Source organism: Hypanus sabinus, chromosome 7, assembly GCF_030144855.1.
Source record: "Hypanus sabinus isolate sHypSab1 chromosome 7, sHypSab1.hap1, whole genome shotgun sequence".
Taxonomy (NCBI): Eukaryota; Metazoa; Chordata; class Chondrichthyes; order Myliobatiformes; family Dasyatidae; genus Hypanus; species Hypanus sabinus.
In genome coordinates, this window is record NC_082712.1 from 125,779,444 (window position 1) to 125,851,532 (window position 72,089).

Sequence of the window (72,089 nt, forward strand, 5' to 3'; positions counted from 1 at the left end):
CCAGGTTGTTTTTTCAAGATGGAATGATCTTAAATGTGGAAGAAATTATAACCAGATATCCACTGAATGAATTAACCACTGCCAGCATTGGCTCTGCTGATGTAAAACACAAATTATGTTTAACAGATGGGGAGTTCACTTCCATGGATTAGGGAGTATGATGTGAGAGCTTGGGATGAGTATGGCAGACTTTGGGATGGCAACATAAGATTGTACTGGAGTATCTAATGTCTAACAGCATTCCGGTGAATTTGCCTGACAAGAGGATTTTTAACTTCCCTTGGCCCAAGCTGGATCATAAAGTACTTTTTTCCTCTCGGACTGTCACCCTGGAGCCCCTTTCCCAAGCACATCATTGGATCCTTACCAGTATTCTTCACCTAGCTACCAAATGATTCTTAGAACCTGCACTCTTAATAATTTCATAATTATCAGTTTAGGATGCATAGAGAAATACAAATAATAATTTCACAACCTGTTCAGATAGTAATCAATCATGCAGTTTAAAATTTACAATCCAAATATTAAAAATAGAGGCCTGATGTACTGGTTAATATCCTTGCATCACTATTTTGTGCTTCTTTCTAACTTTAACTTTGTTAAGTATGATATTATTTACTCTGTGACCAGAGTAAACAACCAGATATATCATTAGCTTCCTCAGCTTAATCAGTTATAAATGGGTCCATCATGATTGTGTTGTACAGATTCTTTTGAAACGGCATGACTACCTGTTGTCTAATTAGTATTTCAGTAATATCTGAATAATATTGTAAATATATTGTTTCGTTAAGCATTCTTTGTTAGTTTACATAATTCATTACAGGTTATATGTAACAGTATGTGAATAGTATACATCATCATGACACCACATCATATGTGCATGCTTCACTGAAGTAAAAATGAAGCAAGACACATCATCCCCAACTCTCTGTTTTTCTTTCGATTAATTTTATGTTTTGGAGTTACAAAACATAACAGTGGTGATGAACAAGTTTTAAGATGAACCCGAGACAAATGCATTTCTGTTGAAGTGCAGCAAGACATTTGAGCTCTTAAAAAAAGCACAGCGTACTTTCTTCACAAGAGGAGAGAAACAGTCAAGTTAAAAAAAAAGCAGAAAATGGATGAAATTCAAGGGTTCGTAAACAGTAAGAATCGGATAGTAATAATAAATTAAACAAAGCTGAAATGGCTGGCTGCATCTAAAAGATAGATGCATTCAACTGCACAAGAGATAACTGGATATTATATACTGAGCAACTTGAGGAGTATTTTGAAGCAAATGAAACAGCCAATGAAAAGTGAGTGGTAGTTTTGATGAGTGCCTTGGGTGGAAAGGCATACAGTTTACTTCAAAGTTTAGCTGCTCCAACTCAACCAGATGAAATTAGCTTTGCTGATATCGTGAAAGTAATGAGGAACATTTAGAACCAAAACCATTGTTGATTGCAGAATGCTTTAAGCTTCATAAACAGAATCAAAAGGAAGGGGAGTCCATTTCAGCTTGTGTGGCTGAATTGAAGAGATTGTCAGAGCATTGTCAGTTCAGTGATATGCTTAATGACACTCTAGGAGATTGCTTATTTTGTGGACTCTAACAAGAAAGCTTTCAAAAACAGCTCCTAACTGAAACACAACTCACGTTTAAAAGAGCAGTGGAAATCATTGTATCAATGGAAATCACTGCCAGGGAATTATATTCAGGGAAGAAAGAGCATGAACAAAATTGCCACATCTAAACAGAATTGTGTTACCTTTGAGACAGGGGCTCACATACACCAGACCAATGCAGGTTTAAAGACAAATTTTCCCAGAAAATGCTATAAAGTGGTAATGGTTTTCCGTCATGTCCAACAATGATAGGAAACATGTACGGGAGAGTTTTTCAAGTGGAAAATCCATTGCATTGGAGCATTTCCATTCTCTTCACCTCAAAAGTCCAAGTCCAGTGGTATGAACAAGCATCACAAACTGAGATCTTCCTTCATTGCAGTGGATGACCATGGTGTCTTTTATCCCTTCACTCTCCATGGAGCATTGCAATATTGCCTTTTTGGCTGTTGGATTACACTGTAGATCTCATCCGCCTAGTCCACCAGAGCTGATCTTACATGCTGGGACAGGCATGTCCCTAATTCATGGGAGTATGATGTCACTGGCTGCCCTCTCCTGGTTTAGCCCACCTGTCAAAGTGTTGTACCAGGTGTGGTCACTGTTGCATGCAAACACTACTTGGAGCCACAGGTGAGAGCTGAGTTTCCAGTGGGGACCAAAGGTGAATGAGCTGCCCCAGAATGGACACAGCAAGCCCCTTCACCAGAAGTGCCGCCTTTCCCTGGACACCCTTACACCCCACTACAAAGTAGGACACAAACAATGAGTACGTCAGACAAAAAGAACTGGACTGCACAAGAAAGAGAAAAGATAAAAAATCAAATTTCAGTTTCAAACAGTGCACTAATCTCTATGCCGTTGATGTAAAATCTGATAATGATGAAAGTGACACAGGTTTGGGTAGCCTTAAGATTTATAATGTGAACATTTTGTCCACAAAATGAGATTAAACAACATTTCATAGTTACTGAACTGAAGTCTGCAAATCTTCCAAAACTAAGAACTTATATTGGTAAAAAGATAACTCCTATGAAAATGACATTCATAACAGAGAAATACCACAACCAACAAGCCTCAATGGCTTGTACTGGTAAGACAGGAGGAACAGCATTGTGGGGCCATGCTTGGCTTAAGACAACCACAACTTGATTGGAGATCCAGCCATCATTTGCATGCCATATCCCCTACAATAGTCAACTGAAAGCAAATTAGGAAACTTACTGGATGATGCCACAGCAGTGTTCAGGGATGGCAATAGAAAACTCAAGCATATCAAGGGTAAAATAGTGTTAAATGAAAAGGCCACACCGTGTTTTATGAAGCCCATCCAGTTCCATATACTATCTGTGATAAAGTAGCCAGTCAACTTGATCACATGGAGGCTGAAAGAACTCTTTCGAAGATTGAGTGAAGCCAGCGGTCCCAGTAGCCAAGAAGGATAAGTCTGTCAGGATCTGTGGTGATTTTAAAGCCACCATCAACCCAGTACTGAAAGTAGATCAATACACTCTGCCCAGGATCAAGGATCTCTTTGCAAACCATTCTGGAGAGAAATAATTCAACAAAGTGGATGTAGTTGGTGCCTATCTACAGATGGAGATTCAAGGAGATTCCAAAGTATTTCTCACCATAAACACCCAGAAAAAGGCTTTATTGCTATAATAGGCTTATTTATGGAGGCTGAACTCTGTACCTGCGCTCAGGCAGAAAGCTATGAACCAGGTGCTACAAGACTGCTCAGACACTGAGTGTTATCTGGATGACATCATTTTTACCAGTAAGGATGACAAGGAACATCTCCAAAATCTCAAGACAGTGTTAAAAAGATTTGAAGCTTATGGGCTCTGAACACAGTACAACGAGAGTGAATTCTTTATTCAAATCAAGCATCACTCACTGAGGTCACACCATTGATATACAAGAATTACACAGGTGTGCTGAGACAATTCAAGCAGTAGTGGATACCCCAAGGCCAAATGACATGTTAAAGTTACCATCCTTTTTAGAATTTACATCACATTCCCTTACTGTTGCATAGAAAAATTATGCAGAGATTGACAGAGAGGCCTTGAGTCTGGCTTGGGGTGTAAAAGATTTCAACCAGTACTTGTATGGGAGAGAGTTTACCCTTGTTACCGATGATCAGTCACTGGTGTCCATTTTCAATCCACAGAGGTTGCTCAGCTAACAGCAGCCTCAGAATGAAGAGTTGGGCTCCATTTTTGTAAGCCACAATTACAAGATCAAATTCAAGAAGACAACTAATCATGGGAATACTGATGGGTTGTTCTGTATACCCTTGGAAAAGGAAATACCTGAAAGATTTTCAAAAGAGGTCACACCTTGACATATTATCCCAAATCCCGAGTCCCCTTATTATAGCAGTGATGCTCCCAAGGGGCAAACAGAAAAGACTCAGGTCTACATGGCCACCCAAAATGGCTGGAATGTAGAGGAGAAATTCCAGTTCCCTAATTTTTACCAGTGCCAGGACAAACTTTCCCTTGATGAGGGTTGCATTATGTGAGGATCTTGTACCATCCAGGCTGAGAGCTGAAGTGTTGGAGGAACAACATGCCAGTCGCCTAGAGATGGTCAAAATGAAAGTGCTGGCTTGAAGCTTTGTCTGGTGGCCTGGGACAGATCAGCAGATTGAGCAGCTTGCCATGCAGTGTTCAGGATGCCAACACAACTCGTAGATGCCAAGGCATCTTGTAGTGGATGCAGATACAAAATGGCCTGTGGTGTCCCCAGTAGACTCCACTACAGCCTTGCACACTATTGATGTGCTGAGAAGCATCTTCCTAGGGACTGGTGTTCCAGAACACTTATTCGGTGACAAAAGATCACAGTTTGCTGTGGAACAGTTTCTGTCATCCCTGAAAATGAATGGAATAAGACGTATTACATCTGCACCATACCACCCTGCTACAAATGGTTGGTGGAAAGGTTTGTCCAAAATCTAAAGAACACACTGCAACCAATGTGAGCTGTGGTGAACTACATATACCTGTCTGGACACGCCCCCTGCTGACTGCTCCTGTGGCTCCTCCCACAGACCGCTGTATAAAGGCGATTGGGGCACTGCTCCTCCCTCAGTCTTCGAGATGTCGTGCTCCCTTTTGCTGTTAATAAAAGCCTATCGTTCACTTCCAGTCTCATGGTGCATCATGAGCAGAGCACACTACACTGACACAGGATCAGAAGTTCACCAACTTCCTCTTTGCATATCGCCATGCAGGACACACCGCAACCAACAATTCTCCAACTGTGCTGTTGCTGGTTCAGCACACTTGGATCTTCTCAAACCCAGTCGCACAAGGAGTATGCAAGACAAACAGCTGAGACAAATTGATGGCTCCTCAAAAAAGGAGCTTTGATGTTTCACTCCTGGGCAAACAGTCCTGTTGAGGGATTACAGAGGTGATCAAGAGTGGGTGCTTGGAAAGATTAAGGGCAGAACTGGACCACTCTCCTACATAGTGGGGATTGCCTCTGTTGTCATCTGAATGTCGTCAACTGGCACATCAATCAGTTGAGGAGGAGCAGAGTCAGAAGAAAGGGACCTAGAGCTCTCAGAACCAACTTCCAGCAGTCCCAGAGCTAACTCCGACAACAGCAATGGAGGAGGCCCCAGAACCTGAGATTGTTTCACAGCCACAAATATCACCTGCCAAATGGAGTGATCCCCCTCGCCAGGAAAGACACTATCCCACAAGAGTAAAAACTCCTCCACAGTGAGTAAATCTTTCAGCTGAAAGGAGAGATTTAACTTTTATTATGCTGTGGATGTTCATATAGAACTTGTATTATGTAGGGGGTGTGTGTGTGTGTGTGTGTGTGTGTGTGTGTGTGCGCGTGTGTGCGCATTTATAAGTTCAGGTGCATTCTATATTGAGTTGAAATTTATAACTTTGCAGGGAGGAATGTTGTATATTTAATATTACAATAATATTTGAGTAATATTGTAAATATATTGTTTGGTTAGGCATTCTTTGTTTGTTTACATATTAAGTTATGAGCTATATGTAGAAGTACGTGAATAGCATACATCTACACGCCACCACATCATATGTGCATGCCTCACTAAACTAAAAATGAAACTAGACACAATTTCCCCTGGCTCGATGATTTTCGTTTGAATAGTTTGATGCTCTGGATTTACAAAACCTAACACTACTAAACATTACACTATTAAACATTGTGCTATTGTTGTCAGTAAGCATTGATAAGACTGGGTGGTGAATGGTGAAATCACAGATATTGCAGGCAACCACATGGTTTTCCTGCCTTGCCTGTCACATCAAGTCAAGTGGAGCACCCTGCAACATCATCATGTGTAGGGTGCAACTTGAGCAGAGTATTCACAGAACTTCTTTTTGTGTTGAACTGTGATCTTTCAGTGTCAAATCAAAGCATTGAAAAGCACAGTAGGGAAAATTCAGTCACAGGGATTAGTGATTGAGGGCATCAATTGTGTGCTCTGTCACTGCTGTTGACATCTGTGTCCTATTTGACTTATTTTGAGCTTGCCATTCCAAAATTGACAGTTGTTTTGCAGGTCACAGAATTACACCCCTTTTACCTGAGGATGAGAACATCATTAATATGCAAATCATTAAGACTGTGACAGAGAATCCGTGATTCTAAATGATTTACTTAACACCTCCTACCGTCGCCATGCACCAATTTCAAAGTGTATTGATCATGATTGTACTCAGGACAATGACAGATGAAAGAGGAAATGGCATAGCCCCTTGTGCATTGATTTGGATGGTTGTGGCACGACATAGAATACAGGGAATGCAGGTCATTGTAAGCAAGCTGATAGTGAAGCAGATACCACACAGAACTTAATATAGAGCCTCACCTCTGTAGTTAGGGGACACCATTTCAGACATTTCATTGGCTGCCAGCTCAGGCTGGCCACACTGGGTTGTGTCTATGAAATATTCTGGAAATATTCACCTTGTTTTTTTTTACAATTGCATCATCCTGTGATCCATACCATCACATGCAAGAGCTTGAGATGCATGGAAAAATCACCCCCTGAAGTTCTCCTCCAACTGCAAACATTCCTGAGTTAGAAATGAATTGCTATTCCTTCACCTTGGTTGGGTCTGAATCCTGGAAATCCTTACCTTGAAGGACAAATAGTTGAACGTCCACCAGAAGGATCGAAGATGTAGATTTGCAGCTCACCTCTTCCAGCTTATTTTGGAGAAGTAATTGCAGTAACCAAATCCTTAAAAATCAATTTATATGAAAAGACAAAGAAAGACAGATCTGAGTGAACAAAGTCTGAATGACTTCAGTATTGTTGCATGGTTGTTTGGGTCTAAGGATCACATCAGTGAAAATACTTTAACTACAGTTAAATTAGGTTTTACTACACAAAGATCTCAAGCATTATTAGTTAATAACATATGCAGACCCTTCTTCTGTGTGCCAGGGTGCATTCAGATAAGCAATTTCATGGAGAATGGTGCACTGAAACTTCACCACTTCTTCATATCATTTGGTAATTCCTTAAACCTCGTAAGCAACTTACGCTTAGTTAAACTGAGAGTATTCTTCAGCTCTACACTTCATTCCTGAGCTATGTAATCAAGGTATCACTGGAAATAGTTAATATTGCTACTGATATCTTATTTGCATAATGAGTACTCCGATTGGAATTGTGTTTATTGGAGGAAGATGGGGATAAGCAGGAAGACATAATACAAGTGGAGGGAAGTCAAGGCAAATGATGTCTATTGTCACATTTAAAGTCTGGTGAGGTGCAGGTACAATAAAAAATTTGCTTGCTGCAGCATCACAGCACATAGGTTCAGACAACACACAGAGCATAAAGTATATGCCGATTATTCAATGCAGTGATGGAAAAAGGCCTGCAAAACAAGACATTCATGCAAACAGAAACAAGTCCATGGTGATCAAGAGGCGGTCCATAGTTCCCCTTGCTAAGGAATGGCTCAAGTTGTACGGGTTGGTTCAAGAATCTGATAGCTACAAGACAGGAACTATTCCTGAACTTGTTTATGTGGTACTTAAGGCTTCTGTAGCTCCAGACCAAGGGCATGACCCATGATGAGGATCCTTGATGATCAGTTCGAACTTCTTGGGGTAGCGCCTTATGTAGAAGCCTTCTGGGAAAAGGCACAAAGCATTCAGGCTCTCACAACCAGACTTCCCCCAAGCTATCAGACTCCTCAATATCCAAAGCCTGGACTGAACACCTTGCCCTATTGTCCTGTTTATTACTTATTGTCATGCCTGCACTGTTTTTGTGCACTTTATGCAGTCCTGTGTAGGTCTGTAGTCTAGTGTAGCTTTCTCTGTTTTGCTTATTATGTAGTTCAGTCTAGTTTTTTGTACTGTGTCATGTAACACCATGGTCCTGAAAAACATTGTCTCATTTTTACTATGCAGCAGTTATGGTCGAAATGACAATAAAAGTTGACGACTTGACTTGACTTGCAAAGGTAAGGAGAGCTGTACCCATGTTGACTGAGCTGTGTACACTATCCTCAGCAGCCTCTCACACTCACGTGTAATAGGCCATGATACAACCAGTCTGGATGCCTTCAAAAGTTTATCTGTTAAAGTTTGTTAGCGTATTTGGTCACATGCCAAATCTACTTCAGCTTCTAAGAAACTAAAGGCATTTGCATACCTTCTTTGTACAGTAATTGCATCTACATGCCAGGCCAAGTTACTTCAGGCCAGGTTATTTTAAAGTATTTGTTATAAACACTCCAGTTATATATTGTCAACACTGGAGAGCCCCTGCAAAAATCTGTGTAAAGATTTCAATTCATCAAGGAGGTGGTGATACAGTCATATCGCATAATTCAGGATGATTTGTAGCCTGTAACTTCCAACATTACCATTTTTTGATTTTTTTTTTGCAATGTTGAGATTTTATCTCCAGATAGCAAAGAGGGCAATACATCAATGGCACCAGTCAGTATGTTATTCGCAAATGCACTCATGTGTATTAGAATTGCCATAACAGGCAATGATACAACAAAACATGGGATTTGTATGGCATGTTTAATAATCCCTAGGTACTTTGCAGAATCATGTCAATCAATGACTGAAAATGGGTCACTTTAAGTAATATTCAATCAGGTGACTAAAAGCTTGATCCAAGATAAGCTTCAAGTAAGTTACCATTTGACGTTTGTCAAATTAATCTATTCCTATTTTCTGACAAATAACAAGAACTACTCCACAGGATTGAAAACCCTAAAGTTTTGCAAAATAGCCAAAATTTTTCAAAGACATTGATGACATGTATGTTATCCTTACCTATTCCTCCTGCAGACCATAGTGGGTGATTCATGAACAAAACAAAAGGTTAGCATTCCAGCTCTTCTGTGACTACTAGAAGATTATTTACCCATCTCCTTTCACTTTTAGGTAATCTGTCATTCTCCTCTTGGGTTTTGTACTTGGCCTGAAGGAGACAGCTGAATCTCAACCAGTGATCATTGTTCTTCTACATCTACCTCATTCTGTTGTACGGCTCAAGCTGTGGAGGGCACAAGTTCTCCAGGACAAGATCTTGTCCGTAAAAGTCTGGCAGATCTGACTTCCCTTATCATTTTGAAGCAGGCCTCCATTGACTCTGTCTGCACTTCTCACTGCTCCAGAAAAACAGCCAACATAGCCAAGGACCTCTCCCACCTTGGCTACCTTGCTGTTATGAGGCCCTTGAATGGATCTCTTGTATGATAATGATGAAATCTTGACTTTTCAATCTATCTCATGAGCAATTTTTGTTGCAAGGACGTGGCGGTGAAACAAACCCAAGTGCTGAACACGGGCATGGAGGCCGAACCAACAGGCGTTACCATCGTAGCAAGCATGGAATAGATGCTAGGGGAGTCTTTACCCGGAGTCTTGGTTCTAGTAGCGAATTCAGGAATAATGCTAGACTTAGAACTGATAGTTCTAAGAACCATGGAACAACGTTCCTCACGCATGAGTCAACCAACGAACTGGCACCTTCTAATTATGGTCACAGGATTCTTATACTGCATTGGCTGATGGAAAGCAGGTGTTTGTAGTTATTGGAACCTGGCAATGACTGGGAACTAAACGAGGTGATTAAGGCCCCAGTCCTGAGGAAGATAGCCAGGTGCCAGAAGAGATCATGACAATTTTAGGTTCACAAGGATGATTCTGGGAATGAAGGGGTTAACACAGGAGTGTTTGGCAGCTTTGGGCCTGTACTCACTGGAATTTAGAAGAATGCAGAGGACTTCATTGAAACCTACCAAATACTGAAAGGACTAGATAGGATATGGTAAGGATGTTTCCTACGGTAGGGGTATCCAGAACTATACAGTGCAGCCTGAAAATTTAGGGGCAAACTTGTAGAATAGAGGTAAGGAAGACTTGTTTAGCCAGAGAGTAGTGTATCTGTGGAATGCTCTGCCACAGTCTGTGGTGGAGGCCAAGTCCATGGGTATACTTAAGGCAAAAGTTGATGGTTTCCTGATCAGTCAGGGCATCAAAGGATATGGCGAGAGGGCAGGTGTATGGGATTGAGTGAGATTCAGGATCAGAATGTTGGAATGGTGGAGCAGATTTGATGGGCTGAATGGCCTACTTCTGCTCCGATGTCTCATGGTCTTAAGTCCTTACTCTCTCTTCTCTCCTCTTCTATCAGGTAGAAGTCACAAAATCTTGAAAACACACCACCAAGCTCAAAGACAGCATTTACCTTGATGTTATAGGACCCTTGAATGGAGCACTTGTATGATAATGATGAACTCTTGACCTCTCAAACTAGCTGCACATTTGAAAAAACAATGTGCTGGCCCTGGAAAGGGTCCAGAGAAGGTTCAGAAGAACGATCTCAAAAATCAAAAGCTTAATACATGAGGAGTGTTTGATGTCTCTGGGCCTGTACTTGGTGTAATTCAGAAGTATGAGGAGGAATATAGGGCACTGGATAGAGTGGACATGGTGAGGGTGTTTCCAATAGTAAAAACCCTTGTTACCAGGGGCACTGCTTCAGGATAAAGGGATGTCCCTTTAAAACAGAGATGACAAGACATTTTGTTGGCCAGAGGGTGAGGAATCTGTGGAATTTGTTGCCAGTGAGGACTGGAGGCCAAGCCATTGTTGGTATTTAAAGGAGAGTTTGGTAGGTGCTTGAATGGTAAGGGAAAGAAAGTGGGAGAATGCAATTAAAAATAATCGGTCATGATGGAATGGCAGAGCAGACTTGATAAGACAAATGGCCTAATTCTGCTCCTAACTCTTATTGGCTTATGGTCTCATCATAGTTCTTGTACATTATTTGTCTACCTGCACTGCACTTTCTCTGTAACTTTAACACTTTATTTGTATCCTGTTTCTGCTTTTCCCTTTGGGTTATCTCAACATAATTGTAGTTACACTGATCTATATGGATGATGTGCAAAACAAAGTTTTTCACTGTGTATGTAACAACAATAAACCAATTACAAATTGACAATAATCAGTTCATATTTCAGAATTGTTGGCTGATGAAAAGTATTGCATAAGTCCTACAAAAAGAACTTGAGGTTATGTTTCAAATGTTCTGAACTCCTGCTGGCTATTGAAGCCCCAACTTCAGGTATTACAGGGCCTGCTGCTTTGAAGCAAAGATGGAATGGAGGTCTGAACCATCTCTATGCATTCCCAGCCTCTTTCTCTTGATAGACAACTGATTTCAAAATGCACCAACCTAATCTCAGTTCAGCTTGCTGATAGAATAACACTATTAGCTGGTGCTGTAATGTCCACGAAGATGAGTTAGAATAATTCAGTAGGAAGCAATGGGGTTCTACAGTGATGGACACTCTACACAATCAGACTTATTTGGCAAATACAATGAATTTCAGCTGATTGACCCATCGATTAATTGGGGCAGTGGCTTATTTGGGACAACTCTTAAAGGACAAAACCTAATCAAGAAAACAATTGTATTTATTTCGGATACTATTCCGCTTAATTGAGACAGAAGGTTGTTTCCAAACAGTTCCTGAGTAGGGTCAGTTGTGTCCATTTAAGTGACCATTACATGCTACACTGTGCTTAAGGTGAACAGTTTTTAAATAGTGTCAGTTGTGTTTGTGTTCAAAAAGCAGTGATTTTTTTTGTCAGTGATAGCTGGCAGGAAATAAGCAGTTAGGCAATTCAGCACTGTTTTTCTCACAGCGGTTTCAAGCATCGAGGCTTGCAGATGTCAAAGGGGCCAAGAGTGAAAATGAAATGACTTTACTACTTCAACAAGTTAGAAACTACAAAGAACTTGAAGGTATCAACAATCATCTTGAATGTTACAATGAAAATGAAGATTTGGGGGATGCAATCACTGGATGCATTCTATGAAGGCAGGACATTGTACTAGCTGTCTGTACCAATGTTTTAAATTTTCCAATCAACCAAAAGAACTAGGCAACATAATCTGAATGAATACCTCTATCAATAACTATTACGATCTGACAACTTGCCAATGGATTCTGCGTTGGCTTGGAGGCTGGCCCCTCCTGTCAGTGCTGCCCTCCAATGTTCCCTCAGTAGGAGACATGCTGGATTGCGTTCCTCTGTGGCTGGACTATGTGAGATGAGGAAATGTTGCTCACTGTTTTTGCAGAAACATTCATACACAACCAATCTACAAGACATGACGCACAGGGACTTGGGCTATATAATTATTATTTATTAATATTTTTGTAACTGTATGTTTTTCTGCTACCATAATCATGGGTGTGATACGTGCTGTTGGTACTGTCTTTTTCACCTTGGATCCAGAGGAACAGTGTTTCGTTTGACTGTATTCATGTATATTGTTGAATTAAAATTAAACTTGGAATTATTTTTTTTCTAAACAAAAACTTGGAATTTAATTAATACATGTTTTTATAGTATTGTAATAAAAATGAGTAGTTTACCTTTGTTGTACATTTTTAACTATTTAACTTCTTTTAACTTTTCCATGAGCTTCAGCTAATTGGGGCAGCCGCTTAATTGGACCATAATGTACTGGTCCCAATATGCCCCATTAACCAGAATCGGCAGTTTATATCAAGTGGAGCATTGTGCCTTTGATGTTTTTGGAATGTAATCACCCTGAGCTCTTGTTAAGTGACCACTGCGTGAATAGCCACATCTCCTGCCTAACAGTAGGTCATCTTCTGTGATAACAATCCAAGATGTTGAACACTCAGCAGTTCAGGCATCATCTGTAGAGGGGGAGAAACAATAATGCATTTAAAAGACCTTTGTCAGAGCTAGCAATGAAAGAAAATGTTAGGTTTAGATTCAAGAGGAGGTGGCAGGACGGATGCATGCAACAAGGAGCGAAAGAATGAGGCCGGGTGCCTTGGGGATGCATTATTAACGAATGAAGTAACAGAGAACAGTTGCCTTGCTGGAAGCTGATAAAACGCAAATTTTTAAGAATGGGAGGTGGCTACTTGGCCTATTAGTCTTGAAATAGATGTGAGTGTGACAAGGTACCATTCTATAGTGGGTCTCAGACTTTGCAGAGAGGAGAATTAGGCTGAATGGCCTAATTCTGCTCCTATATCTTACGGTTGCTGGAAGATAAAGCGGGAGGAAATCCATCAGGTCTCATCAGTAACTGGGCAAATCACGTGCACAACTCTTGTTGTTGGCAGGAATTCTCTAAACTCTTGTTCAATCTCACTATTTGTTCTTGTCATGCCCAAGGGAGCACCTGGAAAACTGAGCATGCTTTGCATTCTCCACTGGCGTGGTACAGTAAAAAAACGCCACGTGAGAGTTTGCTATCTACAGAATAACCCCACGCCCACTTTACTTACCTTCTTCATTAGTGCCTTATTTACTCAGGCATCAGCCTGATTCACTCACTCAGAATGGAGCGTTTACTGCAGTTGCTGGCGGATCACATGTTAATAATGATTAGGTGCTTTGGGGATGATGAAGACACAGCAGAGTCCCTTTACTTGGGAAAGAGACAGATGGCTTGGTTGAAAAGGCTCAAGGGATTGAAATTCATCTCTCTTTGTGCTACAAGACACATGTAAGAGCAAAGGCACAAATATACTCACCAAAGCTGTACTACTAGGTTACTGCAAGTTACTCTCAGTAGAAAAATGGCAAAAGTATGAAAGGAGAATTTATGACAATGTGAGGGAGAAAGGGATACCGGACTGAAGCAAAACAAGGATGTGCGGACAGGTATGAACCAGGTAGTCTTAAAGGACTCCTTCCATCTCATAACTTCAATACTTAAAATAATAATCTCAACAGACTTGGCTTCATTAAACTCACAGAAGAAGAGAAGAAGAATAGCCCTTAACTCAGTAGTGGAGTTATCGGGGTACTGTCATGATGGTGTTTCCGTAGCAGGCTATTCTTGTTTTCACGAGGCCAAGTTGCTAGCTCAACACACAACCCAACTTGGATTTGAACTTGGGAACCTTCGCTCTGGAGTCCGGCGCTGATATTATTGCACCACCAAGAGGAGATTGAACTCACAGGAAATGAACTAAATCAGTCAGTGATATGTGCCTTTAGCTTGTGTTTTAGCTTTATCAAATAATGTTATCTTGCACCTGCATCCAGTCTTTAGATCTTTGAATTGGGAAGTTTGATCTTATGAGCAGGCAACAGAGGAGATGTGTTTTCAGTCGGTGCAGATAGTGGAGAAATGTAAAACTGTACTGTTCCATTCTCGACACTTAAGTTTTTTGCTTCTCTATGTCTTGTTATTTTAAAAATTCTGAGTAGCCTTTCTTCGGTCCAAAGTTAATGACCTCACATTTTGTGGATTTTGGATCTATGTTGAATATAACCCTAGTACCACAGAGAGATGCAGTATAGAAACAGACTCTTGACTCATTAAATCATGCCAATAATCAACCACCCATCATACAAATCCCGTATCAATTCCCCTGGAATTGGCACGGTGCGACCACTCCCCGCTGAACATCGACAGCTCCTCAGTAGAGATTGTTAAGAGCACCAAATTTCTTAGTGTTCACCTGGCGGAGAATCTCACCTGGTCCCTCAACACCAGCTCCATAGCAAAGAAAGCCCAGCAGCGTCTCTACTTTCTGCGAAGGCTGAGGAAAGTCCATCTCCCACCCCCCAACCTCATCACATTCTACAGGGGTTGTATTGAGAGCATCCTGGGCAACTGCATCACTGCCTGGTTCGGAAATTGCACCAACTCGGATCGCAAGACCCTGCAGCGGATAGTGAGGTCAGCTGAGAAGATCATCGGGGTCTCTCCTCCCACCATCACGGACATTTACACTACACACTGCATCCGCAGAGGAAACAACATTGTGAAGGACCCCACGCACCCCTCATACAATCTCTTCTCCCTCCTGCCGTCTGGGAAAAGGCTCCAAAGCATTTGGGCTCTCATGACCAGACTATGTAACAGTTTCTTCCCCCAAGCTATCAGACTCCTCAATACCCAGAGCCTGGACTGACACCTTGCCCTATTGTCCTATTTATTATTTATTGTAATGCCTGCACTGTTTTTGTGCACTTTATGCAGTCCAGTGTAGGTCTGTAGTCTAGTGTAACTTTCTCTGTATTGTTTTTTTTATTACATAGTTCAGTCTAGTTTTTGTACTGTGTCATGTAACACCATGGTCCTGAAAACTGTTGTCTCAATTTTACTATGTACTGTAACAGCAGTTATGGTCGAAATGACAGTAAAAGTGACTTGACTTGACTTGTTTCAACCTACACACTAGCAGCAATTTAGAGTTCCCAGTTAAGCTACTAACTCTTAAATCCTTATGATGTGGAAGAATACCTGAGCACTCAGAATAAAAACAACACAGTCCCAGGGAGATCATGCAGACTCCACATAGACAGATAATGAATCCTGCCTTGCCATCTCCAAATAGATGCCTGCACCTGATTACCTCCTTCAGGAAATACTTTGAATCTGAGATTCTCCCAGTAAATCAGAGCTGCACCAAATGCCACCAGAGCTGCCAGAGAGATGATGGTTGGCTTTGCCATGTTCTTTGTAGCCTGTTTAACCCTGACATTGTCCCCTCACTTCAATGGAATACATTTTCAGACACTGTGTGAACAAAAGGGATTTCACCCAAGACTGGCAAATATCTGGATTGCTGTGAGAATATGATGCTCCATTGCATTATGTCCACCAGCATACACAGGTGAAAACTGTGGGCACTCTGCTTTCAACACAAGGTGGTAGAGAGACTAGAAAATTTCGACTGAGGAATCAATACTTAACAGGTATTCTTTTATAGAGTCCTGCTGAGCCATTTCCAGTTTAAGTGCATTTCTTTCAGGGACTGTCTCTCCAGTGTGTTATTTTATTGTTTGATCCAAGTAGAGTCAGATATAGTTAATACTGTCTGAAGCATCTTTTATTGCACCTTGAATGTTGCATTGTGTTGACTATGGGGGATGGGGGGCAGGAGCGATAGGTAATTTTTCCACACGGTCTTCTATGGGCTTTTCTATTCATTTTTCTCATTAAGAACAGGCAAAATAAAACTACTTATTCACTGATGCTTGACACAGAAGTACCAAACTCTTTGTTTTGGTCTTTTTGTTCACATTTCTTAAATGTTTGATTTTCATCTGCAATCGCTTCCACGCGGCAGTTTTCGTTGCTTTGTTTGACCCGTTCCTTTTTTATTTCTCCTCTGCCCCACCGCCACACACTTTTTAATTTCTTTTTATCATATTCCCCTCCCTTGAAATACTCTTTTTTCGGGGTCTCCCTTTCAGCCTTTATTTGCTGTTGCATTGGCTTTCTTTCTTTCTTTCACCCTCCTACTTTTCCTCTCTCTTAAACACACCCACACAGAGTCAAATGCTGTCACACTTGTTTTTGTCCCTATAATAAAACATTGCAATGGAGGCATAGTTCTGCTGTGGATTCCTTTATTTCGAGCCTTGCACAAAAAAAAATATAGCTCGCTTTGTGGCAGGGACTAATGGATTATTACACATTGCTAATGGATTATTATACATGTTAATCCCCTTCTCAGTCTGATTGCAGCCTCAATGTTGTGAAAGTCTCGGTTGTTGGCTTGCGGCCCAAGTACACGGAATGCAGAGGAAGAGCGGTGAAAGCACAGAATAGCTGAAGCTTCTTTATACAAGGCAAGCTCAGTGACCTGTGGGGGTCACAGATGGTCCTCCTGGGCTCTGCCAAAGCCAGTCATTTATTATCATTCGAAGCACTAGGCCTTGATCTTTTGTGATCTGAATCTCCAACTGTGCCCATTGCGGCTGCTAAAGCTTGCCTAGCAACCGGCAAACAAGAACAAAGCTCCTATTCCAGTTCAGTGAAAGCCAGATTTGCTTTTGACCCTAAAAATACATTTTCTGTGACAGCCTCCTTTTCTACTGTCTGAAACCCAGGATGGAGCAAAGGGGGAGGGTTTACATCACAGGTAGCAAAGTTCAGTGACATTCAGATTAGATATTGGAAGCCAAGAGTGTATGGTGCATGACTGCAAATTCATTATACTATTTAAACTTGGACTGAGTCTTAAAGAGCAGTGTCCTCTCCTAAATTCCCTGCTTGCCACTTAAATATCTACCTTCATTTGGCTGGATTTTCTCCAGAGAAAAGACGTCATTATTATCCTCACATTATCTCACTTCTACTGATTTTCTTTAAATATCTTAGCAACAGACCTGTGCAATACAGCTCTGTGCAGTAGTACCAGCCTTCCCCAAAAGGTGTTTGTAAGTTAACTTGCCACAAATTTAATTTTTGGCAGCTTAAGCTTCTTGTTCACGGGCTGCGCTGATAAAGTGCGAGGCCTCAGAATTTTATACTTTACTGGTACTTCTTGGCCACTGTTTCTGTGAGCCTGCATTTTATGAGGCAAGATCCATTTTCAATTTAGGGCTTCCATCCCTTAGGAAACGGCAATCCAATTGCCATGGAGACCTCCCCACCATCCCAAAACAAGTTGTTTAAATATAGTTTAGTAAGGGCTTGTATACAGTCAGTGGATGTTCTTCTTACATTGATTAAAGGGAGCTGTTCTTGTTGGAAAGAGCAGCAATATTTACTTCTGAGCTTAAGCAGCTCTTATTACACATGATTTGAATTAGGAAATAATTTGCAATATTTAGTTTCAGCCTATTCCATAGAAAGAGTTGGCTGTAATTGCATGAAGACATGGCAAGCCACTGGAATATCTCTCATAGCATTCAACCATGACAACACGTACTGAGCATCAGTTGTGGGATTCCCAATGATAAATCCTTTATTTCTAATTTTAATCGTGAAGAGGATAATTCATATAGGCTAAAGGCAAAGAAAGTGGGCAGCACATGAAGGAGATACACCAAAATATTTTCCTTCAAACCTTCTAATCAGCCTTCTTTTAACTAGTAGCGTTATCAAACTCATTTCCACTCAAGTTCTCCAACTCCTTTGGAATCTGTATTTCATGGTGTTATGCTCCTGTACTTCTCCCATACAGAGATTCCAAGTTTATGCACGGCAGAGTAAGGCATGCAGGGATCAGCACAATGAAGAGATGGAACTGGGTGAAAGATTGCTTCTTCCATTCTGTGCCATCTGGTCTTCATCACCTCTTTCACTCCCACAATTTCACTTGGCACAAAATGAATTTCTGCCTTTCAACTCCATTTCAGTTTTGCTTTGTCCTTTTCTTTCTCCAGGTGTTACAAGCAGTCTGCAGGAAACTAAAAATATCTTGCCGTGAGTGTCCTGACATCAGAAAGACAGAAGTGCAGAAAGACCGTCTACCACAGAAATGGTGCACTTACAGATTACACTTGTTCCTAAAACATGAATCCTGCGCTGTTGCAGCTGAAGCAGCATTCCTTTCTATATTCTGTATAATATTTTAACATCCTGCATCTCCCACTGATCCCCCACTGTTAACAAGCATCTTAGTTTCTCAGACACCTTAACATTCACAGGCCCCTTATCATCATTGCTTGCATTGTCCTCTGCTCTGCTCTTACCATTCATGTGCACAATTGCCTCCCAGTGGCCAATTCCTATTGGGCACTAATGGGTATGCTTCAAAGTGTAGTGTAAATCTTATGTGCACTTGTGACAGAAAGTTGGCAGTAACCTCAATTTTTCCAGTACGTACACTTTCCTCAGTACACTCCTTAATGGTTTATTCTGCCAATCTCTAAAGAATCTGGTCCTCTTTCAGCTGCTGGAACTTCACAAATGAGTTGACCATGTACTTTCTGGCAAAGTCAACTACTTGATAAACTGAAGTACCTCCTTTAGGGTGTAGCACCACATTAAATGATCTGTGGGCTGGAGAGGTGGAGGAGGAAAGGCTTTTTGTCCGCGTCAAAGACTGCATATTAATCAAATAGAAGATGCCATCCAGATGGTAAGTAGGCTGTTCCTAACCACAAAACCACATGGACACATTCGCCCTTTCCATACACACCGTTCTACAAGAGAAAGACTATTATTTTTTTCTACAACAGCAGGAATTAGACTCAGCTAACCCTTTGTTCCAGTTCCAATATTGTAAGGTAAACAAATTACCTGTGCTGAAAGGACAAAGAATTTGGGCACTCGTTGGTCTCCACAAGACCAAAGAGTTTTAAAATGGCAAAATTCAAGTTTCAAGTTTCAAGTTCAAGTTTATTGTCATTCAACCATATACACTGTATACTGCCAAACAAAACAATGCTCCTCCGGCCCAAGGTGTACAACACAGTACATATAGCACACACAACTCATAAAGCAATATTAGCACAAATAAATTAGTGAACAAGAAAGTGCATTTATGACACAAGTTAAAAAATAAACAGCATGGTGTTACTTTTGCATGGATTGTGACAGAGCTCAGTAGTCTCATGGGCAGAGGGAGAAGCTTTTTCCCATCCTAACAGTCTTTGTTCTAATGCTACAGTACCTCCTGCCTGATGCTAGGAGGTCAAAGACATAGTTGGACATACGGGAGGGATTGTCAACAATGCTAATGGTCCTGCATATGCAGTGCTCCTGTTAAATATCTCTGATGGGAGGAAGCTAAACCTGATGATCCTCCCATCAGTCCTCGTAATCATTTGTTGAGTCTTGCAGTCATATACAATTCCCGTACCAGATGGTGATGCATCTGCTCAGAGCACGCTCACTGTCAACCCTGCTCATCTCAGGTTCCTCAGGAAGTGACCATACCACCGTGCTTTCTTGACCAAAGAGGTGACCTTGAGGGACCAGGTGAGATCATTGGTTATGTGCACTCTTGGAAACTTGGTGCTCCTAACTCATTCCATGGAGGAGCCACGTACATGCAGTGAGAAGTGCTCAGCCGGCACCTTCCTAAAGCCCACAGACATCTCTTTGGTCTAGTCCATGCTGAGACACAAGTTGTTGTGCTTGCAACATTCTCTGAGCCGCTCTAAATCCTCTCTGTATGCTGTCTCATCGTCATTGTTGAGGACTACCACTGTAGAGTTATCTGCAAATTTGATGATGTGGTTTGAACTGCATCTAGCCTGGTGCTCAGCATGATGAAGCTAGAGATGTTGCTGCCAGCATGGACTGACTGTTGTCTTTCTGTCAAGAAATCCAGGATCCAGTTACAGAGAGAGGTGCCAAGACCCAGCGAGGACAGTTTACCAACCCAGAGGGATGAATGTATTAAGCTCTGAGATGAAGTCAATAAACCACATCCTGGTGTATCAGGCATCATTTTCTAGGTGGAACATGATAGATTGCAGTGCAAAGGCTATGGCATCATTGGTGGACCAATTTGAGCAATAGGCAAATGGGAAAAGGTCCAATGTAGCAGGGAAAAAAGTTCCATAACCAGCTGCTCAAAGCACTCCATTATCGTTGAGGTCAGTGCTACTGGAGCATAGTTGTTAAGGCAGGTTGCTGTTACTTCCACAAAGATATTTTGATTTGTGCAGTTTTAGCCTTTGATAATCAACTATGTCACCAGCACCCATCACAGAATTATAAACTTGTACAATTGGAGGTCAACTTGATCACTATTACAAGCCTGAAGCAACAGATGAACAATTGATCGAAGCTTAGCAATGGATTTATGCTAGAATCCAAATTTAGATCTTGAATATGACAGCTGATATATTCTATCAGGAAAAGAAAGGCACAAATCAAATTCCAAATGAAGAATAGGTGAAGGAACTCGCATTGCTGGGAATACCAGCATATTAGGTTTTACTCTGATACAGGGAACTGTATTGGAAATATGGACTCTGTTTCTCTCTCCATAGATGCTGCCTGTTGTGCAGAGTGTTCCTAGATTTTTCTGTTTTTGATTTCAGATTTCCAGCATCTGCCTTTTTAATTTTTATATTTCTAGAACTGGTGAACACTCCTGTTTTCTTGGTTCCAGAAGTAGTCTCCCATCTATGGTAGCACACCACCTTGTTGATCTGCGTGCACAGTTTTCCAATGCAGGGATTGGAGATGTGGCAATTCTGCCATCTGATGATGATGGCGTGGCCATTGCACTCATCTTGTCAATGGAAATTAAATCCTGTCATTATAATTTTGCCTCTCACAATTTGGAAAAAAAGCATTTTCTTCTTGAAATGCAGAACTTCCTGAATTTAGCTTGTCACTCACAATGCATAAATCCTTTAGTAGCAACAATTATATTAAATTCGTTATGGCAATTGAACTGTGGACATACTTTTAGATTAAAAAAAACCTCCAGTGATTGTGTTATTGATCGTGAGCACTTTAAACAGATTTTGGACATTACATCTCATTCCACAGCAATGTCTCCTGATTTAGTTAACTTCCATCCAGCGACGAACCTTGCATCAATAAACACCATAATCCACCTTTCCCATCTGATAATCATATTAGGTGTTCATGAAGTGTCACATCTCTGAAGGTCATTTGTTCTCAACAAAAACAACACTACTGCTCAGGGAAAATCAGTAGAGTCAAGAGGCCTCTTCTCTCTACATTTTTGGTGAATGGCCACAAACTTACTTGAAATTGTACTTGCAAAGGAGCTTGTTTGGCTTTGCATTCTGAAGCAGCATAACCCCACAGAATAGGTGAAAACATAGGTGCAAATCCTTTCACTGACATTTCATGATGTTAACCTAATGAACTAGCTTGTTGGGTCCATCTCTGGGATCTAAAGATAAGCAAAAGACACTTTAGGCTTCTGTTCGTCCTGCAATCTTTTAATAGCAAAAAGTCACAGGCCAGGAAGGCATATCTATCACTTTGTCCCCTCCTTTCTGCATGTAATGGCCTTCTGTTATGGTTGCCGTTGTTTTCATTGTTTGTAAATTATGCTCTTAATCACAAAACGTCCAATATATTGTGATTATGTAAGAATCATCATGCAAACTCCAGACACATAGATAAATAAAAATTATTATGTTGCATTAGTCTCAGCCACAAAGGTAACCTGCAATCAATAAGATCCCAGATGTGGGTTACTCTCTGGGATACAGTTGCATTTGCTTCAAAGAAAGAATTCAGGTTGTCGGAGGCCCTAAGCCCTTTAGTAACATTACAATGCCGTTATAGTCTATGGTCTCTTCAGCACTGTAATTGGATTCACTAAACTATCACCAGCAGTCAGGGTGTTTCCCAGGAAGGACTGCTACTTTCCTGCTGCTGCCCAGGTACTTCCACTGTGTAGTTTTGCAGTGTAACTATAACAAGACATTATTCACTAGTAAGGATTCTGACTGTTATGGTTGGGATGATTTTGTATCCTATGTTAAACAGAGATGCTTCAGTTGCATTCTTCAGGCAGAAAAATAATTTCCTATATTAAGTACAGTTTTTATTGCTTGAACTGCCAGTACTGATTACAGTCCAGTAGGAAGTGCTGAATAAAGTGAGTGATTGGACATTGTGAGCACCAGCTCTCCACAGATGAATGATTGCTGCCAGTTGCATTTCAGCTTACGTCTGAACAATGGCCACTTGACTGAAGGGCCATCTAGTTTCTGGTTTCAAGGAAACTACTCACTGCTATTAAGAGCTGTGGAGAGGGATATGGTGAAATAAAAGATGGTAGTTTGTAAAAATGTACCCATTAAAGTGTTCACCAGAAATAAATACACTAAATACATTGTTTCTTCACTAACTCACTCAAATATTTTATAGTAACTTTGTTATTGTATTGCCGTTGCTGAATTTTTAAATTGCAAATGAACTGGATTTATTCAACAGTCATTCATATCGTAAGCGGCAATCGCAAGTCACTCTGAAATATTAGCTATATAACAGAAAAAAGCTACTTGTATTTTGCAAGGCATTGTTATTACAGAAATAAATTGTCCTTGGTGATTCAGTGAGGTACAGGGTAATAATTAAGTGCTAAACAGAAAAAAGCAAGAATAAATGAAGATTGACATTGGTGGAGGATTTTGAAAGAGATGGCTAAGTGAAGGGTTCAGGGATTGAGCTTCAGAGCATGGTAAGGACATGATAATGGCATTGGGACAACTGAAAGATTGGACAACGTATTCCATCTCTTCATCTACTTTTGTTTCAGAACACAAATCCAATCTGTCCTCTACGCACTACCATAAGTAATGCATAAAGAAGAGAAATGTGTTCTGTACTTTGATCATACTGGAACAAAAGCAAGGAATTACCCATTGTTGTTTGACTGGTGTATGCTTTCACTAGAACTGAGCCAAGAGAAGACTTGGACTTGAACAATGTATGGGAGATAATTGAAAATGATCCATTTAGAGTTCAATCAATGGGCTGAATAGTTTGATTCTGCTCTTATGTCTCATGTCCTTCAAGCCTTGAAGACCAGATCGAGTGATTTATGATGGGTTTCCTTCACTGCCTAAGAGATGTGTAGTCATCATTAGAGATAAAAGGTAACCCTAGCACAATTTAGCACCCACTGTAAAAATGTGTAAGTGTGTGTGTGGGTAGAATTCCTTTCCACTACTGAAAGCAGCAGCCCATCATACGTGCAGGGCAATCTGCCTTTTAGTAGTCCTTTTCAGCACAGTTTGAAAGGACGCTTTTCTCAAAATAATATAATTCCAAGCTACAATGAACAATCAAGCTATTTAGAAATTCAGAAGCTCCATTGACAAAACAGCAATGCCAGCTAACAATCTGGTTGTAAGTGTGGACACAAATCCTCAATAAAGTGAATTTGTTATTATCAGTATATGAAGCCAATAGAGCTCTCCTTGGTCTTTATTCGCTCTCTACAATTGCACAAACTTTCTAATTTCATGCTAACGTTGCATTCCAAATTCACTTGGTCATCTATGCTGTGTTCAGTAACAAGCAGCAATAGCCTGGGCAACCTCTACCACCATAAGCAGATATTATTAATAATGCACCTAGGTAAAGCTGAATATAACCTTAGGAGCTAATAATTGGGGACCAAGGACACAAACTTACTCATTTGGTAAGCATTAGTAGAAAAATTCGCAGTCATAAAGACTTCCATGTATGGGTAGTCCAACCGTGGTTCCCTGCTTTAAGATGACAAACCCACAAACACCAAGAAAGGAAAATCCAAAAGGGAAAAGAATTTCAATAGCAATATCATAGCAAATAGATTGGGGAAAAGGCATCATTAGCAGACAAAGCCTAAGGTCTTGCTGACAGATACACTGGGCAGATAAAGAACTTCAAGTTGGTAACACTGTATGTGAATGTGCCACGGAGACTGGCTGACGGCTTGACAAGATTCAAGATGTAGACTGATCATCGCAGTGCTGTTTCTTCATGGGTCATGGTGCTACCTGTTCTTTTATACCTTACTAGTTACCTGGTTTCAGTGAGGCACAATAACAGTTCATACAGAATAGTATTGCTTCTAATGCCAGACATATAGTTTAAGGGGATGTTGGCAATGTCTTTGGTAAAAGTCATGAGAGCCAACGGTAAATTGTGATACAGTGTGTTACAAAAGTCATTAGGGAAATTAAATGAAATAAGATAACTAATTTGCCTTCATCTATAATAGTGTCAAATTACATAAATTGATCGGTATTATCTGAAGCATGGTCTATCATCAATCATGGTCATAGGGATTTATGTGGGTTACATCCAACTACTGACAAGTTTGATGCTCCAACAAATCTGTATTAATATCTTTGGCATTCGGAGACAGCATTATACCAGGTTGGCACCTGTCCCACTGTAACCAGCTGCATAGTGATCAGAAAGACAAGTGCATAAAAAGAAAATTTTAATGAACCAGCTTGCTGAGAGGAACTGTACTCTGCACGATATCACCAAACTAATGGTAGGCCAGCCGGCATGAACTGCATTCATGATAATTCATTGGCAAAATGAGCCAACTGAATGGCACTAGATTCAGTGAGCACTGCCAGCAACCCCTGACTAACCTTGTAGCTGTGATCTGCAACAGTTTCATCAGCACCCCGGGCTTCTCAGAGTTGGTATCCAAGTTTTAGTTGCTATTCACGAGAAATGGGATTCCAATCATCTTAAAAGTATAGAAAAGATCTTTCTCAGCAGCCTTTTATTAACATGGAGAATCAAATGTTCTGAAAGACTGCAAAAGTGGACAATATTTCTTCTGAGGAATTTGTATAGCAGTTAATAGAATTTTCTATGAATTATAATTGGTATAAAATTCTGAGGTCATCCACTTATGAAGTTCTGTTCATTTTTTATTAGGCTTTTGATGATGACTTGCAGCCCTATACTTGGGAGAAGCTTAGATTTTGTTTAGACTGTACCCCCACCACCACAAAGTAAATGTGTAGTAACTGACATCACTAAAGTTGCCACGATAGCATCGCAGTTAGCGTGAGCCTATCACAGCTCAGGGCATCAGAATTCTGAGTTCAATTCTGACATCATCTGAAAAGAGTTTTTATGTCCTTCACGTGAATGTGTGGGTTTCCTCCCACAGTCCAAAGACATACCAGTTAGTATATTAATTGATCATTGTAAGTTGTCCCATGATTAGGCTAGGCTTAAATTGCTGGGTTCTTGGCGTCACAGCTCAAAGAGCCAGAGGCGCCTATTCCGAGCTGTATCTCTAAATAGAAATAAATAAGTATAAATAAAATAGAGCTACCTCTTCAGGTAGTTCATAATGAGTTTCTGGTAGAAGTAGAATGGTAAGCAAATGAGGACTCTGAACCACATTAGTCAGTTGTCCAATGATTCAAATAACCAATGGCAAAGTAAATGTGGGGCATTGATCAACAATGTCAGGCATGGGTCAGTTCATGGTGCTCTTGCCAATCAGTAGGAAGGTTGTTACTGTTCTATGCCTGAATGTAAAATTGTAGGTTGACAAAGAATATAACACTACAGACAAAGATGCTTCCTTTCAGGCAAGATGTTAAATAATGACACTTCTTGGCTTTTCAGGTAAATCCAAAAACACCCCCATATTGCAATTTTAAATAACAGCAAAGAGGTTATTCCATCTGTCCAGGCAACATTTATTTCCTAATTTCCCAAAATGAAAAAGAGATTAATTGGCCATCATCATATTGTTCATTGTGGAAACCTGATGACTACAAATTGTTTGCCTTATTTCTGTAGATTAATATTAGTGACTATACTTTGTGGGGTATAAAAATGTTATGTAAATCCAAATGTCACTTTTTCTTCATCCTCGGGATGGATTTTCAAGTAACAGGTTTTGGCTCTCACTGAAAATTCCACACTTAGATATACCATAAATGGTCAGAAACTAGGGAGTAGAATTCTTTGCCCTTCCACTTGAGAAACCTATCCAAGGTGTGGAAAACATTAGAAGTTAGCCTAAGCAAAAGAAACTCTGCAGATGCTGGAAATCTAAGCAACACACACAATATGCTGGAGGAACTCAGCAGGCCAGGCAGCATCTATGGAAAAGAATATAGTCGACATTTCAGGCTGAGACCCTTCGTCATGACCCCACCATCTTACTCTGACTCCTCATCTTTTCTTCTTCGGTCTTGATGAAGGCTCTCTGCCCGAAACAAAGTTAATCTAAGGTTGTCTAGTGAATTTTAAAGTTCATATTTTTATAAAATGTCTATCTGTCATTAATGACATGACCTCAATGACTCCCCTATAGGTGAATTCCATATTTTTTGCTGCATTGTTTCAGTGCGTTCAAATCCATCAAATGCCTCTAATCAGAGTGTGTGTCACTAACTAGAGATGATACCCATCATCTTTTTTACCTATCGTTGTACACTATGGAAAAATATTGCATTATTAAAATATTCTATCCAGTACTAAGTTCCAGTAGATTTGTCTGGAATAAAAATATTTCACAGAAGGAAAAAAGACAAAATACTCAACAGCAAGCTAAAACTACCTCATAAGCATATTAAGAGAACTATAATTCAAATTTCCATGTCTATGTGATTTGAAGACAATTAGTTACTGATTTCATGCCTCAGGAGCTCAAGAGAAATATAGTATTAATGGTAAGACTCTTGGCAGTGTGGAGGATCAGAGGGATCTTGGACTCCAAGTCCATAGGACACTCAAAGCAGCTGTGCAGTTTGACTCGGTGGTTAAGAAGGCATATGGTGTATTGGTCTTCATCAATCGTGGAATTGAATTTAGGAGCCGAGAGGTAATGTTGCAGCTTTATAGGACCCTGGTCAGACCCCACTTGGAGTACTGTGCTCAGTTCTGGTCACCTCACTACAGGAAGGATGTGGAAGCCATAGAAAGGGTGCAGAAGAGATTTACAAGGATGTTGCCTGGATTGGGGAGCATGCCTTATGAAAACAGGTTGAGTGAACTTTTCCTTTTCTTCTTGGAGCGACAGAGGATGCGAGGTGACCTGATAGAGGTGTATAAGATGATGAGAGGCATTGATCATGTGGATAGTCAGAGGCTTTTTCCCAGGGCTGAAATGGTTGCCACAAGAGGACACAGGTTTAAGGTGCTTGGGAGTAGGTACAGAGGAGATGTCAGGGGTAAGTTTTCACTCAGAGAGTGGTGAGTGCGTGGAATGGGCTGCCGGCAACGATGGTGGAGGTGGATATGATAGGGTCTTTTAAGAGACCTTTGAATAGGTACATGGAGCTTAGGAAAATAGAGGGCTATGGGTAACCCTAGTAATTTCTAAGGCAGGGACATGTTCGGCACAACTTTGTGGGCCGAAGGGCTTGTATTGTGCTACAGGTTTTCTATGTTTCTAAATGGACAAAAAAAAACCTTGCTGCCAATAATTTAAACACAACTAGGTCCCTGCTGGCTTTAACCCTGTATTCGCCATCATGCAATGAATCCCAACAAGAAATGCCTTGGGTTTTAAAATTCTCTGACTGATTTTCATCTCTGTCCATGATCTTTATGCACTGCATTCTATAACTAGCACCAGCTTATAACTTCAGTACATCGAATTCTGGCTTCTTCTCACTTTCTGGAGTGGTATCATCGGTCAACCATTTTGGGTGTTTTCATTTGTCTCAGTTAGCAGTGCAAACTGCAACTAGTTATCGTTGTTAACATGACAGTATTATTGCTGCAGATCATGTGACAACTGGCTTTTTTAAAATTATAGCACCCACGATACTGGGCATGATTAGATGTATATATATATATATATATATATAGTCTTAGAGGAAATATACACTGTTCTTAAAAATGGAATGTACAAACATACCATTGTAACAAAATTGTGGTCTCTGTCTATACTTCTCACTGCATCAGGAAAGCAGCCAGCATAATCAAAAACCCCTCTGACCCTGGTCACTCCCTCTTCTTCCCGCTCCTATTGGGCAGAAGATTCAAAAGCCTGAAAGTATGTACCACTTATCTCCAGAACAGTTTCTACGCTTCTGATATAAAACCATCGTACGGTTGCCTAGTATGATGAGATGAACTCTTGTCCTCACAATTGACCTTGTTATATCCTGCACTCACTTTCTCTGTTGTTACCCTTTATTCTGCATTGTTACTGTTTTACCTTGTACTACATCAGTGCACTTCATAATGACCTCAACTGTGTAAACAGTATGAAAAGCAAGTTTTTCATTGTATTTGGTACATGTGCAAAGAATAAACTAACTCCAATTTTAATTCCAACTCCCTATTTTCATTTAAAAATACATTCTAATATCCCTAGTTCATTTCATTTTGTCACAAAGACTCCTGGGCCTGAAGGACACTTCCACTCAGTGGTGGAGAGCACACTGTGTTATCATCAAGGAGAAGTTATAGAAGCCTGAAGATAAATCTGACAGGAGCAAAGGATGTTGGGAATAGCAAGGGTGGAGTGTCGCAGGGAGAAGGCTGCAGAGGAGGAAGGCCAAGTGCATAGGGGTGCCGTGGGTGCAGACACACCCAGCCCTGAAACACCAGGCAGGGTCATTTGATTTGATTCCAACAATTGGTTTATTGATAATTATGGGATGTCTCTCTGGTACTTCCTGCTCCCTTCCCTCTTCCAACTCTTCATCCACAATGGAGACCCATTTCAAAATCAGATTTAATATCACTCTCATGTCATTTTTTTTACAGCAGCAATGCAGTGCAATACATAAAATTACTACAGTGCTGTGCAAAAGTTATTGGCACCCTAGCTATATGTATGTCCTTAAAACTTCTGCACAGTACTTCACCAACATACGCCAGTGATATTAAACCTGATTCCAATCCTGGTTGACCTGTTGAGCTCCTCCAGTTCCTTTGTGTGTTGTTCCAGATTTCCAGTATCTGCAATCTCTCGTGTCTCAACTTAAGCAGTTTGCACAATTTGATATCAAACTTATATTGTCTTCTCTGGACTGACGTAGGCTGAGGCAAGACCTGATAGAGATTTATATGATTATGAGAGGTATAGATAGAATAGACAGCCAATAAATTCTTTTCCCAATGTCTAATATTGGTGGCTATTGGTGGAGAGCATATCCAGTGGTGGATATGTACAGTACTTATTATGCAACTAAAGAGGCCATTGGTTCACCTTGTCCATGCCAGCTCTCTGCGCAGAAATCTCATCAGTCCCAAACTCTCCCTTATTTCCCAGTAACTTATTCTCCCTGACATACCAATCTGCACCGCAATGACATTTTCTTGTCAACTATATATAGCCAATTGACCACCGGCACATCTTTGCTATGTGGGGAGAAGACAGAGCACGAAGGGAAATCGTGCACGCACTGAGAGTATGTGCAGCCTCACATGGATACACCATAGGCCAGGACCGTACTCAAGCTGTAGGGATTGTGGGTGAATGCCAGAACGCGCTGTATTACTTCACTACACAGTGGGGAATGTGAAAGCTTTGATTGCTGTATCAAATGAGCTTCCTTGATGTTTTCCTTTAACCGTGAGATTATCCATTTTGGATTCATGAAAGGAGAATGGTGCTCCGAATTCCTTAAAGAAAGACATGCTTCCCATCATGATTTGAAGTCTACATGATGATCATAGAAATTTTGTGAGTCAGTTCAAGTAACTCTGTGGTTGCTTGCCAATGTGATGACTACATTTCTCAAGAGGTACATCCCCAGCTTGTAATAATATTGATCTGAATCCTATTACCATTCTTGCATTACTTTTCATAGTCTCATTCTTAGCTTTATCACACTCCTGTAATCTAACTCATGGGGTAAGCCTGGAAAATGCATGAGCAGGTGGTATTCCTGTCAATTAATGCAATACAGCTCTGTAGTTTTGTAGAGTGCCATAAAGTTCTGGCTTCCCTGATTTCCGTTCAGAAAAGACAATACAGTATAGATGGTTTGTGGCAAACCGACTCTGAACTCAAAATGTATGAAACCTAAGAACCTGTAGTTTACAAACATTCTGGATTTATCACTGTTGAACTATAGTCCATTACCTGTCCCTGCTATTCGTGGTATACCACAATTTGTAGTTCTTATAGATTTAACATTGTGGTTGCTTGACGTGCTAGCTGTTTGAGATTTATGTTTAAACAAGCACATTATTTCTGGGAATCAAAACTTGACCCTTAATAGCTGTTCAGTTTTCCCTTCTTACTTGATGATTTCATGAGTAATGTCTCCATTAACATCTGTTGAATAGCAATGTTTTAACTTCTTTGCTGCTGTTTTAGATATTGTGCGATCACCAGTTCATCACAAAATTTGCAAATCTTGTAGAGCATATACTCAATCAGGAGGAGAAGATGCATTTTCTGTAACACATTTCCATTTTAAACATGGAAGAGTAAACATCTTGTTTCAATAATGCTTGAAATGCACTTAGTATCATTGATTGGGCCCTGTGTTGAAGTGCACATATCAAGATGCCAGTCTATGTCAATATTCATACCTCCTATAGGTGCTACATATGTAACCTATACAATGTGAAGACCTAACACTGTGTTGAAACTCAGAAAAGTGAACTGAAATTTCAGAGAATATTTCATTCTGTTGGAAGTGATTAACCTGTAACATTAGTGCTGTTATCATCTTCCTGACCTGCTGAGAAAATCCAGTGCTCTTATGCTTTCATTTCAGATTGCCAGCATTTGAAGTTTTTGCAGTTTGCACATGTTAGCATTCATTTATTTGAATTCAGTTTAGAAAGAAACCTTTCCCAGAATTTTTAATGACATAGTCTGATTGTAAGGGAATATTGCTGGCACTGCTCCTCTGAGCCACCATAGGACAAGACTGAAGATCGTTAATACTTTGTTCATTCATTGCATTGTTTCATACTCCTATATTAAAGTCCATTGATCCTTGAGTCAGAATTATTGTATTATTCACACAGATAAGGGTGTGAGACAAATTCACACTTGGGGATCATCAGATTTCTTGTTGAACTCCTTATTGGTTTCAATACCCAATAAATGATACTGCAGGTTCTGATCAAATGGGTCTGCTGAATGTTAAACTCTCACAAAATTATTGTGTTTTCTACATCACTTACTCAGTTTTCTCTGAATAGAACAATCCTCTTTCTAAGGATAGATGCTGCCACAGTTTAAGTTCTGCTTACCCACACAATGATGGCAACTTCCTCTGTTGAAGATTTTTAATCAAAACTTTTGTCCTGGGGCTGATCTTCTCTTCTGAACGTATTCACAATAGCACGTGGTTGTTCATTGTTCTATTCATTGAAAATGACATGATCTTGTAAATTAATCCTGATGAATGGTGTCAACCCAAAACCTTGACTGTCCATTCCTATCCATAGATGTGGGAACACTTCTCATTGTTATCATCAAGGAGAAGTTATAGAAGCCTGAAGATAAATCTGACAGGAGCAAAGGATGTTGGGAATAGCAAGGGTGGAGTGTCGCAGGGAGAAGGCTGCAGAGGAGGAAGGCCAAGTGCATAGGGGCACCGTGGGTGCAGACACACCCAGCCCTGAAACACCAGGCAGGGTCATTTGATTTGATTCCAACAATTGGTTTATTGATAATTATGGGATGTCTCTCTGGAACTTCCTGCTCCCTTCCCTCTTCCAACTCTTCATCCACAATGGAGACCCATTTCAAAATCAGATTTAATATCACTCTCATGTCATTATTTTTTTTACAGCAGCAATGCAGTGCAATACATAAAATTACTACAGTGCTGTGCAAAAGTCATTGGCACCCTAGCTATATGTATGTCCTTAAAACTTCTGCACAGTACTTCACCAACATACGCCAGTGATATTAAACCTGATTCCAATCCTGGTTGACCTGTTGAGCTCCTCCAGTTCCTTTGTGTGTTGTTCCAGATTTCCAGTACCTGCAATCTCTCGTGTCTCAACTTAAGCAGTTTGCACAATTTGATATCAAACTTATATTGTCTTCTCTGGACTGACGTAGGCTGAGGCAAGACCTGATAGAGATTTATATGATTATGAGAGGTATAGATAGAATAGACAGCCAATAAATTCTTTTCCCAATGTCTAATATTGGTGGCTATGCGTGACAGGGGTTAAATTCAAAGAAGATGTGCAGGGTAGGTTTTCTACACAGAGAGTAGTGGGTATCAGGAATGTGCTGCCACAGGAGGTGGTAGAACACCTCAAGTACAATAAAATTATTTAAAAGGTTCTTGGATGGCACATGAATGTGTCAAGTACAGAGAGATATGAGCATTGTGCAGGCAGAAGAGATTAGTTTAATTATGTGTTTAATTACCAGCTTAATTAGTTTGGCCTAGCTTTGTGGGCTGAAAGGACTGTTCCTGTTGTTGTAATGGTCCTTGTTCTCAAGAGGTTTCAGCTGAAGTTGTTCAATATGCTCAAAATCAGAAAATGTGTACTTTACAGTGCGCTATCTCAGTCACCTGCAATTTGATCAATTGTTAAAGCCCTGGCTAAACTGCAGCATAAACTTCAAAAGAAACCCCAGAGGGACAAGCAAAGCAGAAACAATTACAGAAAAGTAATGCTGACTTTTTATTGAAACCAGTCAATTGGAAAATTGGGTATGTATATTTGTTTCTGCTGAGAAAACGACATGCAAACCACTTTTAAACCTGCTAGTGATGTTGCTACCCCCTGGCTCCTATTGCAAACCAAATGTTCACTTATCATTCTTCTATGATGATCAGATAACTTTGGGCCCTCTCACACCCTAGCTGAAAAAGGCACAGTACTCAGCCTGGTCCCACCAGCCAGGCAATTTTATATCACTGATCTAAAGTGTAGACTATCCATTTCCTTCCATAGATGCTGACTGGCCTGCTAGGTTCCACCATTGTTCTGCTTGTTATCCCTTAACCTTCTCTGTTGCTGCTCCTTCACTCATGGTGCATACTTTATGTCAATGTTTTATCAATGCGGTCAAGTTCCTTTAAACAAATGTCCAGCATTGTACACGTTATTCCAGCTGTGGGCTAACTGACAGTTTCTAAAGCTTTAGTTTGTCTTGTTTTCCTGCTCAGTCCCATTACAACCGAAACCAGATGTTCCATTCAGTTTATTTACCAAAGGGAATAACATTGTCTTGAATTCAATAGAGAGAAAGAAAGCTTTGTGAATGTAGGGAATAGTTGTAAGAAGAACTGGCAATATAGTAGTATCAATATATATTCAAAAGAGCAAACATCAATCTAATAGAAAGTAAGAGTACACATTACAATAACAAGAGAAATATCCCTCTATAAAGTGCCTTAGCCATTCACAATATCACCTGAGGGAAATTTAGAGTCATACAGTCCTGGAGTCATATAGTACAGAAGTATGCCCTTTGGCTGAACTTGTCCAAGTTATCTGCTTGGGCTGGGCTTATTTCCATAAGTCACTAAGCCTGTCCTATCCATGCAACTACCTTAACATCTTTTAAACATTTTAACAGACACCACCACTGCCTCTGGCAGCTATTCCTTATACCCACCAGCTTCTGTGTGAAAAAGTTGCCCCACAGGTACCTTTTAAAACTTTTCCCTCTCATCTTGAAACTATGCCCTCTGGTTTTACATGGGACAAAGGCAGTAACTATTCACTTTATCTGTGCCCTTCATCATTTTACAGAAGTCCATGAGGTCACATCTCAGCCTCCTCCACTCCAGGAAAAGATGTCTCAATTTATCCAGCCTCTCCTTAAAGGTAAAGCCTTCCAGTTCCAGTAACATCCATGTGAATCTTTTCTGCACCCTTACCAATTCAATGGCGTCCTTCCCAAACGCAGATTACCAAGAAGGTCAGGAAGCTCACTGGGTAATCAAGATGAGGTAGTAAACTGGATTAGACATTGGCTTCACAGGAGAAGCCAGAGAGTGTTAGTAGATGGTTGTTTCTCTGACTGGAGGCCTGTGGCAAGTGAAGTGGCACAGGGATCGGTGCTGGGGTCCATTGTTTTTTGTCATCTATTTCAACTATCTGGATGGTAATGTAGTAAACTGGATTAGCAGATTTGCAGATGACTTCATGATTGGGAGTGTGGTGGACAGAGAGAAAGATCATCAAATCTTGCAGCAGGATCTGGTCCAGCTGGGAAAAATACACTGAAAAGTGGCAGATTGAATTTAACAAAGACAAGTGTGAGGTGTTAGGATGACAAACCAGGGTGGAATTTACAGGGTGAGCAGTAGGGTACTGAGGAGTGCAGTACAACAGAGGGATCTGGAAAATAGATCCATAATTCCTTGAAAGTAACATCACAGGTAGTTGGGGTCGTAAAGAAAGGTTTTCACTCCTTTTTTCTTTATAAACAAAAGAATTGAGTTCAGGAGGTTAGATGTTATGTTAAAGTTGTATGAGACAGTGAGGCCTACCTTGGAGTATTTTGTGCAATTCTGGTCACCTACATACAGGAAAGAAATCATTAAGATTGAAAGAGTGCAAAGAAAATTTACAAGGATGTTGCCAGGGCTTGAGGATCTGAGTTATAGGAAAAAGTTGAATAGGTTAGGACTTTATTCCCTACATTGTAGAAGAATGAGAGGAGATTTGATAGAGGTACGCAAAATTATGATGGTATAAATAGGGTAAGTGCAAGCAGGTTTTTTCTACTGAGGTTGGCTGATACAAGAACTAGAGCTCATGAGTTAAGGGTGAAAGGTGAAATGTTTAAGAAGACAATGAGGAGGACCTTCTTCACTCAGAGGGTGGTGAGAGTGTGGAACAAGCCATCAGCAGAATGGTAGACGCAGGTTTGATTGCAACTTTTAAGAGAAATTTTGAAACATGGACTAGAAGGGTATGGAGGGCTAAGGTCTGGGTGTAGGTCAGTGGGACTAGGCAGCATGGACTAGATGGTCCAAAAAGATTGTTTCTGTGCTATTGTGTCCTATGACTCTATGACCAAAATTGCACAGTATTCCAAGTCTGATCTCACCATCCTGTTGTACAGCTGGAACATGATATCCCAACTCTTGTACTTAGTGCTCTGAACAATGAAAGCAAGTGTGCCAGATGTCTTCATTCACTGTCCTGTCTATCCATGTCCCCACTTTCAGGGAACAATGTACCAGGGTCCATTTTTCTACAACAATTTCCAGAGCCCAGCCATTTACCATGCAAGTCTTGTCCATGTTTAACTTACCAAAATGCAACACCTCACACTTATCTGAGGTTATTCCATCTCCCATTCTCTTGTCCACTTCCAAAGTTGGTCAAAATCCACTTGTAAACTTAAATATCCCCCTTTGCTGCCCACTTCCCCAACAGTTCTGGTGTAATCTGCAAATTTACTTATCATATTAACAACACTGTCAGACAGTTTCATAATATAAATGACAAGCAACACTGGACCCAGCGCTGACCTCTTGCTACACCACTGGTCACAGTCCTCCAATCTGGAAATCAACTCTTTGCCTCATTCCACCAAGCCAATTTTGTATTCAGTGGCTCTAGATCACCCTAATGGGCAGGGCCTTGTCAAAGTTCCTGCTAAGCCCATGTGGACCACACTGTCCTTGTCAATCCTCTTGGTCTTTCTTTAAAAGTAACTCAATTAAGTTTGTGAAACATGATTTCCATCACGCAAAGCCAAGCACACAGTCAGTCCTTGCCTTTCCTAAAGAAGGGTCTTGACCTGAAATGCCAACTGTCATTTCCATAGATGCTGCCTGACCTGCTGAGTTCTTTCAGCAATTTGTGTGTGTTGCCTTGCCTTGGTAGATGCCTTTCTTCAGTAACTTTCCCACCACTGATGCTAGATTTACTGGCCTGCAGTTCCCTGACTTGGTCTTGCGGTTTTCTTGAATAAATGCACCACAATAGTCAACCTCCAGTCTTGTGGTATTTCATCTATGACTAATGAAGATGAAAATATTTCTGCCAAGGATCCTGTAATATTTTCCCTATCCCCAAAGACCACCACCCCCACACACACAAAATGCTCTGGAAAACACTTGACTGAAGTCCTGGGGATTTGTACATGTTAATATGCTTTAAGACTGCCACACTTCCTCTTTTGTAATGCAGATACTGCTCTAATACATCAGTATTTATACCCCTTAAATCTTTAGTTTCTAAGATCATCTCCACAGCAAACAGAAATGAGAAATATTAATTTAAGATCACACCCATTCCCTGGGGCTCACATATGAGATGAACACATTGATACTTAGAGCGAGCTATTTTCTCCCTAATCTTCATATGCTTATGGAATCTCTTGGGATTCTCTTTTACATTATTAACCAGTTATTTCCTCTCCTGTTTTTGCCTTTCAGATTTTCCTGGTCCTCCAGGGTTTCCTCCTGCTCCCAAGTAAAAATATCAGATCCAAATCTGGCTCAACTTGTGAGCCAGGACTTTGACCCCAGTTTTGCTTAGACTTTGGATTGTGCTGCATACAAACTCTTTCTCCAGCACAGCATATCACTGAACATCACAGAAGCAATTAGCAATTGACTTTAAGAAGTCTTGAAGCAGGAGTTAGTTGTCCAATTGTGAACATTTATAGCAAGCCCTCGCTAACAAAGGAACTGGTGCTTGGTGCAACAGAATTCTGCAAAGGGCCTTGCTTAAGGGAAATCTATCTCTTCCACCACCCCCCGTCCCCCATTAAGTTATAGAAGATTGCTATTAGTTACTAAGCATCGTGGTTTGCTTCCACCGATAACTTAATAATCTTGCTGTATTTATAATCAATCATAAACTTTGTAGGAGAGGCAAACATATTTGTTATGTTACACAGACCAGAGCCAATAAGAAAATTAATTGAATCAATAAAACTGCCGACTGCATACTGGTATTTATCAACCTTGAAATACAATGTGAAAGAAGCCATTCATATCGCCGTGAAGGTTCCTTTGTCTACGCCCCGTGTGATAGTTGACTTTTCCTGATTGATAATAATAGATTATAAAGCCCTTTGAGAAGCGGTGGAAGCAGGTTCAGATAGGGTGTGCTTGAACAAAAATAAATGCACCTGCATTTCTTGCCAAGCTGTACTTGCTTTCCCTAACGAATCTGAAATCCTTATCTCTACCCTTGTGTACAAGTGCTAGCTCAATTATTGCATCTCACCCATTTTTCATGTGCTAAAGCGTCATTTCTTTAAAGTAAGTGCCTTACTGGGTTTCCCTCAAAAATATTGCAAAATCGATTCAAAAAGACGTTGGATTTGCACAGGCGAGGAAATGCTAAAATAGAACCTGAGTAACTCTCTCATGCTCTCTCAGAGTTGCACTGCAGTGTGAGAACGGTGCTATCCCTTAATGACATATTCCCTTTGGCAGTCAGACACCAATTACACACACTATGGCTGCAATGGAGAGACAGGCTCATGGAAGGAGATCCTGGGTTTACTGAAAAGGATGTATAAGATCTAGTGAGTGAAATGTAAGTCATGTGGAAAGGTGGGGAGATGAGGTTGGAGCTCCACCAGATGCATTTGGCATTAGGTGATCACAGAAATGAGTATCCCAGGATCACAGAACAGTGTTGGAAGACATTTCTTGATCTTTCAAGATATGTCAACATGAAATGCATATGATTCAAATATTGACCCTGCTCCACACATACACAGACAGAGGCATGGGAACAAATTATATATACGTCCTCCCCGTGGAACGTGTGGGTTCCCTCCCACAGTCTAAAGGTTAAATACGCTAATTTAATACGCTAATTGGTCATGGTAAATTGTCCCGTGACTAGGCTACAGTTAAATTGGGGATTGCTGGTCGCGCAGCTCAAAGGGTTGGAAGGGCTTTTCTAAGCTGTATCTCTAAAATAAAATAACAATATAAAATATATAAAATAAACAAATATATACGTACACACATGAACATATGCATGCATAAAAATTAACAAAAAAATTCATGAGAGCACCAACACATCCATATATACCTACAGAGACACACTCACACAAATATATGAACACAGAAACACACATATCAGTAATCATTAATAACTGTTGCTCCATCAACATTCTTCACACACCTGAACTTTCTTACACTACCCCTTAGCTTCACCCTTCTATCAATACTCCACTCCCTTTACCCCAACAGAGAGGGTTAAGCTTCTAAAGCAGGGGTTCCCAAGCTGGGGTCCACGGACCCCTTGATTAATTGTATTGGTCCACAGCATTAAAAGGCTCAGAACCCCAAGTCTAAAGGGAAGATACTAAAAAAGTCACCCAGTTCCTTCACATCCATGAATTAGGCTAAGATAAGTGGGAGGTGGTCCCTCATAAGTATGTGCTTCACAGCACTGGAAGAGCCTGTCCTCTTCATAGGCATAGGGGCCGCTTCAGGAGGAGAGACTGCGAGTTTGGTCACTAATGTTTCATCATGATGCCTGCATCTCCCTTGATCTGTCTTTGTGAGCAGATGTTCATTACTACGTGGTATAGAATCACATCAGTGAGGAATGGTGTCAGGTTTGTCCCATGCTGTGTGCCGTACTTGGCAGTGGGCACAGAGACTAAAAACGTGGGTTTGAGGGCAATGTTGGTATGAAGGAGGATAGGGTGTTCTCTGTCCTAATTGTGATTCAGTGAACCTTACCTCAAAGAACACATATACCGTAAATATTGATTGAGGAAAGGCTCAGCTGTGATGCCCCTGGGGTCAAATAATCTGTCAAGATCCATTGCCTGGCTCGATACAACAGTAACAGACCAGAGAGTTGATGATATGCTTGGGACTGAACCCTAGTATCAGAGTACGCTTTTGGGTCAGGAGGAGAAAAAAATAATAAACAGGAAAAAAGAAAATGACATGGTCAAGACCGGTTTTAATATCTAGAAGGAATTAAACCATTCCAATATTTAAACAGAGCAGGAAGATGTTGAGCTGAAGCAGAAACATCACAAAAGGGTTTTGAAGCAGATTTTCAGGAGCACAGGAAGCCAAAGTGAAATCTTTACAGCAGGGGCTCCCAACCAAGGGTCCGCAGACCTCTAGGTTAATGGTAGGGGGTCCATGACATAAGAAAAGTTGGGGATCCCTGCTATAGAAGATAAATGGTGGTGTTGTGGATTTGACATAGCTTGTAGTAGGTGGAGGCAAACCCAAGCCTTGCCGTAATGAAGATGTGACTACAACAGAAAGAATTTGCATGTGCATAATGCCTTTAACGTAGGTCAATATTGAAAGGCACTTAATAAAGGGGGGAAAGGAGCAGACTTTCCAAGCCTTTGTGGGAGGGTTAGTAGGGGTGATTAAAAGTTTAATTAGGAAGGTGAGCCTTCAAAAGGTTTTTAAAGGCAAGAAGGAGGTAAAAGGCTGAGAGGTTAACAAAAGGATTTTGAAAGTTGAGGGGATTTTGGGAAGAATATAGACTATGTTACAATGGTTTAAAAAAACCCTTCCTCGTGTTAAAATTATTACATTGGGCTCAGAATCTGCAGGGCCAGGTTTACAATGACAATGCTATGTGAAGGGCAGCTACTCCCGCCTAACTGACATAAACCATGTATTTTCAATGAGGAGCATTTTGCAATGTTTTGGCATTGACATTACTGATAGTAATTCTGTTCAAACCCAACCTCCCTTTGACAAAGTGTTTTCTTCACTCTTCTTCTCTTTAGCTGCTACAAACAACATTTATGACAGGTTTACTCTCACACACGTAATACATTGACTGAACGGTTTTCTCCTTCTCAATTTGGACTGAATCCCTTCCAGATTCCCACCAACCAGGTGTTAGATGGCAGGCTGCTCAAGCCTGTAATACTCAGCCCTCTCTCCTAATCTGATAGTGGCGACAATGATCATCATCATCCCCCTTTCCTTTGGGTTGAAGAAAGGTACAGCAGGGAAACAGGCCTTTCAGCCCATTGAGTCTGCACTATCACCCACCCACACACACTAATCCATCACAAATGTAATTCTATTCTCCCATTATTACACCCTTCCCCGGCAGATTCTATCACTTGGGGCCACTTTACAGTGGCCAATTAACCTACCATTCCACATATCCTTCTCATCTTACATCCTGCTCCTCCTGCTCTGAATAATGAGGTTTCAGTGGGAGGGGGTTGTTGAAACAGACAGATCTCTCCCCATATTCTGCAAAAATAAAACCCAAGGCATTTAAATAAAAACACAAAATGCTGGCAGAACTCAGCAGGCCAGACAAACTGGGTTTTGGCCCAAAACGTCGTCACTACCTCGTCCCATAGATGCTGTCTGGCCTGCTAAGTTCTGCCAGCATTTTGTGTTTTTATTTATTTCCAGCATCTGCAGATTCACTCGTATTGCCACAGAAAGCATTTACTTGTGTTTTTATTCACACTATGAAAGCAGGCCATGCAGCCCATCATGTCAATGCAAGCTCACAGTGCAACCCAATTCTCCAACTAGATTTACCAGTGTCCACATTCCTAATAATTTTACTGTCTACCAATACTGGGGAAAGTTTACACCGACCACTAAAGTGGCACATTTTTTGGGATGTGGGATGAGACCAAAGTACCCCAAAGAAATCCTCTCGGTCACAGAGCGAATGTGCAAAATCTGCACAGAAAGTGCCAGGGGTCAGCACTAAACCCATGTCTGAAGCACTTATACTGAGACCATGGTGCTGTTCCTAAATTGCAATAATATTGTTGCACTAGCACAGCTGGCAACGACGATGAATTGATAATTATGACAATGGGCTAGTGAGCATATCTGTCAGAATTTATGCAGCCTCTGCTTGAGAACTATAATGGCTTCCATAGGTTCTCTGCTCAGGAGGAAGAGGAAGGTGTCCACGGTGTGGCAGGGTGCCACTCTCATGATGCAGGTGGTCTTCCTTTTATTTATTCCCATTTCAACTTAATAGGATGAAATGACGAACAACCTTTTCATTATTTTAAAAGGGAGATGGATTGCTACAAAGGATTTGGAAGGTTTAAAGTGCCAAGGATGGTGTGAGACCTGAGTGCTCTTTTAGGAGATAATGGACGCAGAGTGTGAATGCAACTCCAGTTTCTGTGTACCTCACAGACTATTTTTAAGAAAGGAGACCAGTTTGACTTTATTAACTGCAGGGGGGAGTCCTGGTGCCTGCCACGGATAAGGTTACTGCCACCTTCTATCAGTGACTCCTGAATCATCTGGTTTAGATTCTTTGGGCATATCTTCACCACATGGCAGGAAGTAATAGCATTCACTCCACGTGACCTTGATATCAATCTTACTAAATCTTTTGACTTCAAATTGAAAGTTCAAAGTTCTAAGTAAATTTCTCAAAGTGCATATATGTCACCATATACTACCCTGAGATTTGTTTTCTTGAGAGCAGTCACAGTAGAGTAGAACAAAGAAATTGTTCAAGATCAGGTTTAATTGTCATTGGAGCATACAATGGAATACAGCCACATGAAACAGTGCTCCTCTGGGATCAAGGTGAAATACACATTACCAACTCTCACACATTACACACAGAACATTTACTACATATAACTAAGATGCAGAAAACACACAGTTACAAAAATATAACTAATAATAATAATAATATAGACCAAGTCCCTGAGTGCCAAGGGCTGTACATTGCTGGTGCATCAATGTTGTTCTGGACTTCCCAAAATTCAACCCTATGTTCCATCGGAAGAGGTGGAAGCTGATAAGGCCATCCAACCGGGCTCTGGTGCATAGGTCAATCTCTTGTACAGCGGATACAATGGATAACAGAAACATTGATGAACTCCGACAACACCATAGACTTTGGACCACAGAGGTGGGAGGTCATCAATGGCCTATGCTCCACTAGGAGATAGGGGTCCAAGAAGAAGAAGAAGAAGAAGAAGAATGTTGTCCTGGAGCTCCACTTCTGCAAGGACAAGCCATAGCAGTATCTCATTTTGCGCAAGTACAGCTGCAAATGAACTCAATCCAGCTTGTCTTTCCTGGAATGAACACTGGAGGGCAGCACCAATGGAGGGACCAGCCCCAACCCAGTCCAGAATACAGTGGCACCCAGCCAGTTGTGATGTCTTCTCAACAGCAAACGCAACAGACGACCTCGAGGCATGAGGCAACAACCAAGGCAACACAGCTCCCCCAGAGTCGGTCTCACCAATTAATTAGTGAATCAGACTCGCATTATTCTGCATTACCAATGACCAGCAGGGTTTTTCAATCATGAGAAAAACATCCAAGCCATTCATTCCCAGGATTCGTGTGTAGGTGAAGCGGTCTGCAACATGACATGCAACAAGTCCAGCTCCATTGCTATTCAGCAGCTTGCTACTGGGGCAGAACTGATGTTCCTAAAGTCAAAGTACATTTATTATCAAAGTACATATGTAGTATACAACCCTGAGATTCCTCTTCCCACAGACAGCCTCAAAACATAGAAAATTCTGCAACCTGTTTCAAGGAAAACATCAAACCCCCAATGTGCAAAACAAATAGAACAAATCACACAAATGGCAAAGAGAAATTAGCCAAAAGCACAGAGTACAAAACACCGAATCACAAAGACATGAGAAGGGTCCAGGAATATTCAGTTCAATCCAGCACTGCATCTCTTGCTATCAGCAGGCCGCAGTGCTAGTCTGCTCCGATCAAAATTACATAAAACAGCAACTAAAAAAAGGAGTGACCAGAAACCAGAAAAACATCACAACGAAAACTACAGTGTCCAAACCTCAAACTATGTTGATTAAACCTTGCCCAAGACCCATGGACTCTGGCACCTTCCTCTGGGAGCAGCGAACAAGAGGAAGAGAGAGAGAGACTGTTTACTCGCATTCAGATGGCACTGAACACCCTCCTACCTTCTGCTCTTGTCCTTGTTGGTTTTAATGTTCCTCAACAGGGTGGAATCAGTGAGAAATAGAGTCAATCATGGGCTAGCGGCCTGTCTCCAGGCCACATGCTTCACCTGCAATCTCTGCGAACTCCCTTGGAAACAGCAAAGCATTAATCAGTCCAAAAACAAATGACCCAACTGTAGATCACAGTCCCTAACTGTAGCAGAACCACATTTAGAAAAAAACGATGAAGTAAACAAAGTGAAAGAAGAAGTTTCATGAACCATCTGAAGGATTGGTCGTAATGTTCACTGGTGCCATCTTCTTCCACCTTCTTCTTCTGTCACAGTGGTGTCTTGCGATTGTAAAAAAGACATAAAGGATGAACAATTGCACCTTCGTTTGGATGCCAAGAGGTTGTTGTATCCAAGTCATCTTACCAGAAACCTTGTCAGTCTTTGTTTGAGTGCAGTTTATCATTGATTATATTACACCCAAGTAAGGACTGACAAAGACATCCCCTCAAATTCCACTATACACAGAAATTAATCTGCATCTTAACGTTTGCTTTATAATGACAGAGATGCAATTATCCTAACGAATGGATATCTTAACTACAGGGCCAGTTTCGATGAAGATTGTTGTCAAACAAGGCTCCATTTTTGCTTCAACACTTTTTCCAGTCTTCCTTCTGCAATGCTACACTTCACTTCCAGCAATCTTCAGAATTCTTGACAAACTGTGAAATCTAAAGCCATATCCCTGAACCAAGGTTATCCGGCGATCAGTAGCTGAGCTGTAGTAAGTAGATGCTGCCTGTCTTTGCATGTGCTTCAAGACTGAATCCTAATGTATTCACCGATGCATGTATGTAGATTGACATTACATACGAAGTCCTCTACCAACCTGCCCTCCGATAACAAAGGTTTATGGCAAGACCTTAACATAGGTTTTTACCAATCTTCAGGAACTATCATTGATGAAGGTAGACATTGATAATAAAATCCACTACTGTCAATTCAATAAGGCTTTGGCTAACTGAGGAAAGAGTTGTTTGAAGATCAAGACCTCCAATCAGAAATAAAACTCATGGTCTACCAGGCAGCATTGATGTCTGCCTTCCTAAATACTTATGAGATCTGCACAATCTACAGCAAGCAATTCAAGGCACTAGGAATATACCAACCAATGGTGGCATAATGGTTAGCACAACACTAGCAGTACAGACAACCAGGGTTCAATTCCCACCTCAGTCTGTAAGGAGTTTGTATGTTTTCCCCATCCCCATGACCACATGCTCCTGTTTCCTCCCACAATCCAAAGATGTACCGGTTGGTAGGTTAGTTGGTCATTGTAAGATGTCCCGTGATAAGCTAAGGTTAAATCGGGGGATTGCTAGGTGGCACAGCTCGAAGGGCCAGAAAGGCCTATTCCACGTTGCATCTTAATTAATTAATAATTTACTAGAACAGAAGTGAATGAAGGTAATTGCCCTCTCTCAGGTTAACATGCCCGCCATTGATGCCCTAATTACACTTTGTTGATTCCCCTAAGCAGGACATGCCGTTTGTCTGCCCAACACCAAGCTTCAGAGCAGATTGGCAGAAAATTGTCAATCAGAAAGAGAAAACAATTCAAGGCTGTGCACAAAGAGAAAATACAACACTTCCACTAGCTGTTGGAAAATGCTGGGCAAAACCTCTTCATGTGCAGAAGCCATATTGCATTAAGAACCCTGAGGCCAAGCACTGGGAAAACAGAATGCCTGCTGAAATGGGAGGATGAGTGTACTATCTCAGAACCTACCCCATTAGATATCTTCAGATGGGAGAGTGGGCAGTTCTCACACTTCCTCATCAGTCACCCCAGGACCTACAAAACCAGAATGGAAGTGAATCAACCTCACACTGGCGGGCTCTTCAGCTCACTATCTTCCTTATTGTGACCTTGCACTTTATTCTTGACCATGCACTGCATTTTCTCTGCAGCTGTTGCACTTTATTCTGCATTGTTGTTGTTTTATCTGACTCTGTCTCAAGGCAATGTGTAATGATTTGATCTGTATGGACAGTATGCACGACAAGCTTTCCTCTATATCTTGGTACGTGTGACAATAATAAACCAATTCTAATAGGAAGGCATCACAGTTGGGGAGGGGGGAGTGGACATGCATGCATGTGCTTTAATATACCTCCTGAAATGGAGTGAAGTCATTTCCTTGGTGACTAATTCACTTCCAGAGTTTCAAGAAAGTTCTTGAGACTCCTGACAATACCATTCTACTCCTTTCTTGGAGTGGCACCTCCAACCAGTCTCTCCTGTGCTGCTGCTGATGGTTTTCTTGAACACTTCCCTGCTCTTCCCCTCCACCCAGTATACAGGAAATCCCTCCAGCATATCCCTCCATCTTTGTGAATCAAGAAGCTAACTAACTGTGCCTGACATACTTTGAGTATTCCGTGGTAACAGCCATGTATGTTGCTGCTATTTCACTGACAAGAGAGGAGTATCTATAATGGCTGATATTCTTATCTGTTGGCAGCTGTGGTTAACTCTATGTGGTTCCATTTTAACATTTTCGCTACATATAAGTCACTTCAACGCAAAAATATTTTTGATTCATTTTATTTTGCTGGTGATCTGATTTGACACTAGCATTAAATGGCTTATTGCTCCAGAAATAGGCAATATACAATTTTTATGTTTACATCTCCATCCAACAAAATACACACAAGGTCAGATAAAGCTTATTGACTCCTGTCAAAATATAAAATTAAGTTTACACCAAAGAGGAAAGCATCAAAAGATGAATGCAACTGTAAAAAAAATATCAGTTTAAGGGCATCAAGGGGAGGGAACTGCAATAGGATCACCACCAAGGTTGGTGCCATGTACTCAGTATAGGGCATTATGGATTTTCCTGTCGTTCCTGGTCAGCTGTCAGTGTAGTGTGTTCTGCTGACACTGCCCTCAGTGTGATTATTAGACTCTGGACAAACCTTTCTGCCAAGCTGGGTGATACTGTGCAGATGTAATGTATGACTGAACCTGTTCCGCAACAAACTGTATCTATTGTCACTGACTAAGTGTTCTGGAACACCAGTCCTTGCGAGGAGGGTTCTCAACCCATCAGCAATGCGCAGGGTTGTGGTGGAGGTGATTGGCAACACTTCAGGCCACTTTGTAGCTGATTCCACTAAATTTGTGCCCATGAAGGGGCTGGCAAAATCCATATGAATCCCCTGCCAGGGCAATGCAGGCCATGGAGAGGCTCTGCTCTTGGAATCTTCTCGACGTGTTGGCATCCTGAACAGTTCATAACAATAAGACCATAAGACCATACAATATAGGAGCAGAAGCAGTTCTTTCCACCAATCGAGTCTGCTCCACCATTCAATCATAGGCTGATCCAATTCTTCCAGTCATCCCAACTCCCCTGCCTTCTCTCCATACCCTTTGATGCCCAGGCTAATTAAGAATCTATCTATCTCTGCCTTAAATACACCCAATGACTTGGCCTCCACAGCCTCCTCCTGTGAAATAAGGTATTGCAGTATTCATGATCCCAGTTATTTCGAACCACCACAAGACCATTGCTGCCTGGGTTGAGAATAGTGGGTGTATGTTTATTGCATTTAAAGGAACATGGCTTCAGTACTCCCTGATATTGCTTATATAGCAACTAATTAACTGCAGAGGATTGGTGTTGAAATCACAAATTAGCATATGAAGAAAAATTCAAGATGGCATCCAAGTATCCCCTAGTGCAGGCAGTACCCCTTCTTGCAGGTATTCCACACATATAAATGGCAATCTTCATTCAGTCAGCAAAATTCAAGGCTCTAGCTTGATGTATTAAACAAAGCTCAATGGAGCACCTCCAATTATTATATGACCTATCACATTGTGGACATTTTGTTCTGAGTTAGCTTCTTTGCAACCAATATCAGTGCAATCAGACTTCAATGCAGTTCTATTGAAAAAGTATGCCAGACTCTAAGAACCCAATATGGTACACTTAATTGTGTTTGCAGTTGGTGATGAGGCAGATTAAAGCAGATGCAATTTTCACACAGGGAAGGCATGTGTAGATGTTTGGGTTGTGGGTGGGGATGAAAGAATGGTAAACTTAGAGAATGGATTGAGAATCAAAACATGCCCATTTGGCTGTAGTTTTACATCTGAACTCTTAAATAAATACAAAACATGCAATGAAGTTAGGACTGCTCCTCAAACTGACTGTCACTGGAGAGAGTGGAGAAACCCTCCCAATGGCTGCCTGGCCTTGAGAGATCCTTTTATTGGTTTATAACTATTGACACAAGAAAAACTGCTGAGATTACCTGAAGTTAACCATTACTGTTCGTTGCATGCAAAGCACGTGTCATATTAAATTGGTGATTTAAGATACATTGCAACACATTTACTCATTCTCCATCTTTATTTATTCTTATTTGAAAGAATTTATCCGACACTTTATGAAACTGTTCAATTTGAGGCTTTTCTTTCCATATTCTTCCACCAACTATCTCACCACAAGGATCAAATATACTGTACTGTTTCATTGGATTAATAGCCATTTGACTCCTTGCCCACGTGGACATTCTATCATTTTGTATCTAGGTGATAGTAGCAGAATGTTACTCCAGCAAGAGAAGTATACCACTTCAGAAAAACTTTGTTGTATTCTCAGGGAGCATCTTTAGAGAGAAAACAAAATTAATATCTGATGACCTTGTTTCAGAAAACACTTAACTTTCCACCAGGTTAATTTTGCATCTCAGCCCATTCATTGTCATTGCAGACATGCTGGGACCTGCTGCTTGAGATAAATTAACAAAATAAAATTTAGGATTTGGAATTATCCTTGTCTCTAAGGGATGAACATTGATTGCTCTAACTTCTGTTAATGCCCCTCCTCCCCTTCTTACCCCATCCCTTATTTCTTTATTTATTATCCCCCCCACTTTTTTCTCTTTTTTTCTCTCTCTGCCCTTCTCACAATCACTCCTTGCCTACTCTCCATCTCCCTCAGGTGTTCCCCTCCCCTTTTCTTTCTCCCTAAACCTCCCATCGCTTCTCCAGCTGTGTATCCCTTTTGCCAATTGACTTTTGAGCTCTTGGCTTCATCCCTCCCCTTCCTATCATTTCAGATCTCCCCCTCCCTCTCACACTTTCAAATCTCTTACCATCTTTTCTTTCAGTTAGTCCTGACAAAGGGTCTCGGCCTGAAAGGTCGACAGTGCTTCTTCCTGTAGATGCTGCTGGCCTGCTGTGTTCCACCAGTATTTTGTGTGTGTTGCTTGTATTTCCAGCGTCTGCAGATTTCCTCGTGAAGGGATGAAGATTCCTGTTTGTGTACATTACTGCCACAAATATTGTGTTATACGGGATCTTGCTGCTTTGTGCCCAACTGTTCCTTCTTCTAATTATGAGGGACACGAGAAACAAAGCCATTGTTGTGAATTTGGCAAATACAGAATCCAACATATTAGTACATTTTTTAATGCCATGCAGGCAGAGAATTAGCTGATACAATAGATAATGCTTGGTCTGCTCTATACAGTGGCGTGCAAAAGTTTGGGCATCCCTGGTCAAAATTTCTGTTACTGTGAATGGTTAAGTGAGTAAAAGATGAACTGATCTCCAAAAGTCATAAAGTTCAAGATGAAACATTCTTTTCAACATTTTAAGCAGGATTAGTGTATTATTTTTGTTTTGTGTTGGCACGTGGCCAAGTGGTTAAGGTGTTGATCTGAACATCGCTAGTTTGAGCCTCAGCTAAGGCAGCATGTTGTGTCCTTGAGCAAGGTACTTAACCACACATTGCTCTGCAATGACACCGGTGCCAAGCTGTATCAGCCCTTGCACTTCCCTTGGACAACATCGGTGGCATGGAGAGGGGAGACTTGCAGTATGGGCAACTGCCGGTCTCCCACACAAACCTGACAAGGCCTGCACACTGAAAACTTTCCAAGGCACAAATCCATGGTCTCCTGAGACTAACGGATGCCTATAAAATTTTAGAGTGAAAAAAAGGAAAGGAGCACCATGCAAAAGTTTGGGCACCACAAGAGATTTGAGCTCTCAGATAACTTTTACCAAGGTCTCAGACCTTAATTAGCTTGTTAGGGCTATGGCTTGTTCACAGACATCCTTAGGAAAGGCCAGGTGATGCAAATTTTAAAGCTTTATAAACACCCTGACTCCTCAAACCTGGTCCCAACAATTAGCAGTCATGGGGTCCTCTAAGCAGCCGCCTTGCACTCTGAAAATGAAAATAAATGATGTTCACAAAGCAGGAGAAGGCTCTAAGAAGATAGCAAAGCGTTTTCAGGTAGCCGTTTCCTCAGTTTGTAATGTAATTAAGAAATGGCAGTTAACAGGAACAGTGAAGGTCAAGTTGAGGTCTTGAAGACAAAGAAAACTTTCAGAGAGAACTGCTCATAAGATTGCTAGAAAGGCAAATCAAAACCCCCACTTGACTACAAAAGACCTCCAGGAAGATTTAGCAGACTCTGGAGTGGTGCTGCACTGTTCTACTGAGCAGTGACACCTGCACAAATATGACCTTCATGGAACAGTCATCAGAAGAAAACCTTTCCTGCGTCCTCACCACAAAATTCCATGTCAGAAGTTTGCAAAAGAGCCTGCTGCATTTTGGAAACAAGTCTTGTGGACTGATGATTATAATAGAACTTTTTGGCTGCATTGAGCAAAGGTATGTTTGGAGAAAAAAAGATGCAGAATTTCATGAAAAGAACACTTCTCCAACTGTTAAGCACAGGGGTGAATTGATTATGCTTTGGGCTTGTGTTGCAGCCAGTGGCACGGGGAACACTTCACTGGTAGAGGGAAGAATGAATTCAATTAAATATACCAGCAAATTCTGGAAGCAAACATCACACCGTCTGTAAAAAAAGCTGAAGATGAAAAGAGGATGGATTCAACAACAGGATAATGATCCTATACACATCTCAAAATCTACAATGGACTACCTCAAGAGGCGCAAGCTGAAGGTTTTGCCATGGCCCTCACAGTCCCCCAACCTAAACATCATCAGAAATCTGTGGATAGATCTCAAAAAAATAGAACATTCTTGTTTCAAGAATGAAACATTGGCAATAGGTGAAGAAAGGAGTTAGTTGGCTTTATTTTATATTTTATATTCTGAATTATCTTATACTGATAGTCATAAGAGCTTTTACATGTATAATTTGTCCATCGACAGGGATATGCTTATGTGACATGTCCTCTAGCCACACACTTGGTGAGCGATAGCGCTTCATGTTCCCTCTTAGCCTTCGAGGAATTGCTTTGACCACGTAATTGCTTTTTAGGAGCCATTTTTTCACAGGAACAAAGTAGCGAACGAATGAGACGCGAGTCGAACAATGCTCAAACAACGGGTGCTGGAGAGAGAACTTCTGGGTTTTTTCGATTTGTGGTTGGTTGAATTCACACATGTGGAACTTGCAGATAAGGAGGTCTGACAGTAATAATAAATGATGTAGATATCAGACTAGACTCTTGAGTATTGGTGAGTCTGATGGCTTGGGGGAAGAAGCTGTTGTACAATCTGGTCATGAGAGCTTGAATGCTTCGGTACCTTTTTCCAGATGGCAGAAGGGAGAAGAGTTTGTATGAGGGGTATGTGGGGTCCTTCATAACACTGTTAGCTTAGTGGCTGCAGCATGTGGCGTAAATGTCTGTACTGGCAGGAAGAGAGACCCTGATGATCTTCTCAGCTGACCTCACTATCCGCTGCAGGGTCTTGCGATCCGAGATGGTGCAATTTCCGAACCAGGCAGTGATGCAGCTGCTCAGGATGCTCTTGGTACATCCTCTGTAGAATGTGGTGAGGATGGGGGGTGGGAGATGGACTTTTCTCAGCCTTCACAGAAAGTAGAGATGCTACTGGGCTTTCTTGGCTATGGAGCGGGTGCTGAGGGAACAGGTGAAATTTTCTGTCAGATGAACACCAAGAAATTTGGTGCTCCTAACGATCTCAATGGATATCACTTCTTCTCAAGCAAATATTCAACCTTCCCAAAAGCAAGTATTCCTTTTCTCTCTAATGGACTCCCAGTATGGGTGGGTGGAACAATTTCCATTTATACTTAAATCAATTTTTTTTGTTAAACTAGAACACCATCCCTTCATGATGAGTCCATCGCCCAGAGTGAAGCTAGCAGAGGAACTAAGTGAAGGTTCTTGCTGACAAGCAGCATCAAATAGGTGAAGGGGAAAAGCAAACTAACTCAACATCTCAACTCTTCACCTTGTTTCCAAACGTTTTCTTCCTCATATAGAAAGTGTGACATATTATACACTTTAGCAAGTTACTGAAAGTATAAGCTATTGAGATTGCAGACTTTTATACTTGTTAACATGAACCAAATTCCCACTGCACAGTAACTTCTAATTACAGTAAAACTCTAGAATTCTCTGTCTTGAGAGTTGTAGATATATTTAGGGTGATCATCATCATTACATGTTGTGTCATTTGACGAGGACAATCATGGTCTTGACCATGACTGTTCTTGGCAAATTTGCCATTGGCTTCTTTTAGACAGTGCCTTGCTGCAAGACGGATGACCCCAGACATTATCAATACTCTTTAGAGATTGTCTACCTGTTGTCAGTGGTTATGATATGCACCAGCTGCTCAAACGATCATCCACCACCTTCTCCCATGGCTTCATGTTATATTGATTGGGAGTTGGTGGTGGGGGGGTGGGGGGGGGCTAAGCAGGTGCTACACCTTGTCCAATGGTGACTTGCAGAATAGTGGGAGGAAGGAGTGTCTTGAACCTCCTTTGGTAGAGACTTACCTCCACCCTACCACCCTATATTTAAGGGAGAGTCTCTATTTTAGAAATAGAGATGACACAGAGATGTGGCCAGTGTAGACCAGCCATGATAGTCTTGAATGGTGGGGTAGAGTTAGGGGCTGAGTGGCTTACCTTTGTTCCATTTTCTTGTGTTCTCATGTTTTGTGGTGGAAGAGATCTTAAGCTGCAATATAACAAAGGCTCATTACCCCAAACGTCATGTATTGCACTAAATGCTGGGATCATTACCCTTTTTTCAGGTTGACACTGGCAAATTTGCAGAATCTACAGGAAGGAGTCAAAGCAACAGTCCACGGGCACTACTGAAGATTCCATTGTGAGGTTTCCACCATTAACTTCCCCAATCTGGGCACATATTGCACCAGACCTCCCAAAAAACCCTGTACCAGCCAACTGGCAGGTATATTCATGGACATTTTCAATCTCTCACTGCTACAGTTGGAGTTCCCACCTGCTTCTAAAGGGCAACAATGATACCAGTGCCTGGGAAGAGCAGCAAGAGCTGCCTCAACAACTGTCAACCAGTTTCTGTCACATAAAGTACCTTGAGAGGTTGGTCATGGCTAGAATCAACTTCTGCCTTAGCAAGGACCTGGACTCACCACAATTTGCCTATTGCTAAAATAGGACTGACTACAGCAGATGTGATCTCATTGACTCTCCACGCAGCCTTGGATCACGTGGACAATGCAAATGCCTATGTATGTCAGGATGCTGTTTGTTGATTATAGCTTAGCATTTAGCACCATCATTCCTAACGGTTCTGATCGAAAAGCTACAGAACCTGGACCTCAGTACCTCCCTCTGCAACTGGATTCTCAACTTCCTAACCGGAAGACCACAATCAGTGTGGATTGGTAATAATATCTCTTCCTCACTAACAATTAACATTGGTGATCCACAGGGACGTGTGCATTGCCTTCTGGTCTACTCTTTCTATACCTATGACTTAGTCATAGCTCAAACAGCTTCTTTAAATTTGCTGATGATTTACCATCCCCAATAAGTATAATATGCATTGTTGGCTGATTTTCAGTTGGCGATGAAAGGGCGTACAGGAGCAAGATATACCAGCTAGTTGAGTACCAGCTGGAGAGTGAGTAATTGCAAGTTCTTGGGTGGCAAAATCTCTGAGGACCTCACCTGGATGCATCCATAAAGAAGGCAAGACAGCGGCTATATTTCATCAGGAATTTGAGGAGGTTTGGTTTGTCAACTAAAACACTCAAAAACTTTTACAAATTTACCATGGAGAGTATTCTGACTGGCTGCATCACCATCTGGTATGAGTGGGGTGGAGGGGAGCTGCTGCACAAGATTAAAAGAGGTTGCAGAAACTTGTGAAGTTACTCAGCTCTACCATGGGTACCAGTCTCCATAACATCCAAGACCGCTTCAAGGAGCGGTGACTTGGGAAGGCAGCTTCCACCATTAAGGACCCCCACTATGCAGGTTGTTGTAATGTGAGTATTATTAAAAGTAAGTTAATACTAATCCAGGAGCTGTTGGTAGCTAGAGGCGGGATCCGGGGTTGGCGGGGTCTTTACTTCCGCTCTTTTTACTCCCAGTATGCATTGTATATAGTTCCTCCACCCAGGCCGCACGAGGTACCTGGAAGCCTCGGTATTGTAAATATCATTTGCCGTCCCAGATAAAGATGCTCTTTTGGCCATCAAGTTGTCGAGTGTAAAGTAGAAGTTTTGTAAAGTAGAAGTTACCACTCCATGCCCTCTCCACACTGTTACCATTGGGAAGGAGGTATAGAAGCCTAAAGGCACTCACTCAGTGATTCAGGAGCAGATATTTCCCCCCTGCCATCTGATTTTTAAATAAACATTGAACCCATGAACAATACCTCACTGCTTTTTTTAATTTCAGCTATTTTGCACTAGTTATTTTAACTTAACTATTTAATAGACATATATAACTCAGTTTATTTTCTCTTTGTTTCTTCATCATGTATTTCATTGTATTGCTGCCATAAAGTTAGCAAATTTCACAACATATGCCAGTGATATTAAATCTGTTTCTGATTCTGATCGTGGGCCACACTTACGATTCACATGATCATTGGGTAAGTGGGCCATTATGCTTCAATTAGTTTTGCTTACAGTCCAGATTCCCATCAAATTGGATTCAGGTCAAAGCCAGGGATCTCTAATGGGAAAGGATTGCTCCAATCATTTGTTAGTTTCTATGACCAAATTGCATTCTGAACTAATTACTATTTTAAAAGTTTTGCAACACTTCTGTGACACACTGAAGAACAGCAGTTAAGTACTATTAAGCTGGCTGCAGGTTACAACTGTAGATAGGTCGTTATTACTGCAACACCTGGAATGTAAATCACAGATATAACCAAAACCCTGGTCCGGCTGATAGGCCAACTGCTCATAAACATGGGGAAAGGAGGGGCTGTTCAATTTACAAATGGCCGCTTTCTCAGACAAGCATTGTTTTGCTAACGGACTAACCTTGGTCAAAGACATATTGCTCTGCTATAAGGTTGTTCTCCTATCTTTTACGATTGATGATTAACCAACATAAGAGATGCAGGCAGGCTCAATCTTATCAAGGTGCCATAAACATACTTATCTTTGGGATTTCCAAACTGATAATAGCGGCTTTTAGCTGCATGTTTTAAGAATCAATTAAGTAAGTTGCTAAGTTGTACGGACCCAGCTGAAGCTTACAACATTATATTTAAAATCGTGTTTGTGTTCGGGGATTGGCTGCTGAGTGAGAAAGGAGGGAATAAATGAACTGAAAGGGAAAATGTTCAAGTAAACACTGCTGGTTACCAGGTTACTTATCTTCAATCAACAGCACTCCTATACGGTTTAGCTACTGGTCTCCACCCATTATTCGTTGACTTGGTGTGAGTAATAAGGCCATAATCTGATTTGAATGTGATTGTAGCCATAAACTTGGTCAAAACATAAGGTGAGATTTACTGCAATCAACGTTTTGCATGATAGTTATTATTCTCTTCACAGGAAATGATCATCAATGCAAAATTCCCCCTGAATAATAAAGTTTAAGAAATTATATTGGAAATCTAAAATAAGAACAAAACATGCTGGAAATAGCATTTTGGGAAAGAGTTAATGCTTCAGGCAAAGAATTCTGACAAACCAAAACATTAACTCCAAGATATCTTGGACAGGTACAGACAGTATATAGGAATGGTTCAGAAGGATATTGACCAATATGGAACCAGCTCAAATGGGATGTTGCACCAAGCAGCCCGTTTCTGTGTTGTATGACTTTGTCTCTGTGTTAAGTGATGCCCCCTACCGATACTAAGTTGTTAAAAATTTTATGAAAGGAATGCCCCAGACCCCAGGAAAGTAATATAATATTCATAACACTCAAATTTCACTTCTGGAATATCTGAACTTACCACTGCTCGGAGCTGTTCCACCTTCCTGTTTTGGGCAATGTAGGCTGAATAAGGCAATAGCTTTAAGTTGCAGTCAGTTTACCACAATGTGACTGTTGCACAGGCAAATGGAACCAGCTTAGTTAGGAATTTTGGACCGAGCAGCCTATTTCCTATTCAGGTTATTCATATTTAGAGGCCATAGCAACTTATTTGTTGGTCACTTTCAAAATAAGCAGTCTTACACCCACCGAGAGTTTTAATTGGTAAGGCTATTTAGAAAATAATGCCAAAGTTCTTTTAATTATAATTTTTGTTATATGTGTTTCTGGTGCCTATTATTTTATCTTTAATACCTGGCCTACTCAGATATACATTTTACCAATAAAGTTAAGGGTAACACACAATGAACTAAAACATTATTTTGCCTCCCTAAGTTGTTTCCAGTCTCTGTATAAGTAGAATGTATTGCTAAAGAATTGCGTTAGGGTCTTTTTACTGATCTATTGTACGTACCCTGATGGTTCAGTGAGTTTATTCAGCAGGCAGCTGAACTGGGTTTTAAAGATTCCTACTTCAAACCTCAGATTATGGAGAGTTAGCTGATTATAGCTTCAGTGGCAACTGGGGTGCACTGATTTTCTTTTGAGCTGTCTGGGCTGTGAGGATGAAATTGACCCCGGTTCCAATTTCTGAATGACAGAGAACGAATTAAAGTTAGCATCAATGCATCCAATTTTACATCTGGAGTTACTGAATGTAAGAAGGATATTGCAAGCTACGATTGAGATCAAATAAAACGGAGGAAGTTTGTGGAATCTTCAGTCGTATTTACTGTAAGAGGCAAATGAGTGGAAGATGCTCGTAAAACTTTTCAGCTTGTGTTTCATCTCTGAGTCTGGCTGTGCTGAAGATCTGAAATTCATATGGGTGCTCTTTAATAAGTCGTCCACCTTAGAAATTTTCAGTCTTGTACCTTCCTGATCGCAGACAGATGGTAAAAAGGATCCTTGTCTAAGGAAACATTACTGTTTCATTTATTGTGGCAATTCTCCCCACCTCATTTGTCTAGCCTCAGTCTATACTGTAAAGAACTCAAGCCTAATTTTAGGTCATTTACTGAAATACTTAACTAAAACACAAAACCAATCTCTGGTCTCAAATGGATACTGAAATCCAGCCTATAGCTCGGTTGATAGCTCAGAGTGATTTACAACTGAATGCTCCTGTTCGATTGAGACCGCGTGTGTCAGTGTGGTGGATCAATTTTGCCCTTTTAACTGGGCTTCCCACTGTGTCTCAATATGGACACAGTCAAGGATCAACAGAACTTAACAAAAGGCCTTTCCCAGTGAGTGCCTGAGAGGTTGGAAGTGTAAAGAGGAATTGTAACCAGATGTCACAGTTCCCTTTTGCTGCTCAAACAGCAAAGATACAAATCAATGCCAATTTGAAGAAGCAAAATTAAGTTAAAAATCAACCACTCATTTCTGTATTACAACTGTGTCATTTTTAATAAGCTCTAGATTAAGTCTTTGTAACCTTGCTAAGATGATTCTGGAATTATTAACCACTCTACAGATTACAATTGTTTGTATTCGCTAATTCCTCTTGTCTTGGGCCACATTCTATATTCATACTAACACATTTCTGAGCATAGATTTTCTGTTAATGTTTGAAGAAGAGAAAGGAAAGAAAAGGACTGGAATTTATATAGCATCCTTTCATATCCTTAGAGTACTCCAAACTACTTAGAAACCAGTGAATGGTAAGTATTGTTGTAATAAAGGGAAGGGCAATTTTAGTTCAGTTGAACTGATATACACTAGACCATGCTGACCTGTTTGCAAGGGTTAAGAGTTCAAACAAGCGCCGACCCACCACTAGAAGCAGCCCTCAATTATATTCCCCTCTGACCTTCCCCTCTCTGACCCTGAACAATCAGTCTTCAGTCGAAGCCTTGGTCCCTTGCAATTCTTCCCCAATGAATTCTGAGCCCAGGTCATAAGCTCTTTTATTACTTTCCTCTCCTTGCTTGCTAAGCTGAAGCTGATCTATCCTACTCTACCCTTCCTTCACATTGTGTCCCTTCTTTCATACATCTGGAATTCTCCTTCATACCTCTCTTCCTGTATGGATCTTTTCATTACTATGTACCAAGCTCCCTCTCCACATACAGTAAGTTAGTACCTACAGGAGGAGCTGCGTGTCGAAGCCAACATCTGTCATCAAAGATCTGCACCATCCAGGCCATGCTCTTTTACACGGCTATAATTAGACAGGGGTCCCACACTGCCAGGTGCCAGAACAGCTACTTCCCTCCAACCAATTGGTTCTTGAACCAGCCACTAAAACTCTAATCACAAACCAGAGAAAATATGAAGATATGAGGAACTCAGCAAGCCAGGCAGCATCGGTAGAAAAGAGTACGGTTGATGTTTTGGGCTGAAACTGTCTAACCACAACAGTTCAGCAACAAGATGACAACTTTGACTACTTTTCATAAAAATGGACTTTGTTTTCTTTTGTTCTAATTGCTTTTATTGCAAAAATCTGTATAACTTATGTTTAATTTATGGTTTTCTTATGGTCTTCTGTGATGTCGCTGCAAGTACGATTTTCATTCTACTTGTAATTGTGCAAACTGGACTTTGATGTTGACATGGTGCAAACTCAATTTTTCTACTCTATGCATTTGAATTACTTTCCACTGAACTTCCAGGACTCAGGACATCAGGTTGAAATGTGGCAAAAGAATTTTATCTGTTGATACATAAATTGCCAGTATAGTTTGGAGAAAGAGACTCTATTTTGCCAACACAAGAGATTCTGCAGATGCTGGAAATTTGGAATAACACACAACTTGCTGGAGAAACTCAGCAAGTCAGGCTCCAGCTGTGGAAGGACATGAGCGGTCAACATTTTGTACCAAGACTCATATGATGACATTGTCTCATAAATCATGACCCCACCACAGAAAATAATTTTCCAGACCGCTCCTAATTTTATGTCATCTGCAGACCTTCCCACCTTTGCCTCTGACATTTTAATCCCTCAGACACTCAAGTCTATTTCCACTATCTACTCAAAGCTGCATATAATTCATTATGGTTAGACCTATTATTCATGGCCCACGGAATCTTCTTTCCATCTCAGCTTTCAATTTTACCCCTTTTCTCCTGTCTTTTCTCACAAACAACTCTACCGTTCTAACACCCAAAATTTGAAGGCCATGAGAAGGTGAGAAAGAATTGTATTTGCATTTCCCAGTTTAGGTTGCAAGCAGAAAATAACCACCAACACCGTCATTAGTCCAACCCTTCAATTATTTTCCATTTCCTAGTCCTAATCATTTCCTTCACACCATCACACACAAAATGCTGGTGGAACACAGCAGGCCAGGCAGCATCTATAGGGAGAAGCGCTGTCAACGTTTCGGGCCGAGATCCTTCGTCAGGACTAACTGAAAGTCCTGACGAAGGATCTCGGCCCGAAATGTCGGCAGCGCTTCTCCCTATAGATGCTGCCTGGCCTGCTGTGTTCCACCAGCATTTTGTGTGTGTTGTTGTTTGAATTTCCAGCATCTGCAGATTTCCTCGTGTTTGCTCCTTCACACCATGAATGCCAAATACCTCTGCACCTCCAGTTCCCATTTGCTTAGCCAGAGGCAGTCCCCACATTAAAATAACCATTCCCCTCCACCGTCCATAGCTTAATTCATGTTCACATTAGATAACTTCTACCTTGCTCAACTCACTTCCTCAAGCAAGAGAACCTCAATAATCCCACACTATTCTTGAATTTTCCTTCCTATTTGAAAGAAAACACTTTTTATTCAATGCCTAACCAGGTTCTCACCAATTCCACTGATTTCAGGATAGTAATTACTATATTTGTGGCATTTCCTGCTCTCACCCAGAAATGAAAAATGTATTTCCCCATCCTATACTTCCTCGGCATTAGTTGACCCGTCTTGGTCCATTACCCCATGTAGGACCATTGTGATGGTTCATTTGAGGGTGTGATAAGAGCAGTTTTACCAACCACAGCTGGTGAACCTTGGATGGGATGGAATGACAGATGTAAAGTTGGATGGACAACAGCAGATTTGTGCACAGAAAGCTCCCATGCTCATCAATGATATCATAACCACCTTTTCACAGACAGGCAGCACAATAAGTATTTACCAGATGAGCAGATACATCACAGAATAATCAAAAAATAAATGCCCAGCACGATGAAGGAGGGCATTCCACCTACTGAGTCTCCAGAGCTCTACGTGTGGTGATCACAGTAGCCCTAGTCACCTACCAATTCCACATTGCCTTCAAGATAGATGTCCAGCTCCATTTGAAAAAAAATGGAGTTTAATCTACCTCCATTAACAGTTTAATCTACCTCCACTGGTACCCCTAGCAATGCATCCCACCTCCCAATCACTCACAGTGTAATGATATTTTTCCTCATGACATTTCTTTTCCTTTTGCCAATCACCTTCCCTGACTCTTGATCACTCAGCCAATGGGAACTGGTTCTGTCTACCTACTCCTTCCACATATTTAAGACTCTTGCTGTCTCCTCTGTTTATTTCCTTTGATAGATCTGGTAGGTTTGAAATACCTTTATCACAGGCTCTCACAACATCTGTCATCCAAAGAAGTACAACGCTAGCTTCTGCAATCAATCCATCCCTTGTTTGAGGCCCTTTGGTAAATCTTTCCCGCATCCTCTCGAAAACTACTTCTCAGATATGGCACCCAGACCTGGAAAACAACTCTAGTTGTAGCCAAGCCAGTGGTTTCCTTGCTCTTTTACTCTAAGCATCTATTTATAAAGTCCTAAATCCCATCTGCTTTTGCAGCCACCTTCTCAACCCTGCCCTGTCCCAAACACTGAAAAATACACAATAACTCACAGATCTTTCAGTTCTTATGCTGCTTTAAAAAATGTGTCCCTGAGTTTATATTGCCTCTTTTTGATCATCCTGCCAAAACATGACAGTTCTCAACATTGAACTTCATTTTCCACCCTTTTGGTCTCTCCTCCAGCTGTTTATATTGTCCTAAGTCTATTATTATCTCTCTTACACTTCGCTACATCTCTAAGTTTTATGCCATCTGCAAATGTGGAATCTGGTCCTGCATATCCAGCTACAATTTTATAGAATAAGAGAAATGGCCCGCACAGTGCAGATCTCCCATGCTTTTCTGTGAATAGAGTTATAGGATCTTGTACTTTTACCTTATCAGACATTTCAATAGTCACTTATTAGAAAATGGTTAATTTCTTATCGAGCAGTGCTTCCTCACAATGTAACAGGGACAAAACAAAGTCCCTGGACAAGGGATTTAACCTACAACTTTCTGGCTCAGGGGCAAAAATGTAACCAATAAACCAAGACTGATGTCAACGGCAAATGACTAACTGAGACCGGGCTGAATAGAATATGAAGTTTCTACTGCTGATCGTATTCCCATGAATCTGATGGAGAAAAAAATGTGCAGCTTCTAAGTGAGGACAGTATGAGGCTGGTGTACAGATCTCTTACCATCAATCAGTCCACTGTCACTCACAACCTTGACTTTAAGTTTGGGCAAATTCCCAGGAAAAGTTTACAAATGCTGAAATGATCACCAGCAGGAGGCAGTGTAATCAAGAACTACCGATTTGAGTGGAGTGGCGGGGGTGGGGGGGGGGGCGGGTGGATGGGCTTGGCTGTTAAACTTACCATGGTGAAAAAGCTTGACAATAGTTACAATCAGGGCATAACAGCCTCTCAGACGAAGAGCCTTTAGAACCATATCATCAACAAATTTTCAGAAAAAGAGGCTGGGCAAAAAATTGGAAAGTGCATGAAAAACAGGAAAGCTTATCCCACACAGAGCAGGCCAGAACACCGTGAATTAGAACTCCTTTCTGTAGAGTGGTACGTGACCTGGCAAGTAGGCAAATCAGAAAGGAGCAGCAAAGCATTGAAATAAGAAATCTCCTGCCTCCGCTCAGCTTTCCCGAGACACGGGGGAAAACAGCGTTTGAAGGCTCGGCAGTGGCAGCACCAAAGGTCACAGGTCACCAAAACGTTCCCTGCTCAGAGCGTCAGGAAAACCCTCGGATCTGAGAATCTGACAGATGGCTTTCTCACTGGTCCTGCCTTCATCCATTTTTTGACAGGATGTGATTTCTCTGTGATATTGAATGAGCACAAAGGGCTAAGATTGGTCTCTTTGTTTCGGTGATTGCTGTGTGAATAGCAACAGGGGGGGGATCAGCAGTGTGTGTGAGAGAGAGGGAGGGAGGGAGGGAGGGAGGGAGAGATGTAAGCTAAAGTGTAAACCGAGCTGCAGGCCCTGCTTATGGCAACCTATTCTTTTCAGGTCAGCATATTTTAAACTCATTCTTTATGGAAGCGAGACACAAGGTATTTTAGAGGAGAGATGCTGGAAGCAGGCATGTTGTTTAACTCTCCAATCAGCATGCACATCCTTATTCACCGCCACACGCCTGAATAAAGAGCATGGCAACAGGTGGTGTTCTAGCACGCCATCTGCTGAGACAGACTAAAGGTATGAGGGAAAAGCAAAGGTATTCCAGCAATCCAGTCTTTCAGGGATATGTTGGTGAACTGGACAGCAGGTTTTCCCAAAAGGAACACCGTAAACCATTTCCTCAAACCTTTAAGACGTTTTAGGAATGGAATTCCCCTGTGCACTAAAATCAAAAAGTCATATTCTTTGTCAATTCATTTACATTTCCATCCATCTTTCAGTGTCATCCCTTTCATCTCCTGCTAGTCATAATCCAGTTTTGGGACTGAGGGAAAGGGTATGAAAATGAGGCAGTCTTGACTGTTCAGATTTGAGCTTAGCAGGCATAACTGAACTGTTTCATGACCAGGCTCTTCCTAAAGAGTTTTGAGTGAAATATTGCTGTAGGGGAAAATTTACTGTAACCTGCACATCCAGTTGCATGGGAGTCTAGTGATCTGAACGCACAAAGAGGCACCCAGCTGCAGACTCATACCTTTGTGTGTTTATTGGCAAGAATGGCTAATTTCTCTCCTATTACTTTCAGTAGTCTTATCTTTTATCATTTGTCTTATCAGACAAAAAGCATTAAGCATGAATCTCAAATATTTGTAGGTCAATAATCTTGCCACCCTTCACTGCAATACTCAGATGGACATTGAAAAGTTCAAGCCAATTGATCAACATTTCCCAGTTCAATTGTGGAACAGCATTATACCTGGGAGAACATGTTCTTTTCCTGTGTTTAATCAAGTGATCAAAGGTGTATCATCTTTGAAAAATCTACCTATAAAGTGATCCCAGAAATTTCAGGTATTTTCAAAGATCCTAAGCAATGCCACAAACAACTTTCCCTACAACTGTTCCTCTTTACCCAACTTCACCCAATTTCCCATTTGCACTTTCATTTCTGCTTCATTCCTAGATAGAGTTCTGGAGAGGTTTGCATCCCAACCGTGTGCTTGACAAGTGGCCATTTGCAAGTGTAAGCCCAGAGAGATGAGGTCAGGGCTTCACGTGGTCAAGGAATTGCAGCTGATGTAATTCTGTCCTGTTCACACACTACAGGAAATTTCCATTAAAGGTCATCGATCTGAAACATTAACTCCATTCCTCCATCCACAGATGCTGCCTGATCTGCTGGGCGCTTCCTCCATTTAGTATATTTGTTTTGCATTTTCAGAATCTGCAACTTTTTGTTCTTGTACTGACTCACAGCAGAAATGATTGGACAAAAGACATACATTCATATTGCACTTTTCATGATCCTCCAAAGTATTGTAAAACCAGGTCCTAGTTTTGAGCATAATTGTCATAAGGGAAGAGTTAAATGGGTGTTAATGAATCCAGCAATGGCGAATTTTGAACTGCCCCAGAAATTTGAACAGAAAATTCAGGCTTACATTTGAGAGCCATACTGAAGGAGAGTTGACTTGTCAGAAATCTCAACATTCTGCTGAGATAAGATCCTTTAATGCTTCAAAAGCTACCTGTGTCCTCATCTATTTCAGTCAATATCATAAAGATAGGTCAAGCATTGGCTGTGAATAACGTAGGTGACCTCTATGTTAAGGTTCAAAGGTTCATTTATTATCAAAGTATACAACTCTGAAATTCTTCAAGAGGGGGTTGCGTTCCTAAAAAATGGTCTATGATGATTTTCCATAATGCTAAGCTGCCTGACCTGGTTAAGAAAACTGAGTTGCATATAAAATCTATATTCATGCATTTAGCCTTTTTACACATAAATTCCATGAGAGTAGATTTTATTCCATATCTCAAATTGTTGGGTCGTGACTTATGAATGTAGTAAGTGCAGATTTCTGTAAAATTGTAGCGGTGTGCTACAGGCAGCACTAAAATTACGACACGGAGTCGGTAACTGCAGTCGAAGGAAAAAACTTTATTTGAAGTCCTCAGCCTCACTTTTAAGCCTCCCTCAACCTGCCCCCCATGGCGCAGAGGCTCCAAAGCTCTGTGCTCGCAAACCCCCGTAGGCTATCTAATTGTGAGCTGGTTCGGATGTGCCAGGAAATGGGTCGCCACATAATGAACATTATAGTGCCGAGGTCACTTGGAAGGATAGCTATGAGGTTATTACTTCTTTAAGGATTGTGCCCTGTGACAAACTGCTCGGTGAGTTGTAACAATATTTCAATGGTTCAATGTTTCTATTTCATATAAGGGAATGGATACTGTATACAACCTGAATTTCTTACTCTTTGCAGACAACCACAAAACAGAAAAAAACACAAAGAATGAATTACAGAAAATATAGAACCCCAAAGCCCCCCAACGCACAAGCAGCAGCAAAGTATCAACCCTCCCCCATTTCCTCCAGCAAAAAGCAAACAGCAACCCCCGCCCCCACCCCACCACCCTCTATGCAAGCAGCAACTAAGCTCCCAAAGAGACCATGGTCTAAAATCCATCAAAAATCACTGTTCATCCCCAAAGTTCAACATCCCACAGGCGCTCTGTCTCATTAGCAAGGGAGAGAGAGGTATCATTCCTGCTGGAGGGGAGGCCAACAGCTTGCTGTTTCAATGTCACAGTCAGCAGCTTCACTTTAGTCTTCTCCCAACTTGAGACTCAGCAACAAACTCTCTCTCACCATCGAGAGAGAGAGAGAGAGAGAGAGGCCTCCGACAGCTGCAGCCACAATCTCGACACTCCGATCTCCATGACGCTTCAGTTGGTGACACCGGCGAGGAATTGGGTTGTCCAGAGGGCTGCACAAGACCGCTCCCTGAAGGCGCACATTTTCCAGGCTAGTCCTGGAGATCCCGAAAACGTTTGGCCTCTCAGCGAGCTTCGAAAGTGGGAACCCATGCCATGAAGAAACACCATTTGAGTACAGCTGTAGATCACGGACTCCAACAGGGACCCCAGACATGTTGAAAAGGAAAGAAGGGACATTAAAGAGAAGAATTCAAGCTGTTTAAAAATGAAGTTGAAGAAGTCGCTTTCCGGAGCCAACAATAGCTCCACTTCATCAATACTTAGAAGTCATAGTCTTGCACCTTATTGTCTGTTGGCGCTGCACTTTCTCTGTAATTGTAAGATTATATCTGGTTCTGGTCACCTCACTACAGGAAAGATGTAGCTACTATAGAGAGAGTGCAAAGATTTACAAGGATGTTACCTTGATTGGAGAGAATGCCTTATGAGAATAGGTTGAATGAACTTAGCCTTTTCTCCTTGGAATAAGAGGTGAACAGATACTGGTGTATAAGACGATGAGAGGTGGATATCCAGAGGCTGAAATGGCAAACAGGAGGAGGCATATTTTTAAGGTGCTTAGAGGGCCAAAGTGTAATGTCAGAGGTAAGTCTTTCACACAGAGAGTGGTGGGTGTGTGGAATGCACTGCTGGTGATGGTGGTAGAGGTGGTTACAATAGGGTCTTTTAAGAGACTCTTAGGCATTCTAGGCAGTTTCTAGAGTAGGTTACATGGTTGGCTCAACATTGTGGGCCGAAGGGCCTGTAACGTGTTGTAGATTTCTATGCTCTGTGTTCTATATTCTGCATTCTGCTATTGCTTTTCCCTTACACTTAGGGAATTTGATGAAATTATCTGCCTGGATAGCATGCAAAACTAAGCTTTTCACTATATCACAGTACACGTGGCAATAATAAACCTATTATCAACTAAAGTAGCCTAGAGGCAATATGTGAGGACTTGGATGAAGAGTGAGCGCCTTGCTGTGACATCCCTGTGTTTCCACAATCTGCAGATGGATGTTGTTAGACGTTAAGATTTCTGCACAGAACATATACGTCACGCAGGCAATAAGGCCGGATGAGCAAAGAATTACAGCCACCTAAAGTGATCGATGGGTGAGTCAGGAAAGCTCGCAGCCAATTGCAATGACGGAGGTAGTCAAAAACCCAGCCTTCTGACTGTCAGGGTAGTAAAGGGTGCAAAACGGATGGCTGATGCTGACTGGCTTTGTTGGAAAGCATTAAGCCCATGACACAATACTGAGTTTTTCTCTTTGGAACGAAGGGAGATGAGAGGTGACATGATGGAGCTGTATAAGATGATAAGAGGCATAGATAGAGTGGATAGTAAGCACTTTTTCCCAGAAAGGCAATGGCTAATATGAAAGGGGATAATTTTAAGGTGATTGGAGGAAAGTATATGGGAGATGTTACAGGTAGGTTTTGGACACACAGAGTGGTAAGTGCGTGGGACACACTGCCAGGGGTGACGGTAGAGGCCGATAAATTAGGGACATTTAAGAGACTCTTAAATAGGAACACGGATAAAAAAACAATGGAGGGCTAAGTGGGAGGGAAGGGTTAGACTGATCTTGGAGTAGATTAAAAGGTCACACAATATTGTGGGCCAGAAAAACTGTACTGTGCATGGCTCTTCACTGAATGCAAATATGTTTGGACTGACGCCGTTTTACCAATCCTTGAACAGGAAACCATTAAAACAAGTTATTATTCACAAATTTCTGCTAATCACACTGGGTCTGAAGTCTTCCATTCTGGTTAGACAGCAGCTGCTCCTGAATGCAGGGAAGGACCATTCTCTGAGAGACACATTGAATATGGGCCATTGAAAGAGAACACTTCAGCAAATGCTATGTTGAGTCTACCTTAAGAGAAAAAAAAAACACTAAAGAGAGAGGCAGATTTTTACTTTACGGTTTGGAGGTAATGATTTTCCTGCCATGCCAATGAAAATAGCTGGAGGTGAATAAAAAGACAACTTTGAAGCAGGTGTATGAAAATGCATTCATTGGATGGCAGATTCAGACGTGTCTATTTGTTTAATGCCAATGCCACTATTACATCAGAATGTTAGCCTCAAGACCACTCGTACAACTTGAATGGTTCAATTCAATTTGTTAAATATCTATGAAACAAAATTTGGTTTTCATAAGCAGCCATAAAGTGAGTCGTAAACAAGAATGACATCAAAACAAAGCTGGACAAATCAGCAAAAAATAATTGCCAATAAGAGTGCAGGTAAAGCATTTCAAAAGGTAATGAAAGCTCAGAAGTTTCCAAACAACAACTATACACTTTTAATCAGGTGATCCAGTGAATGTGGTTCTTATTGGTACTTTATGAACAGCACTGGATGGCAGCATGGTCCTGATAATCCTTTTGAATTATAAAGCTTAGAGTAGTGAGCCTTGGGTGTGTGACACTCTTCACCTTGCGAGAGATTCTGCTCCTTTGCTTTGTCAATGACTTTGCCGGATGTCTGAGGGCAAAAAAGGAGAGAAAATCCACACTTTAATTGCTGCATGTGTGTTTTTGTGCTTGTGTATATAGAGTGTGTGCTTGCAAATACTTGTATATTTGTGGATTTGAGTTGTTTGGATGCTCATATGTGATTGTATTTGTGAAGTGTACATGTATGGCATGAATGTGTATATCATAGAGCACTACAACACAGAACCAGGCCTTTCAGCCAATCTAGTCCATGCCAGCCTTATCTTCTGCCTAGTTCCATCTACCTGCACCTAGACAATATTCCTCCAAGCGCCTTCTATCCTTGTACCTATCTTAGCTTCTCTTAAAAGGCACAATTGAACCCACATCTACCATATCAGCTGCCAATTCATTCCACACTCATACCACCCTCTAAATGAAGAAATTCCCCATCATATTCCCCTGAAATATTTTACCTTTCACTCTAGTATAGAGTAACATATAGCCTCTAGTTCTAGCCTCATGCAACCTGATGGGCAGAGTCCTGCAGACTGTACATTCATCCTATCCATATCTCTTAAAATTTTGTATACCATTATAACATCTCCCCTGATTCTTGTGTGGTTGCAGGGAATAAAATCCCAAGCTATTTAACCTCCCCTGATAACTCAGGTCTTTATGTCCCATGAACATTTTTGTAAATTTTTTCTACATTCTTTCAAGCTCGTTGACATATTTCCTGACCAGAACTGCACACAATGCTCTAAAATCAGCTTTACCGGCATCATGTACAAATTCAACATAACATCTCAACTTCTGCACTCAGTGCCCTGACTTATGAAGGTCAATGTGCCAAATCCCTTTTTATGATCCTATTTGCCATGATCAAGGAATTATAGATTTGTAATATATTATGTAAGTGTGCATGTTTGGATAATATGAATCTATCATTGGAGTCTATATGTATTAGTGTGTATAAATGTTAATATGTGTATGTGCTTGTATGATTGTGCATGTGAATGCATGATTGTGTTTGATTATGTGCGTGGATGCATATGTGCTTATAGGTAGTCTTTATGGTTGAAAATTACTTGTATCCATTCTACCTGCGCACACATGCATTTGGGCAAGCATATAGACTGACAAGACAGGTAGAAAAATCAGATGCACATCTACTGCATGGCAGCTCACAGTCCAACCGTGGGTTTAAGAATTCAGCATTGGTATAAAATTAAATCCCAAACTGACTAAGGCCAATCTAGATCCAATCTTGGATAGTCGACATGGCCCATCTATGCCATCTATGTGTCGCATGAGTGGAACAGTGGTGTGTGTGTGTGCGTGTGTGTGCGCGTGTGTGTGCGCGCGTGTGTGTGTGTGTGTGTGTGTACACTAAACCTGCCGCAAATCCAACAACTTGTTTTAAGTTAAAGAGTGACTCTTATTATGCTGAGCTACTGGAAATTCAGGTTCCTGAGCTGCTGCCCATAGCCAGGAGACATGGGTATATCACTCAGGAAAATCAGACAAAATAATTGAGTGACTCACTTTCAAGTGTGGTATGCATACAAAAATCAGTCAAGCTTTCAGCACACACTTTTAAACGTACACACCTTATTTTGCTAGAAACATATGCACACATTCCAATTAAACATTTCAAAGGTAATCATGATAACTCAATGAGGAAAATTTATGGAAATAACTGTTAAGTAAGCTTATGAATAAATCAGTTTTCTCCAAACAAATGAATGGGACCACAGCAGGCGTAGTTTTGACTGCATATGCCTGGATTTATCTATGATTCAACTGATGGTTGTTGCTATGGTACAAAATAAACTTTAAGTAGTATTCCTTGTTCATTTGAAAGGGTGTGTGAGGAGCAGAGCTGGGTGGATCAAGGGCCAGGACAAAGGGGCTGAATTTTAAAAAATAACATGCTGGGACTAACTGTCAGATAGACAGAATCTCTTTAAAGAATATTGGAAAAGTCAGGAACAATCAAATGTTTTGCTGTCTTTTAGCCTTCTTTTGTATTAGGAAGCTGTATCTAACTGCAAAATGTTCAAAACACTACAGTACTTAGGTATAAGATTGGTGCCACTATAAATGTGTAGCCTATAACTGCGAAGAGAAACAAGCTAAGTATTTTGTATTTGTTATGTATTTTATAAATAAACTTTATTTGGGGGGGAAAGCATATGCTTCAGAAAATCACCTACGCCCTCAAGTCTATCAGGCAGTGGTCAGCACAGAACTTCCTGCAAGTACTGTGGGAGAAGCACACATTTGAATCTGTGGAGTGGATCCCAAAGCAGGCATCAAAATTATTTGGTAGACAACCTTGTCAACAGAGCTCACTAACTAGTAGCCAGGTTTTGCTTGGCTGGAAGTGACCCTGGAAGTCTCACTCCCAGTGCACTCTGCCCTGGGGTCAGCTGGGATGAGGACGAAGCCATCACCCACCTCTTTGTGGATGTGGATTTGCGAGGATGATCCAGAAATGGATTCAAGTGTCCTTGACAAAACTCATCCGTTGCAGGTGCTTATAGGGGACTCTGATCTATGGGCTGTTTGCAGGAATGGACACCAAGACAAACATCAGTGCAGCTGGAATATCATCAGTCTGATGAAAGATGTACTTTGGTCTGTCTGAAGCACCGATACGATAAGATATTCATGAAGGAATACAGTCAACTGATACATTCCAGCACTCAAGGTTGCAGGAATATAACTGAGGGATACACTGAAGCTCAGTGCAGCCAGTAGAAAAAATTTGTAGGGGATAAAACAACTGCAGTCTAAAGGCTTTGAGGGACTCAGCCCCTGTGTAAAAGCCTTATAAATACAATAAGCTTTATACCACCAAAAGGGGGCCACATAGGTGGTCGTGGTACTCTGTATACAGAAGGTGTTCACACTGCAGTTGTACAGGACCAACAGCAGTACCAGTGCATAGTCTGAACAACACAATAGATGTAAATAAAGCCAATGTAAAGATATTATCTTTGGATATCTCGGGTATATTTTTATGAATAAGTTTAGTCTGAAGTAATAAACAAGAGTTTATTTACATTACCTTGGCAGAGTGGAGGATTGTGTTTGTTCTTAGAGCAGAGGCTCTAAGATGAATTTTTTCAGCCATTAATGTTAAATGGTACCAATGGTGACAGAGGTAGAACATAGAACATTACAGGCCCTTCGGCCCACAATGTTGTGCCGACCATGTAACCTACTCTAGAAACTGCCTAGAATTAATTTTTCTAAGCTCCATGTAGCTATCTATGAGTCTCTTAAAAGGCCCTATTGTATCCACCTCCACCACTGTCACCGGTGTGGCATTCCACGCACCCACCACTCTCCGTGTGGAATATCTTTCCCCTGACATCACCTCTGTACCTACTTCCAATCACCTTAAAACTATGCCCCCTTTGTTAGCCATTTCAACCCTTGGATAAAGCTTCTGGCTATCCACGTGATCAATGCCTCTAACCTTCTTTTACACCTCTATTAGGTTACTTCTCATGCTTCGTTGCTCCAAGGAGAAAAGGCCAAGTTCACTCAACCTATTCTCACAAGGTACACACTCCAATCTAGACAACATCCTTGTAAATCTCCTCTGCACTCTTTCTACAGTATCCACATCCTTCCTGTAGTGAAATGACCAAAACTGAACTCAGTACTCTAAGTGGGGTCTGACCAAGGTCTTATATAGCTGTAACATTACCTCACAGCTCTTGAACTCAATCCCATGGCTGATGAATGCCAGCACACTATATGTTTTCTTAACCAAACTCTCAACCTGTGCAACAGCTTTGAGTGTCCTATGGACATAGACCCCTAGATCTCACTGATCCTCCACACTGCCAAGTCTGACCATTAATGCTATATTCTGTCTTCAGACTGGACCTACCAAATTGAACTACTTCATACTTATCTGGGTTGAACTCCATATGTCAGTTCTGCATCCAATCAGTGCCCCGCTGTAATCTCTGACAACCCTCCAGACTATCCACAACACCCCCAACCTTTGTTTCATCAGCAAACTTACTAACCCACCCTTCTACTTTTTCAATCAGGTTATTTATAAAAATCACAAAGAGGAGGGGTCCTGAAACAGATCTCTGTGGAACACGACTGGCCACCGTCCTCCATGCAGGATATCAACCATCTGCAACCATCCTTTGCCTGCTTGGATTCCATGCGTCCTTACTTTCTGAATAAGCCTTATTACTGAAATCCACATGGACTGTTCATCCACTGCTCTACCTTCCTTATTTGTTTGATAAGACAACTTTATTTGCCCGATATTAGACTTGCCTACCCCTGGAACACTTTGATGTTTTTATTTCAAGATTCAAGATTCAAGTTTATTTATCACATATACATCAAACCATACAGTGAAATGTGTCACTTGTATTGACAACCAACACTCCCAAGGATGTGCTAGGAGCAACCGACAAGTGTCACTACACATTCCAGTGCCAACGTACCAGAACCAGAATCAGGTTTATTATCACTGGCACATGTCGCGAAGTTTGTCAACTTAGCAGCAGCAGTTCAATGCAATACGTAATACAGAAGAAGAAAAAAAAATAAATGAATAAGTAAATCAATGACAGTATATGTATATTGAATAGATTAAAAATCATGCAAAAAACAAATAAAATATAAGATGGTGTTCATGGGTTCAACATCCATTTATGAATTGGATGGCAGAGAGGATAAAGCTGTTCCTGAATCGCTGAGTGTGTGCCTTCAGGCTTCTGTACCTCCTACCTGATGGTAACAATGAGAAAAGGGCATGCCTGGGTGCTGAAGGTCCTTAATTAATGGACGCTGCCTTTCTGAGACACCGCTCCTTGAAGATGTCCTAGGTACTTTCTAGGCTAGATGGAGCCAACTAAATCTACGACCATCTGCAGCTTCTTTCGGTCCTGTGCGGTAGCCCAACCGCACCCCTCCCCCCCACCCCATACCAGACAATGATCTAGCCTGTCAGAATGCTCTCCACGGTACATCTATAGAAGTTTTTGAGTGTATGTGTTGACATACTAAATCTCTT